The sequence below is a fragment of the Scardinius erythrophthalmus genome, assembly GCF_964197995.2.
Source record: "Scardinius erythrophthalmus genome assembly, chromosome: 18".
NCBI lineage: Eukaryota > Metazoa > Chordata > Actinopteri > Cypriniformes > Leuciscidae > Scardinius > Scardinius erythrophthalmus.
In genome coordinates, this window is record NC_138238.1 from 36460768 (window position 1) to 36532856 (window position 72089).

The window sequence follows — 72089 nt, forward strand, 5'->3', positions numbered from 1 at the left end:
TGCCATCCGGCTTGGGTACCATCACGATGGGGCTGGACCATGGGCTGCGAGATGGTTCGATTACCCCCAACTTCAGCATTTCCTGTATTTCTTCCTCAATAGCCTGCCGACGAGCTTCTGGGACTCGGTAGGGCCGTTGCCTGACGATTACTCCAGGGGGTGTCCTGATGTCGTGGTGGATGACGTTAGTCTGCCCGGGCTTAGAGGAGAACACATCCGAAAACTGTCTGACCAGGTGCTGCAGCTCGGTCTTCTGGGCAGCCGACAGGTGGGGATCCATGTCGACAACCACGGGATCGGTGAGACTGAGGGCGGCGAGCTGGTCTCGGGTCCCTTGCCACTTCTTCAGTAAGTTGATGTGATATAACTGTTCAGCTTGTCTTCTTCCAGGTTGGCGTACGCGGTATGTCACTGGTCCAACCTTCTCTAGAACGGTGTACGGCCCTTGCCACGATGCCAGGAACTTACAAGCGGAGGTAGGGACCAAGACCATGACCCTGTCTCCCGGCTGGAATTCCCGTGGTTGAGCTGCCCGATTATAATGGCGTTGTTGGGCCTGCTGTGCTTTGCTGAGATGTTCCCGGACTAATGGCATGACACGGTCTATCCTTTCCCTCATCTGTTTGACGTGCTCGATGATCGTGCGGTGGGGGGCAGGCTGCTGCTCCCAGGCCTCCCGAGCGACATCCAGCAGCCCCCGAGGCTGGCGGCCGAACAGGAGCTCGAAGGGGGTGAAACCAGTTGAGGCTTGAGGAACCTCGCGAATGCCGAAGAGGACGTAAGGAATCATCAGGTCCCAGTCCCGCTTGTCCTCTGCTGCTACCCTTCGGAGCATCTGTTTTAGGGTTTGGTTAAAACGTTCCACGAGTCCGTCGGTCTGCGGGTGATAGACAGTTGTCCTCAACTGTTTCACCCCCAGCAGCCTGCAGAGGTCAGCCATTAACCGGGACATGAACGGTGTTCCCTGGTCAGACAGGATTTCAGTCGGGATGCCGACCCGGCTGGCCAACAGAAACAGCTCCTGGGCGATGGCTTTCGCTGTGGCTTTCCGCAGGGGGACTGCTTCTGGATACCGGGTGGCGTAATCCACGATGACGAGGATGTGTTCATGTCCTCGGGCAGACTTAGGCAACGGCCCTACCAGATCCATTCCGATCCGCTCGAAGGGCACCTCAATGATGGGTAAGGGAATCAGCGGGCTGGGGGGAGGAGTCCTGGGAGCCGTGCGCTGGCAGGTCGGGCAGGCTTTGCAGAAACCTTTCACGTCGGCCTCCAGGCCTGGCCAGTGGAAACGATCCCGGACCCGCTGGATGGTGTTAGCCGCTCCTAGGTGGCCTGCCATCGGATGTGAATGGGCTAACTCGAGGACGGTTTCTGTCTTCGTCCGAGGGACGACTAGAAGTTCCTTCTCCTCCCCCCTTCGCTGGGCGACGCAGTACAGCAGGCCGCTTCGGACTACAAAATGCGGGAGAGGATGGGGCCGTGGGAGGACGTCTTCGCCATCGATGGCTCGAACTTGACTCCAACAGTGCTTCAGACGATCGTCCTCCCGTTGGTCTTTGGCAAAAGAGCCCCCCACGCTGGCCTGTTGGAACACATCGTAGAAAAGGTTAGCATTCAACGAGGGGGACTCACCATCTCTCCCGCTGTCCGAAGCTAGCAGCGCCGGCCGGCGGCAGGGTCCCTGTGGCCGGCGATGGCGGCGACAGTTCCGTTCCGGGCTGGCGGGCTGAGCGGCGGCAGCGAGCAGGCGGTCAAACCCCGGCCAATCTCTTCCAAGCAGTAGTGGGACTGGTAAGTTTTTCACTAATCCAGCTTCAACGGGCCAGGTGCCATGGGCTGTAGCGATGTTCACGCGGCGAGCTGGAACTTGTTGGGTGTCTCCATGCACACACGTGATCGGTAAGTAACTTTTCTGGCCAGGGTGAGGAGGGCACAGATGAGCCTGGACGAGGGTGACGGCGCTGCCCGAATCCAGAAGCGCCCGAACAGGCTTGCCATTCAACTTGACGTCCGCTTCTGGAGCCGCAGGTGGAACGCGCTGATGGACGATGCAGCCCGCCAGCCAGGTCCGCGGTGGTGTTGTGGGTTCAGCGGTCGGCATTGGCTCGTCCATCGGAGACGGAACTGTCGGCCTGCCAACTGCGCGCGAGGTGCCCTCCGGCGTGCGTCGCTCCTGGACCACCCTCCGGGGAAACGGCGGCGCTCTCTCTCCAGCCTCCCGTTGGTGGACAGCATCCGCCAGCTCGATCGCCTCCACCAAAGCAAGGACAGTAGCCGGGTTCCTCATACCCACCGCCTGACGATGGGACCGGGGCAGGGCGCGGAGGAGGCGATCGACGACCACTCGTTCCACTACCTGAGCTGCGGTGGGTTCGCCGTCCAGCAGCCAATGTTGAGCCAACCGGACGAGATCAGCGGCCTGGGCTCGCGCTGGCACCCGGACTTTGAAATCCCACTCGTGAAACTGTTGCGCTGCACAGATGGGGGAAAGTCCCAGCCGGGCGAGGATCTCGCGTTTCACTTCTCTGTAGTCGTCAGTGATCGCGGGAGGGAGGGAAAAATAAGCTCGTTGAGCTTCACCAGTGAGGAGGGGTGCCAGCGCGGAAGCCCAGTCTTCTATGGGCCATCCCTCACGGTTAGCAGTGGTTTCAAATACTTGTAGGAATGCCTCAACATCGTCGTGAGCCGTCATTTGGGGCAAAAGCCGGGTCGCTCGCATTCGTGGGTCAGGTAGTGGAACCGGCTGGGCAGCCTGGGCATGGAGGGCAGCGATGTCTTCTTCAGCTCTGCCCTGCCGAGTGGCCAGATGTTCCATTATCTGCTGCTGACGGATGCTAACTTCGGTGAAGCGGTGCAGTAGTTCATCCATCTCCATCAGAAGAGAGAGAGCGCCGATCGGTGCTGGAGTGATGAACAGAAAGAGAGAAAAAAATATATATTACTGCGGTGAACTGCAAACACTTGTGTGTGATTTCTCATGCAGTTGCCCGCATTCTCCACCAGATGTCACGGGTGAGAAATCACACAACAAGGTCGCTCGGTGAAAAGTAACCCCGGAGGGTGGATTTATTGACAATACTTCAACAGTGGGTGAAAACGGTGAGGTGAGGTGAACGCTGTCTTCGTGGCTGGTGCTCTTGTGAAGTCCTCGTGCTCATGAAGGTGGGTGTCCAGGCGTGCTCGGTCGGGCTGTCGGTCACTCGCTGCCTTCTGTTTAGACGAGAAACAAAGGATTAGTATCAGCATGAGACGGGTTGTCTGTCGAAGTGTGCGAGGTGGCGGCTTTTACAGCCGCTTAATGACGGGCTGCAGCTGTGACCGATCAGCCCGTGATGAGGACGTGCAGGTGTTGTGCGTTGGTTGCCAGGGCGACGCTGATATGCCCAGAGAGACTCGTCACAATATATATACACAGTGGGGAAAACAAGTATTTGATACACTGCTGATTTTGCAGGTTTTCCCACTTACAAAGCATGTAGAGGTCTGTAATTTTTTATCATAGGTACTCTTCAACTGTGAGTGACGGAATCTAAAACTAAAATCCAGAAAATCACATTGATTTTTAAGTAATTAATTTGCATTTTATTGCATGACATAAGTATTTGATACATCAGAAAAGCAGAACTTAATATTTGGTACAGAAACCTTTGTTTGCAATTACAGAGATCATAGGTTTCCTGTAGTTGTTGACCAGGTTTGCACACACTGCAGGGATTTTGGCCCACTCCTCCATACAGACCTTCTCCAGATCCTTCAGGTTTCGGGGCTGTCGCTGGGCAATACGGACTTTCAGCTCCCTCCAAAGATTTTCTATTGGGTTCAGGTCTGGAGACTGGCTAGGCCACGCCAGGACCTTGATATGCTTCTTACGGAGCCTCTCCTTAGTTGCCCTGGCTGTGTGTTTCGGGTCGTTGTCATGCTGGAAGACCCAGCCACGACCCATCTTCAATGCTCTTACTGAGGGAAGGAGGTTGTTGGCCAAGATCTCGCGATACATGGCCCCATCCATCCTCCCTCAATATGGTGCGGTCGTCCTGTCCCCTTTGCAGAAAAGCATCCCCAAAGAATGATGTTTCCACCTCCATGCTTCACGGTTGGGATGGTACTCATCCTTCTTCCTTCAAACACGGCGAGTGGAGTTTAGACCAAAAAGCTATATTTTTGTCTCATCAGACCAGAGCCATAGAGAGAAAGAGTTGCGACACTCTTTGATGTCGCCGCTATGGCTGTCACGTGGTTCATGTAAGCCCCAATAGTTCCAAAACATACGCTGGCTGTCATGTTCTTCTATGGGACTGACAGCAGCGATTGCATTATTGAACGGTAAATATAAAATAAAACACACACCCAAGTACTTTTTCAGCTGTTATTGCATTTTGTTAATGTCAGTTTTGCATTTGGAGAGGCAGGGTGACAACGAAATACTGTATATTACTTAAGTTTTAGGCTATATTTTTAGTGGCTCTAACTTAACTTTTCCATATCATTCATCTGATGATGGACGTCTCATGATATTTATTTTAGCACAACTGGGCTGTATTAGGCTATTGATTCCCGTGATTTTGCTTATAAATTCTGATTCAGCCATCAGCCTACCTTCGTGATCACGCAAAGAGGTCTGCCGTGGCGGTCCGTTCAGAATTCGCTTAGAAGCTAGCACACTTCTTCTGATGAAAGTGGGCACCCCCAGCACCACAACGTGAAACATGATCATGTTAAGACTAAGAATATAATTTTAAGATTAAGCCATACACATATTATCAAAACTAGATATATAACAGATTAAAAACAAATTTACGCTTTTATGTTTGGGTCTAGGTAAGTGCTGAGTGAAGATTTTTCTCTATGGCTCTGGGTTAGTGTACAGAGTAGGCTAAGAGTAAGGGTAGCTGTAACTCAATCCAAGTAACTTAAGCAATTAACTAACAAAACACTTGTAACTTATGTTACAGCTATCGAGACATCAATTAAGCATGGCTGACAAAGGAAGGTTTCAAAATATTTAATTTTTATTTTTTATTAAACAATGACAGACAACAAAAATGTGTGCTTGTGTGAGTGTGTGTGAACAAGAAAAACAAAAACCAGCTGGCGAATTCGTGCTAGCTAACTAGCAAGCAGGCAATGCTAGAAAATTGGTTGAAACAACCAAGATAAAATATAAATAATTACGCTGTGCATATACAAATGAAGAGCAGTATAAGCATCGCAAAGGGCCTCTGATACAATATAGACAGTTGACAATTCAAAAGAGGTCGATATTTCAGCAATTTACCTCTGGAACAACTCGACGCGCAGCAATGTAAGTGAATGGGGTCCAACGCCCAAATGACAGTGTTTGGAACTATTCCGATCTTCAAATCCCGGAAGTAGGCGGTTAAAAGCGCCGCCATTTTTTACAACGGAGGTCTATGGGAGTGTCGCAACTCTTTCTCTCTATGGCTCTGCATCAGACCACATGACCTTCTCTCATTCCTCCTCTGGATCATCCAGATGGTCATTGGCAAACTTCAGATGGGCCTGGACACGCACTGGCTTGAGCAGGGGGACCTTGCGTGCGCTGCAGGATTTTAATCCATGACGGCGTAGTGTGTTACTAATGGTTTTCTTTGAGACTGTGGTCCCAGCTCTCTTCAGGTCATTGACCAGGTCCTGCCGTGTAGTTCTGGGCTGATCCCTCACCTTCCTCATGATCATTGATGCCCCACGAGGTGAGATCTTGCATGGTGCCCCAGACCGAGGGAGATGGACCGTCATCTTGAACTTCTTCCATTTTCTAATAATTGCGCCAAAAGTTGTTGCCTTCTCACCAAGCTGCTTGCCTATTGTCCTGTAGGCCATCCCAGCCTTGAGCAGGTCTACAATTTTATCCCTGATGTCCTTACACAGCTCTCTGGTCTTGGCCATTGTGGAGAGGTTGGAGTCTGTTTGATTGAGTGTGTGGACAGGTGTCTTTTATACAGGTAACGAGTTCAAACAGGTGCAGTTAATACAGGTAATGAGTGGAGAACAGGAGGGCTTCTTAAAGAAAAACTAACAGGTCTGTGAGAGCCGGAATTCTGGATTTTTGTTTTAGATTCCGTCTCTCACAGTTGAAGAGTACCTACCTATGATAAAAATTACAGACTTCTACATGCTTTGTAAGTAGGAAAACCTGCTAAACGTCTCCCCACTGTATATATATATATATATATATATAAGCGAATAAGATTATCGGCCATAAACAGAGCACATTGCAAGAATTATTCTCACATTTTCTGGAGAAAAGGGCATTTGTGGTTTATTCAGATCAGACTCATCCCCTCCACTCCTGTTTTGAGGTCCTTCCGTCGGGGCGTAGGCTACGCGTACCGTATGCCAAAAAGAACATTTTTAAAAGATCATTTGTCCCACTGGCAGTGACTGTTTTAAATCAAATTCTCAATTAGGTTTGTTATTGTGAACATGCACATATTGTATCAATTTAACTGAATCATCTATTTATTAATTATTATGTATGTATTATGTGGTTTATTATGTGGTGTGTAATGTGGTTGTAGAATGTTTTTGAAGCCAGTGTCAAAGATGAATTTCTGACCAGTAAATCTGAACAGACAATAAAGATAAACATAACATAACATATATAGCCCTCAAATTTGTAATTTTTTTTCCCTTCTTTGTTTGCAACCACCGCGTGACCATTTAACTGTACTGACACCATTGGATGAGAACTGAAGTGAGCTGACAATGACCACGTTTTTCTACAGAGCTGCTTTAAAGCTGAATTAAACTCATTTCGTATTGGATGAATATTGCTCAGTCATTTAGAACTGATTTAACGCTGAACAATGATACCATTTTCCATTCAGAGCTGCTTTACAGAAACACTTAACACTGCTTGCATCATTAAATCATTACTTTCCTGTTTTTCCCTGTTGCTCTGAAACAATCTACATGTGTGAAGTGCTACATGAATACAGGTGACTTGAGCAAAATTACACAATCTCAGTTCTGGCAGGAGATTTTGCCACCTTATTCAGATCATTAAGAGTTGAGGTGATGATCTAATTGAAAAAGCAGTCTTTGATAATTGAAAACACAACACTTTGCAACTCAGGAACACACTAGCATAGACAATGCTGCATAAAAGCCAGACTACATTATGCCTGCACTGACCCACCTCGGCCCTTATTACACAGTTAAAATTGCTGTGTAAATGCATGTATGCCACCTCTGAGCGGCATTAAACAGTCTGTGTAAATACACCTAATTTCCACTTTATTTGGGCAGAAAAGCACAATTTTTTTTTCACAAATTTTTGCTCTCAACTAATATTTTTGAGTAGGCTAGTGATGAAAGATTACAACTTATTGCTCAGATAATAGGACATTGTATATGTACGTATTTTATGTGTATTTAAAAGTATTTAACATGTAACTTGTCAGGTAATACAATAAAGCCAGTACTTATTGCACTTTTCTGAGCCATTTTTGCAATAACGACTGGTTTCAGTAGGTCTCAATCCGCTCCCTTCCTAGGTTGTGAACCAGTATATTGTGTAATTTGGGTCCATTAGCCGTAAATAAATAATAAATGTTAGCTAGATTATGTTCATCACCTGCCGAGCGATGTGACCAGTGCCCCGACTACTGAACTAGAGCTGTTTGAGACAGATTTCAATTTGATTTATATGAGTTCCTATCAGAGTTGTGGGACATAATCTAAAAGCAATTAATTTTCAGCAGAACATCTATTGATTTTTAACTTGAACATTGAAAATGATTTTGAAATATATGTCAAATGTAACATTTTCTTTTGTTTTTGAGTGTGTGTCGGTGTTATGTAATACCAAAAAATCATGTGCTTAAGTGGAGCAAATACTTATTGGGATAATTGGCTCTGAAACAAAGTAAACATTCATTGTCAGTAACATAAATGTAAAGAGGATTGCTTTGGATCTGTTGTGGACTAAAGCTTGTTATTTAATATTACCACTCTTATCGTGATTGATTTTGTATGATAGCCTACTTAAATGTTGCGTCACTGCAACCTAAATAGCTGAGACCTTTGCTCCTTGCTTGCATATAAAAGAACACTCTCAGCAAACGTCCTTGAGGAAGACTCTATTCTCATTTTCTTCACATCTCCATCTAAAAACTCCACTAGCCTTCCTGTGCGCAATAGTTTATATTTTTTAAGGAAAACTCAAGATTTGAGTAGATACATTGATTTTTCATTTTTTTATGATGTGGCTGCTGGTTTTTTTGGTGTGCGTCCTGATTTGGGCTGGTGGAACGTACTGGTACCTGTTCATCAAGCCCGGTCCGTTCTCGGTGGAGTCAGTGAGGCCACCAGGACCTATGGAGCTGGACCAGAGAAAGAGAGACAAAGTGCTGAAACAAGGTGAATGGCCAGACATCAACCTGACATGCTAAATGCTTCTTTGCCCTGAGAATGTTTTAAGCCTGTTTTGATAATCCGCAACATTTTGCAAGTGAATTCACAAGCTCTTTTGCGTTAATCTTCAAGTGTAACATATTACCACTTTTCTGCTGAATTAAGCTTCTATCTCTTAATTTTCATGTTTAAAACATTATAAGCATCCTAGTTAACTCAGGAATATAGAAACAAAGTGAAGTGTTAATAGTTCACGAAACGGAAATTGCAATCATCTTATCTTCCCTATTGTTTTTGCAAAATTGCTTATATAGATTTTTTTTTAAAGCACATCATCAGAAATTAGAAAGTTGCCAGATGAAGGGGAAGTTAATCTTTTTGATTAAAGATTACGAGGGCATGTGATTTTTATTTTTTTATACTAATGTGCAGTCATTTATAATAAACAAGAATTGTCACTTTTTAATGGAGATTTCATGGTAAACATATAAATCCAAATCTGTATAACTTTCTTCCGCAGAACGAAAACTGTAAGAGTACTTATTATGGAAATACTTTAAAAGAATATTCTGAAGTGTGAGCTGAATGTAAAGTGTTTGAACACTGCATGTCATACTTGCAATAACACATTTGCAATTATAAATTATATAATTATAACTTTTTTGACTAAAGCATGAAATAACAATGACTTTAATTGGACCTTAAAGTTAAACTTTAATAGCACTTTTTAATAGTGCTTTAAAAGTAAAACTTTTAAAGCACTAATATTTATTGATTGATTGTGTGTTTTTGTTTGTGCCAAAGAAGTGTTTGAAATAGCATGAGTTAGTAATCCTGTTTTACCTTAAAAGAAGTAGTATTATCTGATAATATATACTAGCACAGAATGTAAAGACTGCTTAAGATAATCTAATTATGTAACCTTGATAATGCTATTGTAAAACAATTAACATGCGTGTCAATGGCTTTACCCTTATCTTAATTTGATTATCCAGTTGTGATAACACTCAGAGAAACTCTTATTTAAAGTGGTTTAGGGCTTACAAAGATAATAATGTATTCAGTGATATTTTGTGGTCATGTTAACCCCTTATCAGGCCTCTTCACCCACTGACAGCATTGAATGCTGGGAGCTAACCCAGATCAGGACTGGACTATTAATTTCCTGGATCAGTCACTGTGTTTCTAGTTCTTGGTGCAGTAAAGTGTTACATAAGATATGAACACTGTTGCTTTGAAGGTTTTATTTTATTTTTTATATGAGTGAGTACAGTAGCCTAAATATATGCCATGTGCTGGGCTCTGTAGTACAGGAACAGATGTGTCAAAAAAAGACAGATAACGAATAACAAAGTTGAAATGCATCAGCGAATTATTAAATGCAAGTTTATTTTTATATATTAAATAATGTGGTCACATATTGACAAAGAAAGTAAATGTGTTATGGGATATATCACTTTAATGTGTAGGCTAATAACTTAAAATACTGGCTAGTACAGTGCAGTACGTAAGCACACTTTCGTCACTGTAATATTTCACAGTAACAGTAGTCAGATTAGTGGAATATTTAGCATTTATTTGATAAATAATTAGTCAGAATTAAATGTTATAATGGTATATTATTGTTGTTGTTGTTGTTTATTGCCTCATTTGCAATCGAAAATGTCACCGTTCCTGCCTTCCTGAGCAGTGGTGCCAACCTTTCCTTTGCGCCACCTGGTGGTGATATTGCAAACGTCGTGTTTACCACCAGGCCTTGTGGCAGGGTTAAGTGGCATTTTGGTTGACTACACTGTACATGTATATTTACTTACTGTATGCATTTTTAGGATTCACCAAGGAGAAGATTCCAAAGGATCTTGATGCAATTATAATAGGCAGTGGGATCGGAGGAATGACGGCCGCCGCCACGATGGCCAAATCAGGGAAGAAAGTCCTGGTTCTGGAGCAGCACGACGTGGCGGGAGGCTGCTGTCACACTTTCACTGAGAAGGGCTTTGAGTTTGACGTGGGTATGGACCATCCCTTACTTCCATAGGGATTAAAAGAAAAATACTTTAATAAAGATTATAGGTTCTGAACTAACACAACCAGCTCCGACCTCAATCACAACATCGTGATCACGTTATTGGGAATAATAAAATAAATAATAAATAATAAAATATCTTTAGTTATTAAAATATCACATTTTCCGGTATATAAAATGGGATTTTTTTTTTATCATCTGAAACGTGTTGCGGTTTATATTACGATGTGACTTTTTTAATTATTTCTCCCTTTGAGGATTATATGCTACAAACTTCCGTATTCTGGTTCCAAACAGGTTGCATCGCTTCCGGTTCAGGTCTTTTATTTGCGTTTGTTAAGTGTAAAGCTGTTTTACTAAAGATGCCTTCAGAGAAGTTACTAAAGATGTTCAGTTCATGTGGCGTCAACAGAAAGCTAACAAAAAATGTAGGGCGGGGCTTAATTTTGTCCGTGGGGAATTGGTTGGATGGTTGTGGTTTGCTATTGGTGGATCTCATGTGAGTGACAGGTTGCCCCGCCCTTGTGCCAGTAAAAACGTCATCAGAGAAGAGATTATTTTGACTTAAGTTTACGGCAGACAAATAAAAATAAAAAAAAATAATGATGTGCACGGATAAATCATTTGAAATTAATACTGCAGTATTCCATTAATTTTTTTAATTTATTTTTTATTTCATGGAAAATTTAAGAGTAACAGCAACTTCTCAGACTGTTGGATCAATCTTGAGGATTATGGGTATGGGTATTTCTTAAACATATTTTTGTTACTAAAGTTGAAATCACACTGACTGAAGTGTACTTCCAGGGGGGCTTTTTACATCCAGAATTGTGTTACGTAAAAGCAATGTTTGTGAATAATATCATGAGATGTTTTTTTTTTTGCTCTCTCTCATGTAAAAGGACTTCACTACTTCGGTCAGCTGCATGAAAACGCAATGCTTAAGGTCGCTTTCGATCAGATCACCGAGGGTCAGATGGAGTTTGTGGAGCTAAAGCAGCATTTTGACAGTATTGTGATCGAAGACGGAGAGGAGCAGAGAGAATACACCGTCCTGAGTGGCAAGACTGAGATGGAGCGCAACCTGAAGAAGCAGTTTCCCGACGATGTCAAAGCTATTGAGGAGTTCTTTAAGATCATGAAGGTAGAGCGTCCATCATCTCATGTTTCTAAAGGCAAGCTCACACGAGACCTTTGGTTATTAAGAGACAGTCCCAACCAGCAGCGAACATAAAAAAACTATTTCTCATAAATTCATGCGAGAAATTAGATTAGACAGATTTTTGCTGCGTTCACGCCATGTTGTAATTACCATAATTACGAGATGACAACATGTGACATTCTACTCTGAGCTGTTCAGTCAATGCACTGTCAACACCAATATGAATCTGCAGTGATCACGTGGTACGAGTCGGAGCTCTCAGAAAATTCCCAGTTTACAAGTTGTTATTCCGAGATCTATGGGGACGTGAACTTTTTTACAAGTTGTAATCTCGTAATTCTGGTAGTTACAACTGAACGTGCCTTTTGATTACGAATTTGTTTTGGTTTATACCGTCTGCACTGTGATTGAGTCCACCTTGTCGTTGCATCACACACAGTACAAGATCACATGGCAATAATGTCAAACAGGCTTGAAAATACTGCAGCGTCTGTGACTGGTTGAGATTGGCACTGGCAATTCCGGGGGAAAAAGTGAGATAGAAAGTCGCAATTTTATTCCGTGGCAGAAACAAGCTTCCATATAGGGTTGGGAATTGAAAATCGATTCCAATTCTGGAATGCGATACTTGTTATAAAATTTTTAATAAAATTCTTATTGATTCCTGTGTGTGCATTAATAGGACTTTAAACCATTCAAGCACAAGAAGACCCGCGCGCTGTTTTCTGTGTTACACACACATCCAAAGCACACACACAGAAAGCCGCCTCTCATGCTGAATAGTGTGCGATACTAAACCGAGTTCTCTTCCGCTTCTTTTTGCTCTTGAACAAACAAAAATATGTAAAAATATCCTTGTAACAGGCTTTTATATCTTAAAGGACAAGTTCGGTATTTTACACTTAAAGCCCTGTTTACAGATCGTTTCTGATGAAATAGAACGGTTAAGATTGAAATTTGGACACATGCTGCTGGCCTGAGAATTTTCAGTTTCACAATGCAGCCATTGTGGAGGTGGGGGGGAAGCGAAAGAAACCGAAAATTCTCGGGACAGCAGCATGTGTCAGCAGCAAATTTTAATCTTAACCGTTCTATTTCATCAGAAACGATCTGTTAACAGGGCTTTAAATGTAAAATACCGAACTTGTCCTTTAAGTGAACGTAAACAGTTGACAAAGAAAACGCAGTGTAACTGTGTATTGGATCTGTGCAGCTCTTAAAGTGACGGCAGCATCATTTTTCCTGTTACCATCTCTATAATATCGTTAATCAAACAACAAAAGTCGAAGAGAAAATTCACTTGCTATTCTTGCCTGAATATTTTTTGTAACTATATTTGTAATGCAAATTTTCTTTATAAAGTGCCGTGTTAATTTACATTTGATTACAGTTTACAATTACAATACCTGGAAATTCTTAAAACACTGTTTATGTCAATTCAGTTGCATTTATTTGTGCGATTGCTAATTTGTTTATTTGTTCTTTTTTAATTACTGAGGATTTATTCGTCTTTGGCCGAGATCCAGGGGTTTTGTTAGCCTGACGTCGTCATACTCAGATTCTAGTCAGAATATGAGTCTGATACTGCTCCATTGGGCTGTGATTATGGGGCGTGTTTCTGACAATTTGATTGGTCCGAACAGCTCTGGTTCAAGCATAGTTGCTCCACAACGGATCAAGTCCAGACCGAACTTTCCGACCTCAAATGTTGTGGGCGGGGCTTAGTTCGGCTGGCATCCAGGCTAGGGTTTTGTAGTAGATCTTGGAAATCTGTCTGTGACAGCAAAATCCGACCAAAAGTTGTGTACTGTGAGCTTGCCTCTAGCCAAGCCTGGGCCTCTGCCAGTTTTTGCATTGACCGGATGAAGTGCAAATCCTACAATGTGATTACATTACACACAGTTGGAAAATAATGACCTAATTCACCTAATTAAAATTCCTGATAATTAGGTTTATAATGCGCCATGCATGTAATACTAAGTTGATCTCTTTTTTTTTTCTATGTTCTTGTCTGAACTAGAGTGATCATTCTTCCACAGTTTCCCATGTGTTAAATAAAGTAAAATAAAACAAATAGTACCCTCTTGACCTTTAAGCGCACTCTTCCTCTGTATTGTCCACAGATCACAGCCAGACAGGTTCCTCTTTTAGGCATCGTAAAGCTGATCCCACAGTGGCTGGCTCTCTTTCTGATCAAAAGTGGCATCGCTGACTTCTGCTCATCCATCTTCCGTCTGTCAGAATCCAGTGCCACAGACGTCAACAACAGGCTGACGAGCAACAAGGACTTGCACATGGTCTTCTCATATTACTTCTATGGTGAGGATTTCTGCACATTAATTATTGTTGTGCACTAAACACAATAATATGCAAATATGCCAGCAGTAATAGCGTTCTAGCCCTTGTATTATAGGTTTAAAGTCTGGGTATGATGTATTCAGTGTGTTTGTATGTATATGATGTGGATTCAATACAATTCACAAAGAATCACACTATGAAAAACAAACAAGAAATCAGGTAAAAACATGAGAACAGAGATTATATAACGACTATTTTTTAAATATTTATTCACAATTTATGAATATTATGAACAGCATTGTAATGCATTTTTACATTTTTAAAAACAATTTAAAAAAGCACTTTTTTCTTGTGCTTTCCCGAAAGCTCAAACAGTAATGCATGGCACCCACGTCGCCCATATTTCTTTTAGCATGCAACTGATAAAAATGTATCGCGGCGTATAATTTTTTTCAGATAAAAGTGTCTGGTAAATGTCTTTGCACATGCCTTTAACCATGAAACACGTGATTAAATTGACCCGCAAACATCATAATTGTAATATACATTCCATATGCACACACTAGAGAATACCCATAATGCACTGTGAGGGTCCCGAATGGGAATGAATTCCCACGTCTGACCAGAAGTTGCCATCCGTCCATCTTACAAACCGCTGGTCCAATGTGGCAACAGCGTAATATCATAAAATTCTTTTTTAGTTGATTTTTAAATTGTTTTATTAAGGTTTAAACATGATAGTTTCCATGACACTCTTTTCATTGCTACTGGATCTGCCAGTTTGCTACGTTTCAAATGATTATTAAACAGCAAGCACAAAAGCGGCAGCCCTTCCGGCGCACTCAGTGTCCGAATTCACTCACTCGTTTTCATTCACTCCTTCAAGTGGACTATAATAGTGGACTAATGTAGGGAATGGTGAATGAGTGTAAAGGGTGATGTGGAACACAGCCCTAGAGAAGTGTTTCTTCGATCTCTGCTCCAGGTGTTCCTCCTAAAGACTCCAGCTGTATGATCAATGCTCTGATGCTGCACCACTTCAAGCGGGGCGCGTACTACCCTAAAGGGGGCGCCAGTGAGATCCCTTTCCACATCACTAAAGTCATCGAGAAATATGGGGGCCGCGTGCTGGTCCGCGCCCCTGTCAGCCGAATCCTGGTGGATAAGAAGGGAGCTGCATATGGTGAGTACATATACATAAATTCAGTTTCTTCTAATTTAGTATTTATGTAAAGTATGTATTTAATGCGGTTTGATTGACAGGAGTGACAGTGAGGAAAGGTGATGAGCATGTGGAAGTGCGGGCTCCTGTTATCATTTCCAACTGTGGGATTTTCAACACCTTCCAGAAGCTCTTACCTCCGGAAATACAAGTCAAACCAGGTGGATATTATTATGTGTGCTCTAATGCAACATCATCTAGTGTAAAACTGCTCTTGATTGACTGGAGTTTTCTCATATTTCAGAGATTCAGAGTCGTCTGGATATGTTGAGGCCCGGTAAAGCCTCGTTCCTCCTGTTCTCAGGGTTTGATGCGACCGAGGAAGAGTTAGACATCGTGTCCACCAGCATCTGGCTCTTCAAATCCAATGACATGGATGGCATGTCAGTATTAAAAAAAAAGATACTCTACAGCTACTTTAGCATTATAATACCGTATATATACTGTATATATATATATATATATATATATATATATATATATATATATATATATATATAAATTAAGTCCAAAGGCAAGAAATACAACCTGTTTATCATAATATAAAAATAATTGAATACTATGCATTTGGTAATCACTATTCCTAACTAAACCAATAACAACATTTTTTGCTCTAAACCAAAATCATGGGTCAATGATTCAAATGGGTCAAAAAATTAATGAAAGTCAAGTAAACCCTTGAAGTACACTTAAAAAATAATATATATTATGGAAATTATATACTTTAAAAGAATATACTTAAATGTGAACTGAATGTAATGTTTTCAGACACTTGATAATTAAATGAAAAGGTATTATAGTTTAAAAATATATTAAATGTAGTTAGTTGAACTTAATAGTGTTTTTTTGACACACTTTAGTACATATTTTTTTTTAATTTGGTTAGTGTACTGCAGTGACACACATTTATGGTAAACTAATATGTGACCCTGGATCACAAAACCAGTCACATGTCACACGGGTATATTTGTGCCAATAGCCAACAATACATTGTACAGGTCAAAATTATCGATTTTTCTTTTATGCCAAAAATCATTAGGATATTAAGTAAAGATCATGTTCCATGAAGATATTTTGTACATTTCCTGCCATAAATATATAAAACATTTATTTTTGTGAGTGAATGCAGCACAATCGCGAACATAAATGGACAACTTTAAAGGAGATTTTCTCAATGTTACGATTTTTTTGCACCCTCAGATTCCAGATCTTCAATAGTTGTATCTCGGCAAATATTGTCCTAACAAACCATACGTCAATGGAAAGCTTATTTATTCAGCTTTCATATGATGTATAAATCTCAATTTAAAAAAAATTGACTCTCTATTTTATGTAATTTATATTAAAATTGTATATCATGTATTTAAATAAAATATACACGGTACTCAAATAGTTAAAAAAAATTTGCGATGAAGTTGCAATTTAGTGTATTTAAAATATATTTACAATAATTGATGTCAATAATTTGACATTATTACAAAGTGCAAGTGTTTTAAGAAAGTGTGCTCTCTTTAAGTACACTTAGGTGGCCTTTTTTCATTAATATTATATTATCTACAAGTACAGGTTTTTTAAAAATACACTTTTAAGATTTGAAGTACACTACAAGTGGGCATTCAATACAATTAAGTGCACATTTTCAAAAGCAAATGAAGCATATATTGGCAGACTCCATGAATCACTTGCAGCTGCGCGTATCAAACACTAGGTAGTGCTGTTGACTAAACCATCTCCAGGCCTGCTGACACACTTCTGTCTGGACAGGTTTCCTGCACTCAGTCCAACAAGTAATTCTTATCTTCCTGCCTGTGGGAAAACATAATTCCAGTCCTTTCCAAACTTCCCTGTACTCTCATGTTGGTTTCTGATAGAGCCAAATGTCTATTAGCACATAAAGTATATAACGTGAGACTGCAGTAAACTGAGAGTCAACTTTCACCTGTAGGATGGATGAGTTCTTCGGGATGAGCAAAGACGAGGCCCCAGAGAACATTCCCATGATGCTCCTCACTTTCCCCTCAGCCAAAGACTCCACATCAAAGATCCGTCACCCAGGTAATATCTTAACTGGCCATCAACTTGTCAAGGCCAAAGATCTTTTTAGATAGTAATTTAAAGTATATGTGAATATATAGTAAAATGTAATTTATTCCAGTGATCAAAGCTGAATTTTCAGCATCATTACTCCAGTCTTCAGTGTCACATGATCCTTCAGAAATCATTCTAATATGATGATTTGCTGCTCCAGAAACATTTCTGATTATTATAAATGTTGAAAACAGTTGTGCTGCGGAATATTTTCTGTTTGAAACCGTGATCAATTTTGTTCATGATTCTTTGATGAATAGAAAGTTCAAAAGAACAGCATTTATTTAAAATAGAAATTGTTTGTAAAAGTCTTTACTGATTCATTTAATGCATCATTACTGAATAAATGTATTTATTTCTATACTTAATTAAAAGTATTAACTTTTATACTTACACAAGAAAAAAAATGTGTCTCTTAATAAGTCACTTAATTTTGATTTAAAAATGTCCTTTTTCTCATGATTTAGAGATGTTTAGACATTTTACTGAAAAACAAGAATTGTTTAGAAAATACTTATTTGCAGTGTAATGCTGCTTAATATTTATATTAATAAAATTTATATTTTTTGGAAATCATGATACTTTATTTCAGGATTCTTTAATGAATAGAAAGTTCAAAACAACAGCATTTATTTGAAATAGAATCTTTTGTAAAATCATAAATGTCTTAACTGTCAATTTTGATCAATTTACTGCATCCTTAGAGAATCAAAGTATTAATTTCTTCTTTAAAAAAAATCATACTGACCTCAAACTTTTGAACAGTATAGTGTAGGTAGGAATGATTTTAATCGCCTGTATGAGTCTGATATTAAAATGAAGAAAAAACACGTCATTATTCAGACAGCTAATGTTCGCTGAGAATGTTACTTTTCAAGGTACTTTTGCATTTCTAAAGGTTGTGTTTGTCGTTTGTATCAGTGTTTGCAAATTGAAATCATGATTCTGTTGTGCTGTTAATAAGGTCATGCCATCATCTAACTTTTCCAGGCAAGTCAACTATGACGATCCTGACCATGGTCAACTATGAATGGTTTGAAGAGTGGAAAGACAGTCGAGTGAGGAAAAGAGGCGACGATTATTTCAACTATAAGATGAGATTTGCGAACCATCTCTTTGACTGGGCCTGCAAACACTTCCCGAAACTCAGAGACAAGGTACTTCGAAATCTGTTATTTTAACATGGAAAATGAGTGAAAAAGGAGAAGTGTGTAATCTTTTCAGTGTTAAAATACTTTTGTCCAATCCTGTATAATGTACAGAGTCACGTAAGTCAAGTTAGTCATTTATAGGTTGACTGATGAGTCTAAACAAGCATCCATTAACCATTGAGACACTGATAACTGAATTACCTGCGATACGATTACTGGGTTGAGCATTGAATCGTAGTTGTTTTTATCAATTTGTTTTATTCATTGACTTGCCGAAGAGTGGGAATGATTTTCATTATTACCTGGAGAAAGTCACTCCCATTCAACTCAACGGCAGTTGCTTTGCCAGCAAAGGCCCTCATATACTCACAGCAAAGTTATTTTTCGTTCCTTATTAAGGGAAAAGAAAAATAATCTTTAAAGGGGTGGTATAATGCCCTTTTCACAAGATGTAAAATAAGTCTCTGATGTCCCCAGAGTGTGTGTGTGAAGTTTTAGCTCAAAATACCCCACAGATATTTTTATATAGCATGTTAAAATTTTCAGTTTTTGAGGGTGAGCAAAAAACGCACCTTTTTTGTGTGTGTCCCTTTAAATGCAAATGAGCTGCTGCTCCCGGCACAGGGGGCGGAGCTTCAAGATCTTGTGTCCTTTTACCTCACACACACATGCACTGAAAATTTGAAAAACTTTTAGCCTTTTATGTTCAAACCGGAGTCAGACAATGATGGAGAGACTCAAGAAGAAGTGACAACATGTAGAAGCAACAGGACATTTCTGAATGGTTAGTTGATGAATTTATGAAGCTGATGTGTAGTTATCTTCTAGTCATTGATTAGCATATTATTATTCTGTCTTGATAATCTATAAATCGTGTTCTGGGGGCGGGGTTTATGTAAATTTGAGGGTTGGTGATGTCACTAACCCGGGAGGAATGTGGTGTAGTCTCTACCAGCCGTTTGTTGTAGTCCTTAAAAAGCGATTTCTTTAAAAGCAAATATCTCCCTTTGCTTTGAACTTTGAGCTTCGTAACTTTGCAGATGTTGTTTATGCTCAAACAGCAACATTACACACTAACTAAAGTTAGAAAAGTCAAATCATAATCAACCACCCCTTTAAACGATTAAGAAAAAAAATATGATAAAAGGTCATTAGAAATGTCCAAATAGAACATTGAACCTTTTTTTCTTGGAGTGTACTTAGGATTTAGTTTGAGGCACTTAGTATTAAAGTTCATAGTGTGAACACATTGATTTTTTGGGTCAGAAAATGATTGGATTATTGAATCTATTAAAGATTATAAGGGCACATAAATAAAAAATAATAATAATGATGTGCACAGATAAGTAATTTATAATAACCACTAAATATTCCATTAAAAAAAGATTTTTAATGTTTTTGAGAGAAGTATCTTATGCTCACCAAGGCTGCATTTATTTGATAAAAAATACAGTAGAAATAGCAATATTGTAAATACACTTTGCCTATTTGAATATATTTAAAATGTAATTTATTCCTGTGATGGCAAAGCTGAATTTTCAGCAGCCAAACCTGTTCATTCTGATTTCATGATGACTTAAGCTAAACTGTATATTTAGCTTTGTTTAGATTTAGACTTAAGCTTTTTGTATATAGAGCTCAAGTCATCATGAAATCAAAATGAACAGGTTTGGCTGCTGAAAACTCTGCTTTGCCATCACAGGAATAAAGTACTGTGTCTGCAAAATAATCAGTACTTATTATACATTTGGATGGGCATAAATCTGCAGTCTGGACTGGGCCGTCAGAAAGTGAGCGTGATTGAGTGTTCAGAGTAATCACACTGTCTCTCTCTCTGTGTGTGACTCAGCTGGTGTATCAGGAGGCAGCGACTCCTCTCACAAACACACACTACCTCGGCTGTAACCAAGGGGCCATATACTCCGCTGATCACAACCTGGGCCGCTACTACTCAGAGGCCAATGCTCGAAATCGATGTGATACTCCCGTCAAAAACCTTTATTTGTCAGGTACAGTGCTCCTCCGGCTCTTCACTGTTTTCAGACTGGGGCTGCACAGAAACATGCATGAAACACTTTATTAGGTTCTATCTGTTAACATTAGACAGCTACGCTAGTTAGCATGAATCAACAATGAGAAATACTCCTAAAGCATTTATTTATCTTGGTTGCACTTTATTTTACAGTACATGCACTTTCAATGTACTTACAGTGTATTTACTAAGAAAGTACTGGTTAATATAATGTAACTACATGGGTTAAGGTCAGGTTTAGGGGTGAGTTCAGGACTAGAACTCAGGACTAGTTATTACGTATGTACATGTGGAACAGGACTGTAAATTAAAGTGCTACCTTAATCTTAATGTTAATTTCAGTCTTTACTAATGCATTATTAAAATCAAAAGTTGCATCTGTTAATATTATTCAATGGACCCGAGCTAACATGAACTAACAATGAACAGTTGTATGTTATTAACTAACTTTCACAAAGATTAATAAATAGTCAACAAATGTAAATTGTTCATTGTTAATTTTAGTCTCAAGGTAAGTTATACAAAAATAAATAAAATATAAAATAAATAAATAATAATAAAATAAAATTAATATTGATAAAAAAATTATATTATATTGATATTAGTTAATAAAATGCATATTATTATACACATTTTTATATATATATATATATATATATATATATATATATATATATATATATATATATATATATATGTATATGCAAAAGCCTCTAAGTTAAAAATTTTTATCTAAAATTATAAAATTTAAAATTATCGAAAACTCTAAAATTATCATTTTTATCAAGCTTGTATGTTTATGTTCAGTTATTTCACTTTAATGGCAATGAAAATTACCTATTAATTGTCATTAAAGTGAAATTACTGAACTTAAATATACGAGCTTGATAAAAATGCTCATTTTAGAAGAAAATTTCAGATGGCACTTAGAGGCTTTTGCATCTGAACTCTTCATATATATATATATATATATATATATATATATATATATATATATATATATTATAAATGCGCATAGCTATAGTTACTAATATGCAATATTTAGCAACAATTATTTTTTCCACTACATTCCATTTAAAGGTCAGAGCATTTGAACTTGTTTTCTGTGCATTACAGGCCAGGACATGTTTAGCTGTGGTATCGCTGGTGCTTTGCATGGTGGTCTTCTCTGTGCCGCCACCATCCTAAGCTACCGTGTGTACATCGACCTCATGCTTGTCAAGAAACAGCTCAAGTGGAAAAAAGCAAAGGAGACAGCGAGACTGGAGAAGCTGAAGAAGCAATGTTAATGTGCGTTCAAGTCATGTGTCACGGATGGAGCCAGCACAACATCAGCACCAGGTCCTTCAGCTCCACCACTCGTTCACAATCATCATCAAGGACCCTTCAAAAGCACACACTCGCCTGGCGTCAGACTGTTCATCATCTGTGTGCTCGTCTAACCATCCTGAGCAGAAACTAAGACTCCTCAGTTATTGTAATATAACTACAGTAGAACATGTAACGATAAAGTATAGAGTGGCTTCATTAATGAATGACAAACATACAGTTCATACATTCAGCTGAAGAACATTGCTGTATTTTTATGTAGTTAATTAAGAGAAGGTTCACCACCATCTTGCTCAGACCGAAGTGACTTGAACGCACCCGACGTTGTAAACACGACTTCCCAACTCGTAAATACGAACTTCCCAGGAGGACTTGAACGCACCATAAGCACTAAAATAAAAACAAATACATATTTCTATAGAAACAGAAGAATTATTTATAAAAATGGAAGAGCAGCCCTTAATTGTTGCTTTGGGGTTAGTCAGTATACTTTTAGATTTTAATATTATGTATAAACCTATAATATTGCCTTTTGACATAATCTATAAATAGCAGTAAATTCAGAGAAAATATGTATTTTTATTCTTTTTTTCACCTAAAATGCTACAATATAGAGCGTATTTTTGCAGAAGTTTGCATCATGCTGGTTCCCTCAACAATAGGTGAATTATTGCCAGACAAAAAATCTCTGTAACCAACAAAAGTTTATGATTTTTATGATATTCCTCATGATAGACTTGAGTTTTGTATTGTCAGATGTCATCAGTGAGTCAGATGTAAAGGCTATCTGACCTACTTCACTGGTGTCACCAGCTTTCAGCAACTCTTTCAGTCTTTATTTAAAACATTTCCCCTGAAAGTTTGAGTTATAATAGCAATAGAGCATGATCATAAACACAATGAGGCTGTGAAAGCATCTAGTGAGTAGATGAGTTTACATGTTCTCTGTGATGATGTTTAATGTCCGACAACCTCTGTTTATAGTCCCGTTTCAACACTTCTTAGCATCCTCCTTTTCAGGACAAAAGCTTTAAAAACAGTATGAGGCACTGATGTATTTTAATGTTGTAAAATAAAAGGTGAAAATGTGTTTTTGTGTTTTATTTCAAGCTTTTAACTAAAACCCCATTCAAAAACCCCATTGACTGAGAGCTAAAATGTAAACTCATTTACATTTACAGTCATTTCCGCAGTATTTTAATTCAACTCATGTTAAAATCTCAATGCAATAAAAAAATCAGATCTGTAAAACTAAGTACCGGTAACAACATCGACACATTACCTGGTTTTCAAGCAGACCTCCCACCTTTACGCTCCTCTAACCCAGGCTTGATCCCCATGGATATTGGTGCACTAGCAGGAATCAAAGGAATTGTGGGAAACCTCAGACTTCCTGATTTAAGTGGACATTTCCCCTGGGATTCCCTTACAGATTGGTTGGCATAACACTGCCCCTGACAGACGTGTGTATTTGGGTCGAGGAGGAGGATATGAATGGCCTCACTGTGATTCAGAGTCCGAGTCTAAATGCGGCTCTACTCCTGTACGCATGGGTTGATATTCCCATGAAATAAATCTAAGTCAGTTTTTAAGTCAGGTTCATAAAAATACGCTTTCATCAAGGTTGATTTTTCAGAGATGCAGTGCCAACTACATTTGTCTTTTATACAAATATCATTAAAAGCCTGTTGATAAAATGAATTACTCCCAGCATCTTCCAACTAAGAGTTATGAAAATGTTTCAGGGCTTGGATTACATATTTTCAAAGAGTCCAGAATAGACAGAAATGAACTTGTTTAAGATGCAGGGGAAATGGGTTTTGTTTGAACTGCAACCAAAAACACTTAAGAGAAGCAAAACACACAGTAGTTAGAAGCCAGATGGGTGAAATGGACCCCGTAATCTCAACGCATTTCATGGATGATTTCAACTGTAGTGACACAACATACACAATAGCTAATGCAACACGAATGGGAGCAAAACTAGGCAAAAACTTGACTATGAAAAGAAAAACACAAAATTTGCTGTATTCTTATTGGCAGATATAGTGATGAGTCTGATGACTGATACTTACACAGTTTATGTAAGTTTGTTATGCTGTTATAAAGCTTTCATTTTAGGAAATTAAGAATTTCATTTTAGCTTTTGGCTGTATTTAATATCAGCGATTTCACTGAATTTTGCTCAATAAAATTAATGTTTTTTTCCTCCTTTGGTGTGAGCTTACATTTATGCATTTGGCAGACCCTTTATCCAAAGCGACTTACATTGCATTTCAAGGTACACATTTACATTCTTATCAGTTTTTGCTTTCCCTGGGAATCGAACCCATGACCTTGGCGTTGCAAGCGCCAACGCTCTACTGTTTGAGCTTCTTCTCACTTTATCATACTATACAAACCTGGTTTAACAACAAAAACACATATGCAAACTAAAGATCATTTACATTTAAAAAAATATATATATTTTGTCTAAAGATTCAATAAACTGTTCCAAAAAAAAAAAAGATTTTCATACGCAGGCTTTACAATGTTACTATTTCTTTATAAAAGGTCTAATGCAAAAGAGGAGCCCATGCACGTGGTAGCTCACATGACACAGCTGTTTACAATTGTGGCCATCATCATTTGAGCGTAGTATTTGGCTAAACACAGCAAATGATGGGTGATGAACTCAGGGGTGTTTGATGTCTCCGCCCCCTGCAGTATAAGCTCCTCCCGTGGGCGGGGCTTAACGCCTGTCTCTTGTCCCAGAGCTTTGCTGCTGTGTGCAGGCCAGAAGATCCAGCTGTTTCTAATCTGAGTGGGCTGTTCAGAGCGTCCGAGCCAGAAACACAAAGAGGAGAGAGAGGGGGAAGGCAGGAAACTTGTTTTTAGCTGAAGAGAGAAAAAACGATGACTAAAAACTGCCACATTAATTACCAGTAGTTTATTAACTGTGCAATAATATGTCATCATCACATAACATAAGTTACAATAAATATTAGTTTGAACATTGTGGACTGACTGTGAAGCTAAATATGGATTTGCTTGCAAACATGGTTTTGCCTGCAATTAATTAATTCTACATGTATAAAGGGCAATGTTATTTTAATATCTTTGAGATACAATTTTTATTTTTATTTTATATTCAATCATTGTAAAAAAAATAATAATAAAAAAAAGTAATTTTGCAGACATTTCCATTAACCTAAAACACAACCAATGCAATGCGTAATTCAAAATGCAGGCAAAACACCTGTACAAAAAAAAAAAAAAAATCTAATTTTAGTTAAAGTTTTAGTAATTTTGTTGTGCATTTTTGTCATTTTAATTAGTTATTGTTTTTTATGTCGTTTTCATACATTTTGATTTCAGTTTTAGTTATTTTATAGCCTGCATCAAGTTAAACTAAATTCAAATGAGAAATGTTACATTAGCAACTATATCTGAAATAAAATAGTTCAAGTAGGCTAAAATAAAAAAAGTTTAGAATACTTCATTTTATTTTTGTTTATTTTATTTCAAGTAACAAACATTTTTATGGTTTAGTTTAAGTTTACTATAATAACCCTGATCTAGGAAAAATATGTAAAAATGGAAGTGTGTTCAAGTATGGTTGTCTTTCCCAGCTGTTTTTAATATTTTCTGCTCTATATCTAACTCATTTAGTGTGTTAGTTAGAGAGCGAGAGAGAGAGCATTGTTGGCGTAGTCAGCACTTCACGACAATCCAGCAAAGATTTTTCCATGTCTGTGGAAAACAGGCTAGACTCAAACTCAACAGTAAAATGGCTTTGACCTTGGCGGCGCGACTAAAAAAACGAAAGTAGATCTCGCACAACATTCAACTGAACAGAAGTGACATGTTTGTATTAACAAAATAGTCACTATATTCAGAAATCTCAAAATAAGATGAAGAAAGTGTCTGTAATCTGTGATGTCAAAAGAATGATGTCCTCCTTGTGATTGGTGGAGTGTCTGTAGGTCCGAAAGTCTTGTTCTGTTGGAGGAGCGTTTTGCTTCTTCTGACTCACAGCACTGGAATTCTCTTTGGCAGCTTCTCTCCTCTCCGTTTTCAGCTGTTGGATATATTGCCTGGGGTAAATTTTGTTACATGCAGGACCGAGCGAGAAGGAGTGAGAGGAGGAAGAGGAGGAGGAGGCCTTGTAAAGGGAAAAAGTCCAGGTTTATATACACTGAGAATTAAACAAAGGAAGTGAAGTCACATTCTTCACTGGGAAAAACTCAGCAACATCTAAATGGGATCAAATACGAATCCTAGGATTCACTTGGACTAACCTAAACCTATTATTTTTATTTTAGTTCTAATCTATTTTATCTGAGTTCTTTCCTTTAGAATCTAATCTACATGTTAGGGTTGAGGTTAGTAGAATAACATCTTGATTAGATTCCAATAGAAATGAGAATCTAATCGAAATGTTATGGTTAGAAGAATAAGTTGACAAGTACTTGTAAAGTTACTTATAGTCAGTATCTGTTGGGGAGTGTTAGCAGATATTAAGCAGTTTACTAATACTTTAATGACTGCTAGTTGACATGTAGTTGCAAAGTTACTTATAGTTAGTAGAATGTCTAAAGTGGACAATGGAAATTATGTCATGTTATTTCTCAACAATGTCAATAAGCAGCAAAACTGATGCTCATGTATGAAAATACATTTCAAGAGAATTTGATTTGTAGTAAAAAAAAAAAAAAAAAAAATTGCTTCACCCAGGGCAGGACTTAGGGTGGTGGGGGCCCCTGGGCTTGAGTCACTTTCGGGTCCTACCTTCTATACTGTACATTACTTTAAATAGAACAAAATGATACATACACAAGCTATGTATTAGAGCTACACAATTCTGGATAAACTGAGTAGAAAAAAAAAGATCACGATTCTGAACAAACAACTAAACAAAATAACACAATTTATGTTAATTGCTGAAGTCTGTTAAAATGTTTAATTAATCTGAATTATAAAAAAAAAAAAATAAAAAAAAACTTGGGTTTGAATGAATGATTCAATTCCTCAATCAAATGCACTTGTTTCATAGATGAATCAGCATTTTTGAACGAATCTCCTGAATGAACGATTCAATGACAAATGTTTTTTAAAAGTCATTTGTCGCCATCTGGTGGCGTAACAATATAATCGATCCAATCGTTATTTGAAGTGCTAAGCTACTACTTTCAAAAGGTGACTGGTACCATAGATAGACAGTGTTACATGTTAAAAAACGTAATAATTTATTTATATGACCACTGATTGAAGCTTGAAAAAGTTTTTTCCAATAAATAAATAATGATTAAAAAAGTTCAAAGTAATCATAAGTTTATTGCAATGCACAAATGTCTTGGTCAGAATGAGGATAAAACACTTATTTACCTGGAAAACATGTGTTTTGATTGTGGCATTTCTTTGAGATTTAGAATCCAGTATTCCTATAGGCTAATTATTGTTTCTTTTATGAATTTAATGAAGAACTCTGTCTCGTATTCTGTCCAACCGATCCATGTAGGCTATTTTGTGTCCATTCGTTTTTCCTTTTTTAACCCGTAATTGAAAAACGAAAAATGAACGGTTGTTGTCTTTTTAAAGCGCAAAGTTGAACACCAACATTTTAATTTGAACTGGCTACACCAGCTGCTGCGCAAAAAAGTAAATATCGACGAATTTTCAGATTTTTGTTTATGACTTTTTGCCCCTTTATTAAACATTTAAAATATTCACAAATTAATATGGAAAACATGTCGATTTTACTGGTTTCAAAGGCCAAATTAGAACCTGAAATTGATGTTTTTCCCGCAGTGCTGAATGAGAAGAGCCATTAATATTATTAATAAACTATTGCTTTGGCTAAAATCACATCTCCATCTTCGCTGTTAAGCAGATGCGCTTTTAGAGAGAAATGCACATTTCATACAGATTAATCAGAAGGTATTAGCTTTCGATTCGAATTTGTTCATTTTAAAGTGGACATTTCAAGCTTTAGCCTACACAGGCTATATTTTGTTTCAGTTCTCGAGCTCCAGTTTACGGAGATCATGAAAGTGCGTCTGATTGTTTTCTTTTATTTTACAAAAGCACAACGTTTTCTTGTTATTGTGAGTTTACACAAATAAAAGTAGTTGGGAATAATGTATTATTATTTTCTGTATGACCAGAAATGATAGAGTATTTTAAGTTGTTTCCACTGTTGATAGGAAAATGCAAGTGTTCGCGCCCGCGCCTCCGTGTCATGTAGTGCGCGCTCCACACTCAGCTTTGTTCTTTTTTTGCATAAAAGCGTCTTCTAAATATAGCCTATTAAATGTTATAATTAAATAATATAAAATTATTATTATTTGCGTAGCTATACATGGACCTCGAACACACTGCGTCTTCTAAGTCAGGTGACTGTAAATGCGCAAAAACTGTTTCCATTGCAGTTTTGCGAAATATTCCTTTATCGAATTGCCTGAAAAACCACCTCATGCGAGCGTAAACATTTTTTTTTTTAGATAAACGGGAGTTTTTGCGAAATTGACTTGTTTCCATTGTGTTTATTTTCAATTTCAATTTCAATTTGCGCAATTTGAAGGGTAATGGAAACGCGGCTACTGTCTAATGCAGACAGGTTTTTTTCAACGGTTCGGCAGTAAACGAGGCACTAGCCTACGTAACTGCCAATAACCATCGCAATCAGCAAACCTAAATTATATTTTTCATTGCAGGGCAGGGCCAGGTAACAATGCTAGACCAATCAACAAACTTTAAATGAAAAATTAAATAACTGACATATTATTGAAAAAATCAAACGTAAACGGGCGGGGCCCCCTATTGGGCGGGGCCCATGGGCTTGAGCCCAGTCAAGCCCAATGGTAAGTCCGGCCTCAGTGAACTTTAAAACAGCTAAATGCTCAGCATTTAAAAGACATACAGTACATTCTTCTTATATTAAAATCGTGATGTGGAAAATGTTATACAATACCCACAAACCGTGTAGTTATTAGTCTTTGCATGCTTTAAATGTTATAGGGTGAAGACAGTAAAGCTTGAGGCAGCACACACACCCCTGCTGTCACACACTAATCTGCTGCAGACAACAATCACACTAAATACCCCCTCTCTAAACACACACAGCCTCTACTTCTACTAAATAACCCCCGCTGACAGCAAGCCTCACTTAAGCCATCTCTGCGGTTGCCTGTCACATAATTGTATTGAAACAGTTTGGGTGGGAACTGCAATTACTGTACATTCTATGCTATTAAATTAAGGGATAAAAAGAGTATTTGATAAAACTATATGCTATATAAAGCCCAGCATTGTTTGTGATGCCATATAAATGTCTGATACAATTTAGCAACATCACATTGATATTCAGACTAATGGCACACTTTTAGAGTAATAAGAGTGTGATTACTCTCAATACAAGTTATTAAGTAGACTAACTTATATTTTAGGCATGATATTGCCATGTTACTTTGTCTATTTTTTGCGAGCCACCGAAAGTGCAAATGAAGCCACAGCGGAATGATTCGTAGTGGTGTTTTGTTCTTTAATGAATCAGTGTTTTTGAATGAATCAGCTGAGTGAATGATTCAATGGGTCCTAATTTAACGATCTAAGCGCATGGTCTAAAGCGCACGGCGCAAGTTCACTTAGGGCGTGTCGGAATCCACTTCCGCTCCCGGCGCATGGTCTAAAAGGGTTGTCCCTATTCTCATAATGAGTAATGGGTGTGTTTTGGGATTTACGTGTTAAACCAATCAGAGTCTCATCTCCCATTCCCTTTAAATGCCAGTTGCGTTCGCACCATGGCAGATTCGCTATCATATAAGACAGTGTTCTTCAACCCTGCTCCTGAAGGACCCCCAACACTGCAAGTTTTCTTTGTCTCCCTAATCAAACACACCTGATTCAATTCATCAGCTCATTATCACATGGGTTAATGAGCTGATGAGTTAAATCAGGTGTGTTTGATTAGGGAGACAAAGAAAACATGCAGTGTTGGGGGTCCTTCAGGAGCAGGGTTGAAGAACACTGATCTAAGATAAGCAGAACATCTACGGGACACGCCGGATTCCACCATATCTTTATGTACACAATAATAAGCTTTTACATTGTAATCCTCCTTGTATTTAAAACATTTGGCATGTTTGTGTGCTGCTGTGCATCCCTGTGTGTGTAATAAGCAGAGTGTACGTGCGTTGTGAACCCGCCTATAGGCGCACATTACTAACGCACTATTTAAATAACAAAAAAATATATATTGTGCCATTGACTTTAGACCAGGTTTCAGTTGATCACTGATAATGATAACTGGTCGAACTGAAACTAGCAAAAAACACTTGTGTCACGCTTGGCGCTGCATTGCGCTGGGTGTAAGATAAGGACCAATAACTCACTCATAAATAAGGTCACTTGGCGCCATTTTCTGGAGGAAGGATTTAACTTTCAGACAGACAGGATAGCGTTTATTGACAATGGAAAGTGGAGCATTTGAGTCGCTCGAAGATCACGAAACTGGCGACAACAGCTCCAGTGGAAGGCAGTGAGTGGATGTAAAACCTTCAGGTGACACTCAGCTCCATTATATCTCCATCTCTACTGAAATCACACATGAAAACTCTTGTAACTGTGACTACTCACATGAAGCACTGCAAATGATAGTTTGCTATGCTCTAAAACAGTGGTTCCCAAACCTTTTGCAGCATTCACCCCTTTATAGTGTTTGACACCTGTCAAGCACCCCCACAACCTTACTCCAGTTAAACATCACATTTTTAACCACTAGAACTAAATAGAAATATTCACTGTTATTAGAAAACATCAACATTTCAGTCAAAAACAGTTACTTTCTACCCTTTTTTAGTGAGATGGATGGGCCTGCATGTTTGCACACAGATCATCAAAATTCAGGGTAATGGATGACAGTTTTATTCTCAAATCATTCTCGGCATCTAGTCTTTGTCGATGTTTGGTATTCAACAATGTCAGTGCAGAAAAGCCTGCCTCACATAAGGTTGCAAAGGGCATCAACAGTTTAAGTGCTAGCTTTGACAATCATGGATGCTCCATCATTGCTGAAGCCCAGAAATCCACCAGTGACTTATTTTTAAAAAGTATGTTGTCCTCCCATCAGATGATAACTCAAATAACTGTTCTTGCTCTTGAAATGAGAGATGTGGGATTGGAGGAGGGACATTAAAAGGATTCCGAATCCATGTCTGAGATTGGTCCATAGGGGAAGTAAGTGCGCAGATTTTAGCTGAGCTGGTTAAGATGTTCAATTATGATGCTTTTGACGCAATCACTTAGCACAGCTTCCCGGGATTGCAAAAATTCAGAAAGCAGAGGAAAGCAGTCTGTGGAGTTTGCATTTAGCGATGTTGGGTGACGTCACTTCTTGTTGACGTTCGAAGTATTGTCAAACAAAACGGAGGCTAGCTCGACCCTCCCTCCTCCTCATTCTGTCCCCTCCCCCTCCCTTCCAAGCTTCCTGAAACAGTCATGAACGCCAGACTGGATTTACATTTACATTTAGTCATTTAGCAGACGCTTTTGTCCAAAGCGACTTACAAATTAGGACTAAATTAAGCGAGTCATCGTGAAGAGGCAAAAAACTACGCAAGACGTGCTCAAAATACAAAGTTCAGGCATTGTTCAGAGTAGCATAAGCCCGATAAGCGAGGATATAAAGGAAAAGCTATGTTAAGTGCTCACAGAAGAGATGGGTTTTCAGTTGTCTTTTGAATCTTGCCAGGGATTCTGCGTTCTGGGTGAGGGTGGGGAGAGCATTTTACCAGCATGGAACTGTGAATGAGAATGTTCTGGAAAGTGATTTTGTGGCTCTTTGTGATGGAACCACGAGACGTCGCTCGTTGACCGATCGTAGGCTTTACCCTCCTGTCCAGCAAAAACAGAGCCACCTGAATGTCGGATTGGAAGCCCTTCTGCCGACGGACTTCTCGCCACCTTTTGAACGCTTTTCCGATGTTAATTCGGGACTTTGCGCGTTCCCCTTCCTTCTCCTTTTCCCTCTTCTTTGCTATTTGTTCAACGGAACGTCATCTCTTTGGTCGTGTGTCGGCCATATCGAAATTCAAGAGAATATAATTCTAACATTAGTCGTTGTCTAGGACATTTCTCCTCTAGCTAACTTCCCTCTTCATGCTTCTCTCTCCTCCACTCCACTCACGCCCCCCTTCATGTGCACGCGCACTAACTCCCCAACCCCCACCCCCAAATCATTCTTGTCGGTTATTGGCTGGAACACTGTTATGTTTCGTGGTCCAGGCTGGGCCAGTTTGTTTTTGTTGCCGTTTGTGAAGCCTGGGTTGTCTACAGAGACCGCGTTTTTTTACAGTGTGTTCAGGGGACAGGCAGCTAGCGGATAGTGAGGAGATGTTTGCTGGATGTGAGAAAAAAGGTTTCAGCCTAAAAAACACATGACATGGCTTAGAGCACCTTTAATAAGTGCTTCAACTTTGTCCTGGGTGTTGAAAATGGTGGAACTAAGACCCTGCAGACTTAAATTAAGTTCATTCAGAGTAGAAAATATGTCTGCCAGATATGCCAGCTTCTGAAGCCAGATGTCATCTTGCAAGCATAAAGACAAGTGAAACGGGTTATGAACAAAAAATTCCTGAACTTCACATCTGAGCTCAAAAATCTTTGCTAAGACCTTTCCATGTGATAACCAGCGCACTTCTGTGTGCAGTAGAAGTGTTTCATGCTCGCTGCCCATTTCATTGCATATAGTACGAAAAATCTGTGAATTTAACGGACGAGCCTTGATGAAGTTGACGATTTTCACAGCATCATGAAGTACAGACAAATGTTCACCTGGCATGTTTTTGTTGCTAGGCATGTTTTTTTTTTTTTTTTTTCGAATGCGCATGCGTCGCGTCTGAGCGCGTTGTTGTCTTTGGAGCTCCATCGATTGATTTATAATTCTTGATTTCTCTTTAAACTCACTTACAACGAACATTTTCTACTTTTCCTCACCTCATAGTTATAACGCGGATTGTTGAGCAGACGCGTCTCAAGCCTAGTGATCCAACGCTGGATACTCTTATAGGTTACGTCCGTGGATCACGGCTGAACGCGTCTTCTCCGCACTCATTTACAAACAAACATTTTTTCGCCTATCGTGCGTCTACTCTACACCCGTACCACTGAAAAGACGGATTATATCCAAGACTTAAGCCATAAATTAGTATTAATATTGATAGCACCACTGGTAGCGTCGTTGCTAACTTAACTTACTGTCCATCTGTTAAAATGGCGAATATATCAAATGTAAGTAGTCTACCTTTTGGTGCAGGTGAGGACACATTTGAACTTCACGCGGTGCAGTCTGAGCTGGAAGCTGTTGAGAAACAGATCCACGACCTTTTAGTAAGAAAAGCCGAGCTGATAGACCGGCGGTTAGCTCTTGAAACATCACGTGCCGAGGCACACAAATCAGAGACTAACGTTACTAACCCGATGACTCCGACCTCGTCTACTCCGTGCATTCCTCAACATCGGTCCCGAACGTCGAGGTCGCGATCAGCCATGGTCTCGTTCACTCCGGCTCCAACATGCCATCACGAAGCCTGGATTTTTCCGCAGCGGAAGACGCGAGCCAGGTCTAGACCAAGAAAACTCTCTCCGACCCTCCCGGTTTTCGAGATATCCACACAAAACCGCTTCTCCCCTCTTCGCGAAACAGAACGCGATGCTGTGATCATCGGCGATTCCATCGTTCGACACGTACACGCTACATTAAATAAAAGTAAGGTGCATAGTCACTGCTTTCCTGGTGCTCGTGTTTCTGAAATCGCTGCTCACGTTCCCGAGATTTTGAACGAGCGCGTCGGAACTGTTGTCCTGCACGCGGGAGGGGCCGACATCAGACTGCGCCAGACGGAAGTTCTGAAGAAAGACTTCAGGAATCTGATCGATACGGTACACAGCACATCGCCTGATATAACGATTATTGTGTCAGGACCGCTTCCCACGTACCGACTAGGTCATGAAAAGTTTAGTAGATTATTTGCGCTTAATGAATGGTTAATGTCATGGTGCAATGAGCAGAAACTTCTCTTTGTAAATAATTGGAATCTGTTTTGGGAGCGTCCTAGGCTTTACCGTGCTGATGGCTTACACCCAAGCAGATTCGGTTCGGATCTTCTGTCAAATAACATCTCCAAAATGTTAAATACCTTTTGACTAGTAACCAAAAGTCCAAATCATAGTCTCTGCTGCACCAATTTAACTGATATAAATAGTTTAGAACATTGCATAGAAACTGTGTCTATTCCTCGTTTAGTGAGATCAAATCATAAATCTACTGCAGGATCTAGAAAAAATCTAATTGTTATTAAACCAGAAAATGTTGCTATTGGTAATCAAAAACAATTTTTAAAGCTAGGTCTTCTAAACATTAGATCACTCACACCTAAGGCAGTTATTGTAAATGAAATAGTCACAGATAATAGCTTCGATGTACTTTGCCTTACTGAAACCTGGCTTAAACCAAATGATTATTTCGGTTTAAATGAGTCTACTCCATCAGGATACTCCTATAAGCACGAGCCCCGTCTGAATGGTCGTGGCGGCGGTGTTGCAACAATCTATAGAGATTTTCTCAATGTTACTCAGAAAACGGGTTATAAGTTTATTTCATTTGAAGTACTTGTACTAAATGTTACGCTCTTAGATGTTCGAAAAACATCCCTATTATCTCTAGCCTTGGCTACCGTATATAGACCGCCTGGGCCTTACGCTGATTTCCTAAAAGAGTTTGCAGATTTTCTCTCAGACCTATTAGTTAACTTCGATAAAGCATTAATTGTTGGAGACTTTAATATCCATGTAGATAATCAAAATGATGCGTTAGGGGCTGCGTTTACTGATTTATTAAACTCCTTTGGGGTCAAGCAAAACATTACCGGACCGACTCATCGATTTAATCATACACTCGATTTAATTATATCACATGGAACCGATCCAACCGATATAGATATCATTCCACAAAGTGACGATGTCACTGACCATTACATGGTAACTTGCATATTACGTACTCCTGTAATATATCATGCTGCGCCGCGTTATCGATTAGGCAGAACAATCCTTCCATCCACCATAGATCATTTTTCAAACAGCTTATCGGATCTGTCTCAGCTGCTCAGTGAACCCAAACAAACAGATGAACTTGAGGAATTAACTAGCACTATGAGCACCATTCTCTCTGGATCATTGGATATTGTTGCGCCCATTAGATTAAAAAAGGTCAGAGAGAAAAGTAAAGCACCATGGTACAACAATACTACGCGTGTTCTAAAGAGAGAAACCCGTAATTTAGAGCGTAAATGGAAACAAACCAACTTAGAGGTCTTTAGAATCGCATGGAAAGACAGTATGTCACGTTATAAAAAGGCCCTAAAAGCGGCCAGGGCTGAGCATCTACGCAAACTAATAGAAAACAACCATAACAATCCTAAGTTCTTATTTAACACAGTGGCGAGACTAACAAATAAACAGATGTCTCCTGAACAAAATATTCCATTACAGTTTAGTAGTAATGATTTCATGAAGTTCTTCACTGAGAAAATAGAAAACATCAGAACCACAATTGTAAACGTTCAATCCTCAATCGCGCCTTATAATTCAGCCTCAATTATCACCCCGCAAGAACAATTACAGTGCTTTACAACTATAGAACAAAAAGAGTTAAATAAACTTTTTACTTCATCTAAAACAACAACATGTTTACTAGATCCTATACCAACTAAACTATTGAAAGAAGTGTTACCTGTAGTGGAAGAGCCTCTCCTCAATATTATTAACTCGTCTTTATCTTTAGGTTATGTTCCAAAAACATTTAAACTGGCAGTTATAAAACCTCTCATTAAGAAACCACAATTAGATCCGAATAATCTAGTAAATTATAGACCCATTTCAAATCTACCTTTTATGTCTAAAATACTAGAAAAAGTTGTGTCCGCTCAACTGGGCTCTTTCTTACAAGAAAATGACACCTATGAAAAGTTTCAGTCTGGGTTCAGGCCGCATCATAGCACTGAAACTGCGCTCGTTAAAATCACAAATGATTTACTTTTAGCTTCTGACCAAGGCTGTATCTCAATATTAGTTTTACTTGATCTTAGTGCTGCGTTCGATACTATAGATCATACAATACTCTTAGATCGACTACAAAATTATACTGGTGTTCAAAGACAAGCATTAAGCTGGTTTAGATCGTATTTATCTGACCGCTACCATTTTGTTTATTTAAATGGAGAAAAATCTATCATAACTCCAGTAAACTATGGAGTGCCGCAGGGATCTGTGTTAGGCCCTCTATTATTCTCAATATATATGCTGCCACTTGGAAATATTATAAGGAAACATGGAATTAGTTTCCATTGTTATGCTGATGACACTCAAATCTATATTTCATCACGGCCAGATGAAAACGCTAAATTATCCAAATTGACAGAGTGTGTTAAAGATATAAAAGATTGGATGACGCATAATTTTCTTTTATTAAATCCAGACAAGACAGAGGTACTTCTTATCGGTTCAAAAAACCACCCACAAAACCTCTCACAATACAACTTTAACATAGTAGGATGTCCTGTTACTTCATCCTCTACAGTAAAAGACCTGGGTGTTATATTAGACTGCAACCTGTCTTTTGAAAATCATATTTCATATGTTACAAGAACAGCCTTTTTCCACCTTAGAAACATTGCTAAGCTATGTAATATGCTATCTGTTTCTGATGCAGAAAAGTTACTTCATGCATTCATGACCTCGAGACTAGATTACTGTAATGCGTTATTAGCCGGTTGTCCTGCATCCTCAATAAACAAGCTACAGTTAGTCCAAAATGCCGCCGCTAGAGTTCTAACTAGATCAAGAAAATATGATCATATAACACCGATTTTATCATCTCTACATTGGTTACCTATAAAGTCCCGTATTAATTACAAGGTATTGCTACTGACTTATAAAGCCCTAAACGGCTTAGCTCCAGTCTATTTAACGGATCTTCTATCGCCCTATAATCCATCGCGCTCTTTAAGGTCACTAAATTCGAGGCTTTTGGTCATACCTAGGATATCTAGGTCCACCAAAGGAGGGAGAGCATTTTCACATTTAGCACCAAAACTCTGGAATAGTCTTCCGGATACTGTTCGTTGCTCAGACTCGCTCTCCCAGTTTAAAACTAGATTAAAGACGCATCTCTTCAGCCAGGCATTCATATAATACTTTTAATCCTACAGTTAAATCCGACCTCTAGTTCATAAACGCCAGAGGAGAACTTGCCCCCGACTGAGCCCGGGTTCTCCCAAGGTTTTTTTTTCTCCATTAGGTCACCTGATGGAGTTTTTCGGTTCCTTGCAACTGTTGCCTTTGGCTTGCTCAGTTGGGGATATTTGGGGATATTTAATTTAATTAATCAATCAACGATACTATTGATCAGCATTACCAAACGTAGACGTTCCACTAGAAACAAACATTGATGTATTGTTCTAATTTATTACTGTGAAGCTGCTTTGATACAACCTGTGTTGTGAAAAGCGCTATATAAATAAACTTGACTTGACTTGACTTGACTTGACTAGGGCCTCTCGGTGGATGCTGCCGTGCACCCAGGAAACTGATGGTGCAACTTTTCGGATGAGAGCTACTGCTCCTTTGTGCGTCCCCGACATTGATTTTGCCCCATCTGTACAAACTCCAACACAATGCACCCAGTCAATTTCGTTTACTCTGAAAAACCCATCCATCAAATTAAAACTATCTTCCCCTGTTGAACGTGTGTCAAGTTGACGGCAAAAAAACAACAAATAAATCTTCATGGACTCTGTTCTCAAATAAATAACGGACATAGACCCGAAGATCAGACAGATTCGCTACGTCAGTAGATTCATCGACTTGCAGTGAAAATAATTCACTGTTTTTTATTCTGCTTAATTGCTGGCTGAGGATGTCACTAGATAATGAATCAATGCGACAAGCCACATTACTGTCTGAGATAGAGATTTAGTCCAGCGCTTTTGCAGCTTTCTCTCAAACATACAGTTGAGTTTACCATGTCTTTGGCAACAGGTAAGCACAGATTTTCTCCAATTGTGTGGGGCATACCTCTTTTAGCTCTGCGGTAGCTCGCCAGATATGAAGCTTTCTGTGCATTTTTGGAAGCCCTTAAGCCTGAATGGGAGTGGATAATTTTTCTTATGTAATTCATCAATTCAAAAACTTGCATGCATGTCTTGTAAGTGACTATGTCTTGTTTGTAAGTAACGGACCATTTATGAGGGCTTGAGACTGCTATCAGCTAAAACTTCACCACCAACTTCACCTAAAACTTGGGCTTTCTGCATCACCAATCCATGTAAACCAGAAACCAATGTAACTGCCACTGTATTTGCGTTTCTTACTTGACATTTTATCACTCTCTGATGTAGGCCTATTTCTCTTAACCAGCGTATCTGTGGCGTTTTTCTGTTCTCGCCTCTTCACCCCGTTCATTATCCTCTGAGTCCGTATTCTCCATATTCAGCGCCGTGGTCGGAGCACATCTCCGCAGAAGATGCTCATGTAGATGGCTCACTGTCCCTTGATTTCCTTAAAGTGCCGTTTTTTAACCAGGTGTCCATTTTGATGAATGTAGTAAGCGAGAAAAATCTAATTAATTATCACTTAGCGCCTAATATGGAAAGGGCGGGGCTAATTGTGACGCAGACGTGCTTGTAAAATTAAATTATGAGTAATTTACATGCAGCTAAAACTTTGACATGTGAAGTTTACCCAAGTTAAATTAGATTTTTTTTTTAAATAAAAAAAAATAACAAAGAGACAAATTTTCCACCATTACAAACATTCTCTCGCGCACCTCAGTTTGGGAACCGCTGCTTTAAAACTACTTACATATTTGTATATATATATGTATATTTTGCAGACAACTTAAAATATGTGGTTTATATACACAATCACCATCTTTAAATCAATAGTTTTACATTTCTCCATCGTTTTCATTCGCAGTGCTTCAATGGATTGTTGTTCTTTCCTCAGCTGTTAACTACACTATCTTATACCTTCATCTTTTTTAAGTATTTTCATATACTGTGTTTGCTTTTCAAAGTTTATACAGTATAACTATAAAACAAAGACTTTTTTAAAAAAAAAAGTACTGGGAAAAAACTTGCAGAACCAAAGCCATTTAAAAAGTGTGTGAGCACGGTTGCACTTTATTGAATTATTCCGCGGTGTGTAGATCATAGAGTAACTTCGCTTTAAAAGAGCAGACTGCTGTGTGTTTGGAAAATGTGGAAGGAAACTGTCAGTGCATTTATGCATCATTTTAGAATAATGAGAATATAATCAATCAACTAAGCATTAAAGAAATCTTCACATTTCACAGGGAAATCCATTATTGTAAGTGTATCAAGTCCTGTTTATTTAGTCAGTGGGGGTTTTGTGTACGAGTGTGTGTCTGTATCCGGTCTCTGTCGACTCTGAGTGTGTCATCCCAGTAGGAAAGGGATGGGAGTGTGTTTGTGTGTGGTGTGTGGACTGTTTTCTCTGGACACACTTCAGTGCCTTCTTGAGCTGTAATGGAGGAGGTCTTACAGCTTGCGCTCGGACGGGGGTCTTGGCTAAAAATGTTTATATTGAAGCAAGGTCCAAAAACTGTGTCTGTTTGTGTGAGGGATACAAATCCAGTGCCACATTTTTGTTCTTTAGCAAAATTTTTGACACCCAAATGTATTAGCAAAAACAGAGCTAGTAGGCCTAAGAAGTGTATTATCTTATAAACAACAACACTTCACTGAAGCATAATAAAACAGAGTTTACCGGAAAGGATCTTTTTTATGACTCGCAGAAGACTTTTTAAAGGCAGAGAAGATTATGGTTGAGCTGCGTTTAACCTCTACTTATTTTAAGTCATGATTCACTCTTTCCTTTGGAAAATCCTCAGTCTCTCTGTCATTTGTCTTCCTGCATCCTTTAAAATATTCACTTTTTTTCTCTCGCAGAGGGTAATAAATATTGCCTGTATTATGTTAAACAACTATTTAAGGATATTGTATTGTCTTGTTAAATATATTAGTTGTTCACTGTAAATTATACACTGTAATTCATACTTTTTTTTTCACTGCCAGTGACCCTACCTTTTAAGTCTAGATGTTTTTTATTATATTGAAGAAATTAATGTTTTTTTTTGTTTTTTTTTTTTTTTTCAAAAAGGATGCTTTAAGTAAATACTTTTACAAACGATTTCTATTTCAAATAAATGCTGCTCTTTTGAACCTTCTATTCATCAAAGAATCCTGAGAAAAAGTATCATGGTTTCCAGAAAAATATGAAGCAGCACAACTGTTTACAACATTGATAATAATCAGAAATGTTTCTTGAGCAGCAAATCATCAAATTCAAACGATTTCTGAAGGATCATGTGACACTGAAGACTGGAGAAATGATGCTGAAAAAGTCCTCAAACTTTTGAAAGGTAGTGTATGTCCTGTTAATTCATCTACTTTTTACTTTGTGCACTTCATAATTTATTAAAATAATGTACACTTTGCTTTGAATGAAGTGCTTTAGTGTCTGTTTGCATGGAGTATTTCATAGAGGTTTAGAAAGTACAGGCATTGAAAGTAGTTCAGTTTTAAGCAGGTTCTGTCTGTGGTTGACATCTCAAGACATGACCAACGCCAGACCACCGTAAATCACGCAACAGCCTCTCGTAAATAACTGAACACAATGCTGAATTTCCACAAAACCAGTAAATCATTGTCAAACTGTCGACCAGACAGTCTGAAAATCTTTCTTTGCTGTCTGAAAGGCTGAAGTGGCTGTAGCTCCTATTGTATTTTCTGTTATTCTTCTTAATATTTGTTATTATTCCTCTCTCATGGGAGTCTATGGGGACATAGGACACTGGTACATAGAACAATTTACAATTGTAATGATGATAATGAATAGTAATCCGTCCAACTTTGGGGTCTCTAGGACCAACTAACGCCACCACCAGTTCAAAAATTCACTTTTCACTGGTTAAAACTTTTGAACCCTTTGTTCTAGAAAAAATTAACTTGGTACACCTGGTTCCTCTCATCATGCTGATCACATTCGACATCTTACATGAAAACGGCCATTACAGTAGTGGCCATTTTGAAAAGTACAGAATCTTCACTACTCTTCCTTTAAATTTCAATCTTTGGACCGAGTCGCACATAATTGACTGAACAGAATTTAGCTCTAAATTTTTGTTCAAAAGTTATGATGTGAAGTTAACAATGGCGATCCAAAATTAGATTAGATGCTGTATATCAGCCAAACTTTGATCTATGGAAACCAAACTCGGTACGCTTCATTAGAGCCATGATCTGAGGGTTCATGCAGCGTCATGACATCGGCTAGTTTTGCTTATCACAACAATCAGTTGTTTATTGCCGAATCTGTGGATACCGATTTTCCCAGGAACGAGCCATGGTCTGCGATGTCGAAATTTGTCATACATTGCAATATCTTTTAAACTATTTGATATATCGGCACAAAATGTGGTCATCGACGGCATGTCCTGAAGGTACTTGAGAAGAACTCAGCGCCACCTAGTGTTATAGAGCTATAAGGATTTATGCAAAAACGCATAGAACTCTTGAAAACATTGCCCAAATAATGTTTTCTCTGTCATTATATTCCTTTGCTTATGCCGATTCTGAATATGTCATTTTTTAATTTTCCATCATTTTGAAGTAAATGATTTTTGCTGCTACTAAAATGTTGTAGCCTGGAAATCCAGACCCAAATCTGAAAGATTAATGGTCTGGCATTGAGTAATGAAAATTGCCCAACTCGAGGGGCGGCACCAAGCAAGCAAAATCTCACTGCACGCAATTGGATAACAAAACGACCAATCACAAGCGGAGCTAACTGGTAGATTAGACTCTTGCCGTATCCGGTCGGCAAAACAGCAAAAACGTCCTTTTTGCAAAGGAACGATTCGAGCGGCGCCTTCTGTTCCTCTTTTAGATAAAAAGCCAAGTCTAACTCGTTCATTGTAACGGCCAAAGCCATTTCAGACAACTGGAGTTCATCAATAGCCATCTTGCAATGTTTACTAATGACTTCGACGTCGCAGCGCTGTCGTCTTCTGTTTAGCTCGCCTCTGGCCCGTCTTTATCAGATAACCCGATGTGATTGGTGCAGCTCAGATCGAGGGGCATATTTAATGAGCATCATTACTCGACGCCAGAGTAAACTCGCTGAGCAAATTCAACTTGTGCTCTCGCCAGAACTCTGGATTTCCAGGTAAAAATTTTGTCCAAAATCGGATCAGATGATTTTTGGACTGAGTCGCAGAGAAATGACTGAACAGTAAATAAATATAACATGCAGTCTATTTATATACAACATTTTTGAATGCGTGTTCCGAGTGGCGTATGGTGATAAGTGACAAACACCAGAACTAAAGATTGTGGGTTCAATTCCTGTGCAACTTTATTAAGTGTATTGTGTATTGTCACTTCAATTCCTTTTTTATATGGGTAAGCATTGGACTAATCTTTCTTCCTCTTGGATTAGAAATGTTTTTGTTCATTTTGAGTTCATTCTCACCTGTACTTTACTTACATGTACATTCTCTTTCTCTTCTCTTTGTGTTCATCTGGCTCTGCAACTATATTCTCTCATCGTAAATATTCTGTTGAAAATCAGTTCAGAGTGCCATTGTCAGAGGAACGTTGTCATGATGCACAGCACTAAAGCATTGTATAGGGAAATTGTCTAATCCTTAATAAGCTGTGGAAGCTGATATTAAGTGTCTTGCATACAAATGAGTCTTGAAAAATTGTTTAACCTGTCAATGATTCTGATACGTGTCTGTGCTTGTGCTATTCTGAGACTGCACGCTCTTTAGATGCCCTTACCAATCTGTACTTTCAAGGATTATCTGCACACACAAACTACTGTAGTGGAAGTACATTTCTGTAGACATACTGTGAAGTCTTGACTCCACAAAACTATTGAACATTTCACTGTTATTTTCGAGGAAAAAGACTAGTGTTAAGTGACTACTGTAAAGTGAGAACATGTATCATGTATAAAATGACAAAAAATGCTGATCATTGGTCTGGTTCTCAAGGGAACACCTGGAGATGCTGCTTGGTTCTCATACTTTACGCTGCACACTTATGCAACATGGTAGATAATGATGATGTTTTTTAATTATTTTATTAACATTAATGACACAGACAACGGCAGGAATATTAGGCTGCTGTCACTTTAAGACTGAATGCACAGACCGAATATACTGACATGTATCCGATTTCTTTCTCAACGGTTCACTTATGACATAATCGAAAGAATACTTGCCAAGACGAGTATTTTTGTATGTGTCCGTTCAAGTGCAAGTACATGCGAAAGAGGAATCAATTTGGTGTTGGTACTTAAAAGCGCTTCCCTCCAGGTTTATCCCTCCAAAATGTAAACAGTAAAGGCCCGTTCACACCATAAACGATAACTATAAAGATCACTATACTGATAACTGTATTAGCGTCCACACCAACGGAGAATATCGTTCTGTTCATTCTAAACATAAAACTCACGCTGCAGTTTTGTCATCTGACACTTTCGATGCTCGAGCTCTTGAAAGCAGGATGGATTCTGATTGGCTGTCAATGTTTTTATCGCTCATCAGCTGGAAAAAGCATTCTGAAATTGATTCCCAAGATATCGTTTCTCTGCTGTGTTTTCATTATAGTTGTGGTGTGGACTCTGCTATTCATTAATACAGTATTTTATAACATTTTTAGAACTATATCTTTATCGTTCTAGTTATCGTCCTTGGTGTGAACGGGCCTTAAGACAATTATAAAACAAAGCAATTCATGAAACGGCAAAAGCAAAGGTAACACAAAACCTTTTTGCAATGCAATTTGAAATTAATTATAAAGTTACAATACTAATAATTGTATAAGCTCTGGGGAAAGTGAGAGTAAACTGAGTTTAGTTTGGAGCAGAGCTGTGTTTGAGCCAGATTTAGTGGATGTCCTGAAACTGGCACTTTCTAGTCAACAGAGGGAGATAGAGAGGCAGTGAGAGAGGGCGGTTTCGCTCTGTCTGGTTCTGCTACTGAAAACATCTGGATCTGTCATTTGCAAACCTTCTCTGGAGATGGAAAATTTTAGGTGTGCACAGATTGGAAACATGTTGAAGCATAGTGAATCCCACCATTAGCAATGATAAGCATTAGCAATGCTTCTAAAACACTTGAGAAAGCATTGTGCTTGAGATTCTGGTTTTCAACTGTTCTTGTTAACCTGCACATCTTGCTGTAGAACCACATCCCTTGTATAGTGTCTTCTTTGCCATGGATCTGTAGAACTTTAATGATATTGGCTCTGGATGATGAAGACCAACATCTGTTGGTTAGTTTGCAATCGTTTTTTATGTTCATTACTCTCAAATTCTCTCTTGAAGTGTCCTTCTGAACCAATGCAGCAACTCCAGTCTGCATCTACAGGCACCATGAGATATCAGCTGATCATGAGCCATTATTGTCCATTTTAATGCTTCATTTACCATTATAAAGTTTTTTTGGATGACACCTAGCTTAAAATTTTGAAAAAGAAAACAAAAGTCTGCGAAGTTAAAGTTTCTTCTTTTTACTAAAATCTACAAAATTCTCTCAAAGTTATGAATAAACATACCTCCAGTAATGTTAACTGCACGTCAGTTATAATGTGTTTAATAATGTTCTCAAAACATTAGCACAACATTTTTATTTATAGATTGTTCATGGAACGTTTTTCCTGAGTTGAACATTCATTTAATTTAATGCTTTTTGAAACATTATAATTGTTACTTTTGAATGTTCTCTGAACATTCTGAAATGTTCCTGTAACGTTTGCAAAATGAAGAAATGGAATGTTCCCTCAACACTCGAATAACCAAGAAAAAACTTTTTGAAAACATTTGTCAAAAACCGGTCATTTTTTAAACTTTCAAAAAATAAAGTTTTTATAACTTTAGCAAAACATTCTTAGAACATATATTTTTGCTGGCTGGGATGAAAGACTAAGTAACCATCTTTGCTTTATCAGTTCTCTCGAGTAAAAATGTCTTTGTGTGTCAGAAACAGGGCGGAGAATGAAACAAAGACGTGGTGACCTGTCCACGTTCACTAGTTGCGGTTCTTAGATTTTGAACCAGACAATTACCTCTCAAAGCAAGAAACGCCAGAAGGCATTACATGTCTTGCCTTACAGCTTCATCATTTATACTATATTAATGAGCTCCTGCATTTAAACAAGCTGTTCAATGAGCATCTTTCACCACAAAATGCCATCAGTGGTTTTAAGGTCTGGAGTACATATGCTATGTGGCCGTTTCAGTCTTGTTTCGCTCATGTGCCAAAATTAAGCACATTGTAGATGTTGTATAGCAGCCATCTTGCCTCAGTTTTTAGTCACAGCGTCCTGTTGTAAATGTTTTCTTATCAAAACGTGTTTGACACAGCGGACCAGCGCAGTCTCCATCTGCTTAAACACTTCAAGATGTTTCTGAAGCTTAAACGCTTGTGCGAGGAAATGATGTTCCCTATCCCAGCTCTCCGGGTTTTTGAAAACAGTCAAATTGTTGCAATCAGCCAAATGATCATTACTAAGGATAATTAATCCTTTAAAAAAACAAAAAACATTGATTTTGTGTCTGGGAGAATAAGTTCAAGCGTAGACTACTGGAGGTCTCAGACCAGCATTTCAAAGCAAGTCGACCTCTTTGCGGGAGAAAGACAAGGGAAAGGAAAGGGATCGGGTTTCGCATGAGGGGATGGAAAAAGTAAGACTTGCTTTGGCTAGTCTTATGAGACACATTTCATTTACTGAGGAATTGTGACTGATGTTCATTTTCCTAATTGGCCAATGAGAAAATATACAGGTATATTTTTCAAATAGAATTTTTTTCTTCTTCTTTTTTTTACGGGGCAGGGGAGAGATGGGGTCTGGTGTTTAGATCATTGTTAATTTTACCTGCTGTTTTACTCTCAGTAAATGTAGAACACTTTCCCACATCAGCTCAAGATGTTATAAATGTCTGTCCCCATTCTATTAAAAAACTCTTTCGTCTTTAAGGAGATTTTTGACTTTTTCATTGTTTTGTTTTTTTATCACATTGCCTGTGTTAATGCCAACTGCATACATTTTGGCAGAAGTGTGTGTTTTTATTGGAATTTTAATATTTCACCCTCATTTGCTTTCATATATATATTTTACAATAGGAACACAAAATAATTACACTCAGGACCTCAAGGACAAAATTGTCCCCATTTCCCCCAATTTCCAATTCCACAGCCATTTAACTATAAAATTATGCAGTCTTTTAGGCAAGCATATATATATGTACATATTTACCAGTTGGCACAATTTTTCACCCATATAATTATTATTTTCTGTCTTCAGTACACAAAATGAGATGTTTGGCAGAATATCCATGCTGCTCTTTTCCATGCAATGAATGTGAATAATACAAATTAGTGCTGTGTCGAGATCCAAAAATGACAAAACCATCATAAAAAAGTACCATAAAATTGGTCCAGTGGATCTATGAATTTCATGCCCAAATTCGGTGTTGCCCATTTACATTTTTCTGGATTCATTTTAATTATACTTTTTGCTTATGAAAATCTATCTAATCAATTGAAGAAAATATTACAGTTATATATATATATATATATATATATATATATATATATATATATATATATATATATATATATATATATATATATATATATTTTTTTTTTTTTTTTTTTTTTTTTTTGAGATTTATATTTTTTTCAGATTTTTCTTTCTGGATTCAGTGTTTTATGATTTAATACAAATTTATTATCAAAAACTGTGTCAATCAAATGAATGCATAAAACACTGGCAAACAAATCTCTGCTCAACAGAGGTTTACGGTTTAAATTAAAACGTGGATGACAAATTGTGTGATTGTGATTAAAAAATAATGTTTTAATAAGCTGCATTATTATTGTTGTTACTTTGGATTGTTTTCATAAATTAAATGGTGAAACGGTTGGTGAAGTAAGTCTCTGGAGATGAAGTTCATGTGATCATGTCCTCATACAGTGAGACGGCAGACGCTGAAAACACCACAAACGTCACGAGTGCTTGAGACCAAACTGAGGCACGCAGAACATGCACACTTCATATTAAATAAGTCTTTTTGCACTTTTATATTCACAGACACTAGGCAAAAAAGTAGGGCTGTACGCTTAATCATATTGCAATGTGATTTATTCATCCACATGCCATGACATTGTGTTATACAGTAAATTCCATTTTTATGACTGGATTGTGATTCCGTCCGTGTTTTCCACATCGCAGATAATCATATGGTCCATATTACTCGTGTGAGTCTTCTGAAATCATATGAAAGCTTTGTGTGAGTCATTTGTTTATTCACTAGGCTAATATTGCCAGCCACTAGTTCTCAAATCATACATGGTGGCTTTAGATTTAAAATGACAGAGCATGCAAAGTCTATTTATTTTGGGATGAACTGTCCCTTTAAGAAAAGCTGTTAGATGTGAGTTGTGCTGTGCTGGAGCTCTGGGTGTGGCTGGACAAGATGAAGGATTCAAGACTTTTCTCTTTTTTTCACTGACGGGAGGTGAATGGGGGTTGAGAGAAGTGATGGGGGGTTTCAAAGGGGAGCACACTTAAACCAGACAAGATTGAGGACTCCAGTAATGTAGCAGGCAGGTGGAGACAGGCAAAAAAAAAAAAAAAAAAAAAACTGTGTGTGTTGGTGAGAGAGGGATGGATGGACTGGTTTCTTTCAGTTTGCCTTTCCAAATTTAGTTTTTGAGGATGTGGCAGTGTGGGCCACGTTCTGTGTTTTGGTTATATTATATCACAACCAAACAAATGTATGCGTATACGCCATAAAGAAGCGCAATGATTATTGGAGAATGTTTTAAAGGAAAATACTGTTTCAGAAACAAAGGTACAAAAGCTGTCACTTTGGCGGTAACTTTTCAAAAGGTACTAATGTACCGTTTAGGGGTGAATGTGATACAAAAGTGTTTTTTGTCCTGAGCATGTCAAAATTTCACGTTTTATTTGTTTCTTGTGAAACTACTAGGAATTTATGAGTGAAAATTGTTTCTGCTATAAGTCTCTCACAAACTGCTCAAAACTAAATGCACACACTATCTCATGATCATCATTTGATCATCACCTTTCACTTACAACGTCTTATGTATTTGTTCATATCAGTATTCCTGTGTGTCGTGATGACTAGGGATGAATGAATAGTGTGATGCAGGAATGCTGCCTGCTCAGTGTCTCGACATGTTCACCGTGAGCAGGGGAGGGACTGACTCTCAGTGTCGAATGTCTTACCTCGATGTCTTCTCATGGCGTTGGGGTCAAGACGATGTAAACAGTCATGATGTCAGCCTAAAAATAGACGGAGAGCTCTTATAAGCGGTGAGATTTGTGAAGCGCCATTGAGCTTTTGTTGACATTCAAGAGGTGGGCATGATGATTATGCTTTCCTCACAAGCCTGTATTTCATCCTAATTTAAGGGTTTCTTCTTTTATAACCCTTTATTAGAATGCTTTAATGTTCCCTCATGCCACTGTCTTTCATACTGTACGGATGGCAATTCAGACCACCAAGAAATTCTCCCTTTTCTTGAGGACACTTCTCTTGTACTCACCTATAAAAACAGTGAAATATTATTACAATTCCAAATATCTGTTTTTTTTTTTTATGTGGATATTTACAATGTAATTTATCCCTGTGATCAAATCTGAATTACTCATCATTACACCAGTCTTCAGTGTCACATGATCCTTCAGAAATCATTCTAATATGATGATTTGCTGCCCAGGAAACATTGCTTATTATTATGTTCCTGTACTTTTTTCAGGATTCTTTGATGAATAGAACGTTTTTTGTTACATTATAAATTTCCAGTTACGTTTGACCCATCCAATGTGGGTCAAAAATCTTACTAACCCCAAATTAACCAACTCACTAAATGAACATTTACATTGTAATATAAGTATTGTATTTGCCACATTTGAATATTTTATAGAGCCATGTATAAACTCACATCAGCATATCTTTTAGCCATTGTCACAGAGAAGGCAGTACAGTAGAGGATGAAGTGAAATCAGTGGAAATGTACTGATATAATACCAATAGTTGATGCAGTGTCAAAAAGTGTTGATCAAATCAACCTAGTTATAAGGACACTCGACTAACAATTGATTTCAATCGAGTTTAAAAATATTGGGTAGAACACACTCTTTTTTCACTGCATGACACATGGACTTGCTCACAATGGAAAATGTTCTAAATCAGTCACTTATGAGGTTCTCTTACATTTAGGATGCTGCCTATGTAGGCAGTGACAGCGAGGCATGAGGTTTGGGAACAGAGCCGCTGTTTTTCCCTCCCAACGATGATGATGATGATGATGTGGCAGGCTTGACAAATGATGTTGCATAGTTTTTGTGTTTGCAAACTTCAGGAGACAGAGGCATCACAGTCCATCCCTTTCTCTTCTTCATCCAACATTTGATGCATCCAGCATCATCCACATCCAGCATTTTTTTAACCTAAATGATAAAGCGACCGTATGCGTCAAACACCATCAACTCAGCGTGTTCCAGATCCTTCTTCTAATCTAAACCAACATGAACCGCTGAGATCTGAGCGATCTATGAGTTTGGCTTTGTAGAGAAATTGGAAAATGTTAGAAACTAATGAGAAGCAGATACTGAAACCTTAAGTTTCATGATTCGGAAACAATCTTCTGTATACTTTCCAGCTCACTTTCAGAGTGAATTAATATAAAATGATCATCTGTAAAAAAATCATTTAGAAAATTTACGGTAAAAAACGGCACCTGTGGTTGCCAGAACTTTCTGTTGTCACGATACTTGAATTTTACAATGTCGATACGATACCTTAAAAAATATCGATATTCGATACCATTTTCGATACCATGGGGAAAACGGGGAAGAACAGAACAGGGAGGCTTTATTTTAATCGTTGAACCAAATTTACGGAAAAAAAGACAAGTAAACAGTCAATAATAGAATAAGAACAAATTGCAAATGATAGCACTAATAAATACAATAGATTAAACAGAAATAAACATGGCTTTAAGTTTTTCAGGTATGAACAGTAGTTTTCAGGTAAGAAATGCAAAAGAAATTAATCAAATGTAAAATAACACTGGATTGTCGTCATTGTAAAAATGAAATACAGAATAATGCTTTCGATTAGAGTTACAGCGAGCAGCGAGTGATTATCTCTTTTGCAGAAGGTTTATTGGGCTGCTGTCACTTTAAGAGCTTTTGCATGGATCCAATGTACTGTTACATTACAAAACTGACTGTATTTACCTGAATACTTAGCAATACGGGCATTTGACATTTGAGCTTTTGTATGTATTTAACCATTTAAGCACAATAAACCACGAAAAAGAAGTAAATTGTGCTCGCGAGCTGTTTGAGAGGTGGCTTTATGTGCAATTTTGGTGTGAGCGCAAAACCTGTGGGAATGAGAAAAATGATGCCCAATACAAGCACTATTTCAACCGGAGCGAATGAGACGAGTGAGTGAGGATGATACACATTTTGTACATTTTTGTGCATATCCGATTGGAATCCGATCATACTTGGCAAGTGTGAACAGCAAGAAAAATCACATGAAATACGTTTTTTTACAAATCCGTAGTAATCAGTGCTGTGGCTAAACATCAAGTTGTAAGACCACATCGGTATTGCAAACTTGTCCATGATGCTGTTGTTTTTCTGGTCTAGGCACACCAACGCAACATCATTGCCAAAGAAACCAAAGCAGATATTCCAGAAAATGAAAGCGCCCCACAGGACGCACAAATCGAATCTGATACGCAGTGTGAACTGTCAATCATTTAGATCAGATTCCAACTGATGAACAAATAATTGGATTTGGACTGACTGTGTGAACGTAGACAATGAATCAAAGTTCATCACAAGTAGGTTTTCCACAAGCTGAGGTGAATACTAATATTCAGAAGGTGCACAATATCATGCACACAAATATAAAACATCTTCATGATGATAACACATGACATGACACTAACATTAATTCAAACAACAATAAAGATGTACAGATAACGTCAAGATTATCAACATCTAAAGCAAGGAGTTGTAGAAAATCAGGTGACTGTTTTCCACTGTATAGTATAAGATGAGTGTTGGTTTTTACTTCCAAAGTCTGTACATTTAACAGTATTTTACTGTAAAATTACTTAAATGTCCTGTTACATCTATTCAAAACCAATATAGCTAGAGCTTTACTGTTCTGTGAGATATACTCTATGTGATTTTAGACCCTTATGTGGTGTGAAACGGGGGAAAACAGCAGAGCCAGTAGCGGAGGAGGGGCCTGAGTGCTTGGCCAGACTTTCCATGCTGTGACAAGGGGAAGAGAAAGAGCAAAAACACAACCATGCTGCGGTCTGAGAAACGACTCAACTTAATATGGCCATCTGCACTTAGCCAATCAGGGGGCTTTTGCAGAAGCTCCGCCCTCCTATATTAGAACACTTTGAGCTTATTTTTCCACCATGTCTTTGTCTTATTTTTCTGGGCAAATGTGACTATGGAGAGAAAATTAAGTGCAGACATGAAGTAGAAGCTGAGCGCATTGTGTTACTGTGACCATGTGACCTTCACCAAAATGTTATCTTTTGTGTTGAAACACTGTCTTGTTTAAAAAAAGTCTTTTTATAGAAAGCATGTTCTCTGAATCCAGCATGTTCTCTCACATTATCTTGTTCAGTGTCCGTTTATTCATCTCCGCTCTTTCCAGTTTCCATCCAGACCCTTCTGTGTGTCTTTCCTGGAATTTCCTGCGAGATATTTGACGACACAGATTTCTGCTTCCCATCTGTACATGCTGAGTTCAGAAAGGCTGTAAATCACAGGAGGCGTGTCAGCCGAGCGCTTTAACCTGCTGGCTAATTTCAAGGGCTTTCACACTCTTAAACTGTTGTCTCGTGTTTATGTCCCTATATAGTGCAGATGCAGGAGTTTTAGAGCACCTGTCTGTGACATATAAACATAGCCTGAAGATATGGCTTATAAATATATAAAGCTTATGTATCAGTGATGGCCCACAATAGTTTGAGACTAAGAGAATATCTTATAAATGATGCGTTCTTATTTGATTGGCAAATTTAGATTTACATTTACATTACATTTAGCAGACGCTTTTATCCAAAGCGACTTACATTGCATTTCAAGGTACACATTTACATTCTTATCAATTCTTGAATCGAACCCATTATTTGGCGTTGCAAGTGCCAATGCTCTACTGTTTGAGTAGAGCAAAATTGTTTAGTTTTGAGTGATATAGAATTAATTCAATAAATATAAATAAATATTATGTGAAAACAAACATACACCACCAGTCAAACGTCTCTTATTCTCACCAAGGCTGCATTTATTTAATAAAAAAATACAGTAAAGCACTAATATTCTGAAATTATATATTAAAATGTCATTTATTTCTGTGATCAAAGCTAAATTTTCAGCATCATTACTCCAGTCTTCAGTGCCATCAGAAATCAATCAAATATCATGATTTTATGCTCAAGAAACATTTCTGATTATTATCAGTGTTGAAATCAGTCGTGCTGCTTCATAGTTTATATGAAAAACTGATTTTAAAGGATTATTTGATGAATAGAAAGTTTTAATTGAAACAGAAATATTATATAACATTTTTCTTTACTGTAACTTTTGATCAATTTAATAATGCATCAACAAAAAAAAAGTACTAACCTTTATTTTAAGAGTGTAATAATAAATAATGCAAAAAGTAATTAGAAAATTCCCTCTCACACACATTTGTCTCCTCAGTCATGTTGTACTCGATCCCGAAGGCTCCTCCTCACTTCTGAAGGCTGTGTTTCTTCCTCTGGCCAACAGAAGGCGTCTCACAGGGATGGGAATCGTTCACTCGTGGTGAGCAGTTCTGGCAAGTCTTCTGGGAGAAAGCCAGACTCAATTTACCACCCGAGGCCCACGTTTATTTTGTGTTTCCAAATGTTTCCTCACAAATGTTTGCGTATGGGACTGCATCTGCGTTGATTATCCGCAATATATAAAGCACCGCTGTCAATCACAGCACCAGAGGATACTTTGTAGACAGCGCAGAACAGTGCAGTGTCAATTCCAATCAGAAGTTTAGAAGTTGGAATTAGTGAAATGTTTGCTAATATAAAAGCATATAGTATATTAATGTATGCTGAAATGTGTGGTCCCAATTACTGGCTCATTCAGCAGGCATCTTTATAGACTACTGGCCCACAGGGAACTACAGTAAACCTGCTGGGAAAGACTTTATATGACCTACAGACATAGTTTATTGAAAACCCTGTGTTTGGACTGGTCTTGATTTAACTGGATGGTTTTTTAACATGTATGAAAATGCATAAAGTGAATTTGTTACCGTAACATGAATGTGACACTGGTCAAAAATAACCGAGCAGAGAATTCTTTTTCCCAATTAAATGTATTAAATAAAAGATCCCTGTTTTTTGCTTACATGATGTCACGGTACTGCCTGTGGTCAATTCAATAGAGTTCACAAAGATAATCCAAACCATTGCTATTTAATCCAGGAAGACGAAGAGCACAAGCACACTCAGGGTAACATACAATCACCAACAGTCGACTGAACAGGGAGACTTTATAAGGGAACTAATGAGGGAGAACAGAAACAGGTGTGAATGGTTCAAGATACACAATGAGGGCAAATGATCTGAACTAGACGAGAAGACATAACAAAAGTTCATAACCATTACACATGAAGACAATAATTAGTATTTAATTCTTATTAATATCTACACTGTAATTTTTGTTTAGTTTAGTTTTTTTTTTACTTCAAAATTGCATGTTAAATTCAGTGTTACTTGCTGTTTCTTTGTAATTGTTTGTAAAATTTACTAAATGAACTATCAATTGCCTTAAAGTAAATCCTAAACCAGTGGGATAGTAGAGTTCCACTAAAATGTCAAAAGATAAAGGAAAAATTTAGTCTGTTCCACTTTTTTGAGCAAGTCTGTTGGTTCACTCAGGTAACGCTGCACGTCTCGGTGTGATTCCAAAAGAAACTGGGATGTTTTTCCACTGGCAATGTTCACGCTCAGCCTGAAACCATCTGGAGTTATCACGGAGTTTTCAAACATCTCTGAACGTCAGTGCACTCCTCTCGCGAGAAGCTCGCCTGCGAAAAGCATTTAACTTTGGCAGATGTCTTTGAAGAGAAGAAGAAAAAAAACTCTCAAACTTTCTAATATCTAATTTTGGACCGTTCTTTTTGTCTTGCTTGTTTGAGAGGAATCCATTTCTCAGACAAGATTTTGTGTCAATGAAATGTGTTTTTCTTCAGGTTGTTTTAGGGTTCAAGGGTTCATGTGTGATTTACACCACCCAGATTTCTCTCCGTCTCTCCAGAGACTCCTCCAGACTCTGTAAAAAGTAATACCTAGATCTAACTTATAAAAAGTGAGGCAAGTGGCTGCATTGGATGTTTTATGTTGATTCAACTTGCAGCCTTTTTTAAGTATATTGAACACTTTAACATTACTTAATACAAACGCAACAAAATCGAGTTGAGTTAACTAATAGTACTAGTATTACTCAGTTAGATAAACCTACTTTTATTGGTACAGGTAACTTATTTATGGGTTGCTACAAGTAACCTGTACTCATTTTAATTAGGTTTTATGAACTTTATTTTCTTAGTAAAATTAACTTAATCATATGTGAATAAACATTTTAATTGAGTCCTGGCTATAACCTCAGAAAATAAATCTAAATGTCTATATCCTGCACTACAGTGATTAACTTTACATAAACAGACTTTGTCAATAACAATTACAAATTCAATTGAAGAAGAAAAAGATGAGAAGATAGATTGAAGACAATAATTTATTAAATATATTCAATGTCAAGTGTCAACCAGTGTCACTTTTAACAGTGACTACAAAACAGCAAATAAATGTGCCCGCACATGTACACTCTAATATAAAACAAACACTGTAGAAGTGTATTTTCAACCTGTTCTGAACAGTACATTGAAATATCCAAACTGCCCAATCTGTTTGAATAAAGGTAAATGTGAGTCATAACATCACATTGTATCACACTGGAACTGCAATGTCAAAAATGACATGATGATGCACAGGGTCCAATCCCACAAAAAGCCTCTGATATATCTCAAGTATACACCAGTTTTGAGGGGTACTTGTGGTCGAGAGCATAGGTAAGTCCAAACAGGAGGCAGCATGCTTTCGACTGGTTTGGCACACCTCTGACCACGGGCTGTCCTTTATGATAATCCCAATCGTGTCGGGGTGATGGCACATGTAAATTTTCAGTGGGCAACTGCCAAGCTCAGCGTGCACCTCTGTTTCAGCCCGACTCTATTGGTGGAGACAAAAAAAGAATCAAGAGTTTGGTCAGATAAATAGGAAATGAGATGAATATAGCAGACAGGTAGAAGACATAACACACAAAGTAAAAAATTTACTTTTGTTGCTAAAGGTGGTGGATACTAGACTGATACTGTGACCAGAGTGAAGTCTACCATGACAGTGCCATTGAGTGTGGGTACTAAACTATCATGATCTACTCTAGCATGAGTGTTGTCTTTTTCTGGTTCAAAGGATGCATTACAATAAAACAAATGCAATTGTCCTTGCCTGTACCTGATTGGTCATCACATTACTGTTAATTAAGCTACAGTTTAAATATCTTTCAAGAGCAAACACAATCACCCCATATCATCACAATATTAATACACCCACTAAGCAAAATTATGTCCAAAAGACGTCATTTCAACGTCTTTGTCACAAAGACGTACGTTGAAAAGACGTCCACTGAGGAGCCAAGGTTTTTACGTCTTTTTTTGAGGTGTTCTGTAATGAACGTTCATGGAACCTCCATACAAGGTTGAAAACTAGTTCAGATGTGGACAATGTGGACATATTTTCAACGTCATTTAAGGTCTCATTTGGACAATTTATACTTATTCTAGTCCAAATAAACACTCTCTGGATATATTAAATTAAAACTCACATTTATTTCAATGTAATTCCCATGTGTAATTGCAAAGCAATTCACAGACAGTGAAGTTTCTTTTCATGATTTTTGGACAAACACGCACTGACACCTTTAGACAGCTTAGCATCTGTAATTCACACATATTTGGATCGTGAGAGAAATCAGCTTCGAACCAGGGACCTTAAGCTGCCTGCCCTTAGTAGACAGTAATGATTTCATGATTTTTGGACAAACACACACTGTCTGTGAGTTGCTTTGCAATTAGAAATTACGTTGAAATAAACATGAGTTTTAATTTAATGCATCCTGAAAGTGTTTATTTGGTCCAGAAACAGTTTAAATTGTCTAAATGAGACATTAAATTACGTCAAATATGTCCACATCTGAACTGGGTTTTAACCTTGTATGGAGGTTCCATGAACGTCTATATTGGACTTACAGAACACGTCAAAAAAGACGTCATAACATTCATTCTGGCTCCTCAGTGGACGTCTCTTCAACATACAACTTTTTTGACAAAGACGTTGAAAAGACGTCTTTTGGACATAACTGTGCTCAATGGGACAGACATAAAAATAGACAAGTAGCTTTAAGCCCAATACATACGTGGTGGACACTGATGAGGTCTTCCTGTCTCTTCCCCATGTCAATCAGGCATCTCAGGACCACTTCTCTCCTTTTCTCCACAGAGGCAGATAAATCCAGTCAAAAAGTATAATCTGATCAAATCGTGATTGAATTATTTTTATATTTTATATTGAATTGAATTATAATTATATTCTGAAGTTTTTCTTACCTGGATGTGAAGCTCGAAGACCCCAGGCAACAAAAGTGCTTGGGTATCTAAAGACCAGGAAAATGCATGTTAGAAATAAGGTTAAAAATCAGTTGTAAATGTAACTTCTTTAAGTAATAGGTTAGAAATAGTTTAAGGGTTTTTTCAACCAAACATCTGTCATTAATTGACTATGCAGCATTAAAATAACATGGATCAAATCTCTAAAATCAGCCTACTTTGTGTTTTAAGGATACTTTGGCTTTAATTTTACCAATAATATCACTTTTAGCATTAACTTAAACTAATATTTGACATTAAACGGTAAGCTAAAAGTCCTAAGTTAGATAGAACACGTTAACTAGTACTATGCTAGTTTAAGTTTACGCTAACTAACGATTAAAAGTGATAGTATTGGCAAAATTAAAGCCCAAGCCTTAAAACACATAGTAGGCATGACTACAGCACTAATTTCATATTAACAGCACGGTCTCAACCGCTGTTGTCTGCCGATCGACCACACTGTGCAGCGGCAGCCATCTTACTATGTGTGCAGGATAGCTAGCTATACAGTACAATTTGCAAACCTAACCTCAGCTCCCTAGTGAAGAGTAAGCGATTTCGCGTGACTTTACATCACCAGTCATTCGGATAAATTTGCTCAACTTACCGTGTTAATCAGACCCTGATATTCAGATCCGTGGCAGCGACCAAACAGTTGAAGTGCCGAGGAAGATACTGCATCTGCCTGGAAGGTCCCCGCCAGTAAAAAAGGGATAATGCCAACTTATAAAATTTAAAATATTTACGTTTGATGAACACACCTGCCACATCGACCGCTGCTCAAATAAATTGTGCATTGTCAACTCACTTTTATAGCATTTGTTGTACACAACGACCACATACAAATAACTACCCAAATAAATTGCATGGGTTTTATTTAAAATATATTGTTATATAAAAACTGATATATTTTAAGTAAAGATGAAGTATTTTGATACTTTTTTGTATAAAACCAATAAAATAAACTAGATTACAAATATTTTAAATATATAAAACCTACTTTGTGGGTGTAGCACTTTTTACAGTTTCTTCTTCTCTTTTTCTTTACTTCCTCCATGAATTTGTCATAGCTTACATACAGTTTCTCATAGTTTACATAGAACATAGTTTTAATCTCCAAAAGTTCACAGATAAAGAGCATAAAATGCACAATTCTGAAAGATTATGTTGAAATAATAATAATAAAATGTTACAAGATATTATTAACTCTGAATAATCAGATCCCAATTTCAAGTCCATACTTCCCTACTATATATGCGAAAACATGGCGGATGTAGTACATCCGAATTTCTTTCATACTACCCATATTCATACTATACTTTTTAATGGTCGCAAAGTAAATTCAAATTCAAATGTAGGTCCTGCTCAGACAGTGTGCATTTTCAGACGGACTGCATGTTTAACCCTCTGGGGTCTGAGGTGTTCTGACATGCTCTGACATTTGTGCTTATTTATGTTACTTGTGACATTTTCATGGCTAAAGTCTTATTACACTGTATTCAGCACAAACTCTGCTACAATAATATGTAAGCAGCATGTACGTAAAAGTTTGTAGTTTTGAGATAATGTCGTTTATGCGTGGTTTGTGGGGGAAAAAATTGTCACTGAAATAAGGCCATGAAACCCATACTGATTATTTCTTCACAAGACTTTTGAAAATTGTATCTCGTAGTCTAGAATATTTGCTCCAAAACTATGTGAAAATCATCCTGACAACTCATTCAGATAAAACAATATATTGATTTAAAATTTGTAAGACATGTTTTGTGTGAGAAAGCGTGAATCATCATGAATATTGATGTGTTTCACACCTGAGAAAGACAAAGACCCTCCCATAATGGCCCTATCAGGTGCTATCAGGCCCTATCATTCTGAGCAACCTTGCACAAAGAATGAGTAGAGATTTAAAAAAGAATGGCTTTTAGATTGTTTGGATTTATTTACAACACAACATAATCCAAAGATACAAAACAAAGAACAAAAAAGCACATTATTGAACACACTGATCAGAGACTTGAACAGTCACACACCTTTGTGCCATTCCTGAAACATAGTACATACCTGTCATTTCCAAGGTGTTTGATTTTTCATTTTACCATGGTCATGTACAGAGACTCATGTGAAAGTTGAAGTCAGCAGGACTCATCAGTGGGACATCTGGTCATTGTAAAAAAACATGCTGATATCAAGAGTAACTATAGGGCTGCACGATTTTGGGAATATATTTTAGATTTTTCTGTTTAAAATTGTGATTTCAAATATGCAATATTGAGAAAAAATATTGCTGTGATGCAGATTCAGATCAAATGACTTAACCTGACAGACAAAAGGAGAAGAAATTGTCCGCTCCCTCACTGGATTGACTGGATGCCTCCCAGAAACGAAACCTCTGAGAGTCTTTCCCGTCCGTGGGTGTGTGGGACAGACACGTCCCTCTAAACATTTTTAAAGAGCTGCTTTGCCACTTTTTTCCTTGTTTGGTTTAACAGCCTCTCATTTTGGTCGTATATTTTAGGCAGAGTTTACTGAGCCTTAACCAAGTGCCCAGTGAGTCCACAATGAAATTTTCTGCGCCCTGTCACTTTCCCTGTGGCAGTGTGTGTGTGTGTGTGTGTGTCTGGGACCTGCTAACCATGACTGGCCTATAATTTAAACTATCACAGCTTCATTGTATTATAGTGTGTTCATGTGTCCTCTTGTCTCTCTCATGAAAAATACAGTCAGTTCTCATGTGTTTATGTGGGAGCATGTGATTTGTAAGGCAGTTATAATGACTGTTTATAAGCATTCAGATCAAATTCATGTGCCCTTCAAAAGTGTCCCGTTTCCGCTTTAGAGTAAAAAAAAAAGACTATTGAAAAGGTCATTGCAACTTTATATTTTGCAACTGCAACTTTGTTTTACAGTTGCAACTTTTTTTCTCATAATTACAACTATTTGCAATTGAACTGAAATAGACTGCGCCATTGACCAACAAAACCTGGACTAAATTTAAAGAGCGCGTTAGTAATGTGCGCCTATAGGCGGGTCCACAACACGTGTACACTCTGCTTATTACACACACGCGCAGCAGCACACAAACTAGCCAATATTTTTAAAATAAAAGGATTGCAATGTCAAAGATTAATATTGTGTACATAAATATATGGTGGAATACGGCCTGTCCCGTAAATCCGGCTTTAACCTTGCGCATGAGCAGATCCGCTGCGTTCAGTCTTTCCACTCCGCCATGGCGCAATTGCAACTGTCTTTTAATGGGAATGGGAGATGAGACTCTGGTTGGTTTATTTCACGTTACGCCCAAAACACACCCATTACTCATTAAGAGAATAGGGACAACCCTTTTAGACCATGCGCCGGGAGCACCGACCATTTTTCCCTACTAGCAAAAGTGGATTCGGACACGCACAAACTGCACTTGCGCCCTGCGCTTCAGACCATATGCTTAAATCGTTAAAATAGGGCCCTCAGTCTCTCTTAACCCTCCTTTCTGAAAGACTCTGCTCTGATTGGTCAGATGGCCCAGTCTGTTGTGATTGGTCAGCCACTTACAGCGCGTGACAGAAACCAAACAGCCATTATACCATATCTGAATTTCAGCTCCAGAGGTTTCGTCAGCGCTTGAGTGATACAAACTGTCAGTTTTTCAGTTCGGTGATCATCCTTTGGGAGAGCATGCAAAGTGGATTTGCTTTTGTAACGGAGAAAACTGCATCGTCTTAACATGTCGACGACACAAACCAAACTCTTCCAGTCTCAGCTACAACGACAGTGTTTGAGGGCGGGGCAAACTAAAGTAGATGTTGTTCACAGGCAGCCAATGACGACCATAGACTGGCATTATGTAAATGTGTTACAATGTTACGTAGGAATGTAACAGGAGGTGAGACTGGAAGTGCTGCCAACTCATTTAAGCTGTTCAGAATGGAGATAATAACTTTATTTGTCATGCACTTTATCTTTAAAACCTTTTACATTCACAAGCAGCTATATTACACACTGCATGAAAGGTAATACTCGAAAAAGCATAATAGTTTTAATAAAAACTATAATTGTATGTCAATGGCACTAAAATAACACTGCTGCACTCTGTGGACATCTGAAAATGGTTATTATGGTTTCCCTGGTGATGAAAATAAATTATCTTTCTAGTTCCACATCAGAACATATGGTGTCCACCAGTCTCTCTCTCTCTCTCTCTCTCTCTCTCTCTCTCTCTCTCTCTCTCTCTCTCTCTCTCTCTCTCTCTCTCTCTCTCTCTATCTCTCTCTCCCTCAATATCTGAAATAGTGAATATGGTGAATGTGTCTAAAAAAGAAAACATTTTATAATTTTCACTGTGATGGGGCGCTACGAAACCATTAGTGTTTCTTCCTTTGCTAAAGACTCCAAACTGGAGGAAGACTCTCCTTTTTTCACTTGAAGACTGTGTCTTTTCTTCGGGTCAGTGATCGCAACCCGTCACTTACAGCGCATCAGACGTGGCAACACTAAAAAACAGTGAGAGGAAAAGTCAAGGGAAGACTGTGGTCATCACTGCACATTACAGTCCTTCCTATTCACCGCAAAACTGTGGGTTTGTGAAAGTGAGAGAGAAAGAGAACATACAGAGTTTGGGGAGGGTGAAGAGAGCGCTGTACATTCTTTTCCATTGAAGTCACTGTTTCTGCTCTATTCTCAAGTGCTCTGGGAGGCCGGAGCAGAAGCAGGAATATGTCTGAGTCCCGCGTTCAACAGATCTGGATGTAATGCATCTAAAAACTGATTTTGATCTTGTGAAATAGATTATGATTGTTGTTGTTGACTTGGACAGGGTTAGAGTAAAGATTGACAGAAATATTTAGATTTTAAAAAAGTGTCTTTGCTGAATGCTCACACACTTTATAGAGAAACAAATGTGTTTGTGCAGAAATAGATGTGAAATAGCAGAGCTACTTATCATGCCTTTAGTTGTGTAGTTTTTCCCTTGACTGCATTATCGGCCAATCTTCTCGTATTTCTTTCTCTCTGTGCAACATGAGCTCTAATCTCTACAGGACAGCATGTGTTCATTATGCTAGGACTTTAGTAGGACATGATTTATCAAGCTTGTTCTGTTGAACAGATCGGATTTTTTATTGTACTCTGTACCCACCCAGTAAATTGCTTTACTAGTACAAAAAGATGAAATTTAAAGCTTTATTGCCTGGTTCCACAGACAGGGTTTAGATTAAACCTGGATTAGGCCTTAGTTCAATTAAGACATTTAAGTAGCTTTTATAAACGTGCCTTAGAAAAAAACATTATTGGTGTGAATATTGTGCATCACAAAGGAAGATATTTGGAAGAATGTTGGTAACCAAACAGATCTCGGCCCCTTTGACTACAATCTCAGAAAATAAAGTACATAATTGTACCTTTAGGGGTACAATGGCTTGTCACTGGGGCTGTACCAACCAGGGTACAATATTGTACCTTAACCTTTAAAAGAAACGGTACATTTATGTACCTTTTAATGCTTTTTGACCCTCAAAAAGGTACATGTACCTTGAGGTCCAATAATAAGCCCTATGGGGTACGTTAGTGTAGATTGTACCTTGGGGGACAGAAATGGACTCCTACTGTATTCTGACAGTGTACCATAGTAGGAAAAATATACTATGGTAGTCATTGGGGCCTGAGATCTGTTTGGTCACAAACATTCTTCCAAATATCTTCCTTGTGTTCAGCAGGACAAAGTCATTTATTCAGGTTTGGAACAATTTAAGAGTGAGTAAACGATGACAGAATTTGTATTTTTGTGTGACCAACCCTTTAAGCCTGTCTGTGAAACCGGGGTTTAATGTAATCAAGTCAGTCTCACTAGCCTCTCAAATTAGTTAAAGGGGGGGTGAAATGCTATTTCATGCATACTGAGTTTTTTACACTGTTAAAGAGTTGGATTCCCATGCTAAACATGGACAAAGTTTCAAAAATTAAGTTGTACGTTTGAAGGAGTATTTTTGTTCCAAAAACACTCCTTCCCGTTTGTCACAAGTTTCGGAAAGTTTTTTTCGAGTATGGGCCTGTGTGACATCAGATGGGGCGGAATTTCCTTATATGGGTCCTAAGGGCGTCGCGGGCGCGCGCGCACTCGTAGACCAGAGAGAGAAGAGAGCGAAAGCAGTACCTCATCAAAGCGCTATGCTCGGCTTTAGGGAAGTCAATGTCACCAAAGAAGTGGGTTTTTGGTTGCCATGGCAAGACAACCCTGCACAGATTCCCAAAGAACCCAGCGTTAAGGGACCAGTGGATGGAGTTTGTTTTTCCAGAGCATCAACGGAGGTTGTGCAAGACTGTTTGTTCCCTGCATTTCGACGATGATTGTTTTATAAACAAAGCCCAGATCGACGGATTTGCAGATCGTCTAATGCTTAAGGATCGAGCAGTCGCAATGATAAAGGTTCACGGTCGTGCGTTGGAACCGGGCGGTGAGTAAAACTGCTTCAAATGTCTCTGTGTGTTGTTAGCTCGCCGCGTTAGCACAGCTTTAGCTTCGCCCACACGGCACGCCTCCAGCCGCTCGTTTTTTTCCGGAAAGACTCGGTACAGCCTATTAGTCAGGGGGCCAAAACTGATATTAAAACTTTGTCGGACACTTTTTGGTACAAGTATAAAACCTATCCAGTATTAATATTTATCCCCTCAACATGTGTTCTAGCCAGGTTGTCAGCTTAGAAAATGTTTTTTTGTCCATTTTAACACTATATTCTTAAAAGTGGTAAAAGCGGATTTTTTTCCCCAAAGTGCTTCCATTTTCTTCCATGTTACCTATTGTAATTTTGGGCAAATGTGCAATATAATCCAACTTATGTGCAAGCATGATCATTAAAAAATAATAATCAATAAATACCACAAGAGTATCACACCACAAGGGGCACTGTTGTGTCAGCGCAGCTGTGATTTGGCAGCAGATTGAGGCAGCAGATCCAGAGAAGATGATCACAGCAGGTGTCAACAACAAAACTTTATAAAGGAGTGAATCACACAATCACACAACAGATTAACTTGATCTATTTGTCAACACAAACATTTATCTCAAGTTTCTACCATTCTACCATCAAATGTTGCCAGAAACAGGTAAGCTAAACTGTTTTCCAACTAGCTATATACTTACCAGACATACACTCACCTAAAGGATTATTAGGAACACCATACTAATACTGTGTTTGACCCCCTTTCGCCTTCAGAACTGCCTTAATTCTACGTGGCATTGATTCAACAAGGTGCTGAAAGCATTCTTTAGTAAGGGTGTCACGATTCTCCAAATCCTCGATTCGATTACATTTTCGATTCTAAAGTCACGGTTCGATTCGATTCTTGATAAAAAAAAAAAAAAATTGAAAGCACAAGCTATGCCATTTTAAGACTTTTATGCAATATAATAATATCTGACCTTTGTTCGCAATACCACACACTACATTGTCAAATTTAAAACGTTTATTAACAACATAATGTAACAATAACTTATATCTTCAGTCAATTGGAAACTTAAACAATATAACCTATTACCTGGCTATTATAGTCCCGGGGCTCCCTGGACTCCTCAGAGCAGTCACAGGCGAATAGCACGGCGTTTTAAATTGGGTTCCCACAGTGTTTGCAACGCAGTATGAGAGAACGTTCTCGTAAGGGAACGTAGGCTACCTGGTTACTTGCGTAACCTCGGTTCCCTTAGAGATAAGGGAACGAGTACTGCTTTGCCTTGCCGTGCTATTTCGCTCATATCAGGTACTTCGCTTCAGTCGATTTAAACATTAAATCCTTTGGCGAGTTTTTTGTGAATTATACTCTCCAGCCACGTCCAAATTGGCGCGCTCGAGGTTGGCCAGGACGCCATGCGCTCCCATTGGACCGTACGCCACTGCTAACTCGCCATAGGTTCGTGCAGTTGCCGCAGCGCAGACAATCAGCTCGCTCAGACGAGCTATGATGCTCTCGCTGTGCAGCTGCAATGTGTTTTAAAATAAAGGCTTCAATATTCTCGAGAAAAGGAGTTTTACCTATTACAGGCAAGCCGAGCTGCCGTGACATGGGGGCGTGGCAGCATCGACGATTCCATTTTTTGATTCGATAATCGAGATTGAGCATTAATTTCGATCGATTTCGATTTAAAATCGAAATTGTGACACCCTTATTTTTTAGAAATGTTGGCCCATATTGATAGGATAGCATCTTGCAGTTGATGGAGATTTGTGGGATGCACATCCAGGGCACGAAGCTCCCGTTCCACCACATCCCAAAGATGCTCTATTGGGTTGAGATCTGGTGACTGTGGGGGCCATTTTAGTACAGTGAACTCATTGTTCAAGAAACCAATTTGAAATGATTCGAGCTTTGTGACATGGTGCATTATCCTGCTGGAAGTAGCCATCAGAGGATGGGTACATGGTGGTCATAAAGGGATGGACATGGTCAGAAACAATGCTCAGGTAGGCCATGGCATTTAAACGATGCCCAATTGGCACTAAGGGGCCTAAAGTGTGCCAAGAAAACATCCCCCACACCATTACACCACCACCACCACCCTGCACAGTGGCATGATGGATCCATGTTCTCATTCTGTTTACGCCAAATTCTGACTCTACCATCTGAATGTCTCAACAGAAATCGAGACTCATCAGACCAGGCAACATTTTTCCAGTCTTCAACTGTCCAATTTTGGTGAGCTCGTGCAAATTGTAGCCTCTTTTTCCTATTTGTAGTGGAGATGAGTGGTACCCGGTGGGGTCTTCTGCTGTTGTAGCCCCAAGGTTGTGCGTGTTGTGGCTTCACAAATGCTTTGCTGCATACCTCGGTTGTAACGAGTGGTTATTTCAGTCAAAGTTGCTCTTCTATCAGCTTGAATCAGTCGGCCCATTCTCCTCTGACCTCGAGCATCAACAAGGCATTTTCGCCCACAGGACTGCCGCATACTGGATGTTTTTCCCTTTTCACACCATTCTTTGTAAACCCTAGAAATGGTTGTGCGTGAAAAGTAACTGAGCAGATTGTGAAATACTCAGACCGGCCCGTCTGGCACCAACAACCATGCCACACTCAAAATTGCTAAAATCACCTTTCTTTACCATTCTGACATTCAGTTTGGAGTTCAGGAAATTGTCTTGACCAGGACCACACCCCTAAATGCATTGAAGCAACTGCCATGTGATTGGTTGATTAGATAATTGCATTAATAAGAAATTGAACAGGTGTTCCTAATAATCCTTTAGGTGAGTGTATAGCTAGGCTAATTTACTTTCATAATTACTAGCTTACTTACTAATAGGTAAATTAAGTTTTGTGCAGATGTGTAATGGAAATATTGTTTTTAATTTATTTGCTGCACAGCAGCCTATTTTACAGTCTGCTATAGCTAAAAGCGTTAATAAGTTTGTTAGATAGCAAAGCCCTCAGCTTATGTCAGAGGACATTGTAGTGATCCACTCAGAAACCAATCAGACTAGTGTAGTGAAAAATGTATTTGCCTTCAGATGAGATAACATGGATCCAGAGGAAGCTGTAAGCCTAGCGTCCAAAGAAAAACAAATAGGAAGAGATATTGATTGGGAACAATGTTTCATTTGTCAAGACAAATATGGAAAATACAGCCAAGATAAAGCCCTTTGATTGAAGTGATATTTCAGGAAGTGGTGTCTTTGTGCTCTTTCTGGAGATTATTGTAGTATAATATTGTGCAATATTTTTGCAATATAATCAACACACACCATTATTTGCATTGCGCTTAGCTTGACCTTGCTTATTCAATCCATTCAGTCTCAAAGGGATGAGAATGACAACCTGAGAGCCAACCTCTGCCAACCTGAGAGCCACTGCTTTGATGGGGAAAAACATACCTTTGCCATACGACTATTACATAGTTATTACTACTAACTAGTTACTAACCCCTAACCCTAAAGAAGTGAGAGAGCAGTTTTGTTAGGATGGAATTAATAACTATAGTGATATGTGAATGTAATATAATTTGTGTTACAACCTGGTACACTAATTAAGTCAAATAGCACCACAGACCATCATCTACAGTTCTAAATTTCCGCCTTGACATTAAAGTATTATAACTTGTGCAGCATTGCACTGTCTCTCCCTATAAGCTTTAAACTTGGCTTGACTCATTCCCATAGATATGGGTACTGATTGATAGAGGTTTTGGGATACTAGGTTATGTTTCCAAGCTGATATTCACTTTGAAAACTGGTTCTCTTTAGGCGGAGATAGTTTTTTCATGTTATAGTTCTGTTGTCTCTTACACTGTACAATAAATGTTCATTCTGACACTTCAGCAGACATCCCATGAGTGTTGGCTTTCATTTGATACCATTTTTATGAATATGGTCCTTGTGGTTGTGGAGATATTCAACATTTACTGTTGGCATGTCGTGTTGAGCAGGAAACCAAAAAATTGGCCTGAAATTGCTTGTACAAGTCACACAAAAAAAAATTCAGCTTGACAACCACCCTAATATCTTACCTATGGGTGTCTTCTAACTAAAAAAATAGGGTGACAGCTTGTACCAAAACATGTCCGCAAAATTCTTAACGGAAGCCCTTTTCAGAATTGGCCCCCTGACTATATCTTTCTTTTATAAATATAATAAAACTAAAGACTTTTTGGAGATATGAAGGATGCAATACTACTCTATAGGTACTCAAGATTAACAGGAGATTGAGTGAAAATGAGCATTTCACCCCCCCTTTAAATATTTGCATGCATAATATGCAGTAAGCATAGAATGCTGTTATAACTTATTAAAACAATAGTTTTATTTTATTTATTTTTTAATAAAAAAAATTAAAATTACATTTTAAACCCAATGGTTGGGTTTGTCCATATTTGACTCAAACATGGGTTGAAACAACCCAGTACTTTTTGTCCAATTTTCAAAAAAAAAATAAAATAAATGTTGTTGCTTGAAATCAAAATTCATAAAGTTGTGTTTATCCTTGTCAGCGGTTGGTTTGGTTCATGGTTTATAACTCGTAAATGAAGACTTTTTTTAAAAAAAATCCCTATGGGAAAAATACTAGTAAAATTATATTTCCTCACACACATGTAAGTATACATATATTTTATTATTTCCTTCATCAATCATTATTTTCAAAAACTTTTAAACATATTGCTCACAAAGTATTTTTACATTTAATTATTTCTTTTTTTCAGATCCGCCTGCGTGTGTTATTTTCCGTGTCTGTTTCACTGTTTTTTCATTGTTTGATTACGTTTTCTGTTGTCTGTTATTCATTGCTTTGGTTTGCTTTTGTATATAATGAGCTTTCTTTCTGTCAGTCTTTGTTCGGTATTCGTTGTGTTAAGTTTTGAGTTTTTTGTAAATAAAAGCCTGCTGCACTTAAATCAAGCTTTATCTTCCTCCCTATACTCTTCAACCACCTGTGTCAATATATGGAGTATCATCATTCAAAAAAAAACTATTTAAAGGGGTGGTATAATGCCCTTTTCACAAGATGTAAAATAAGTCTCTGATGTCCCCAGAGTGTGTGTGTGAAGTTTTAGCTCAAAATACCCCACAGATATTTTTATATAGCATGTTAATATTGTCAATTTTTGAGGGTGAGCAAAAACGCACCGTTTTGTATCTGTCCCTTTAAATGCAAATGAGCTGCTGCTCCCGGCACAGGGGGCGGAGCTACAACAGCTTGCACTCACACACACATGCACTGAAAATTTCAAAAACTTTTAGCCTTTTATGCTCAAACAATCCGGATTCAGACAATGATGGAGAGACTCAAGAAGTGACAACATGTAGAAGCAACTGGACATTTCTGAATGGTTAGTTGATGAATTTATGTAGCTTATGTGTAGTTATCTTCTAGTCACTGATTAGCATATTCTGTCTTGATAATCTATAAATCGCGCTCCAGGGGCGGGGTTTATGTAAATTCTAGGGTTGGTGATGTCACTAACCGGGAGGAATGTGGTGTAGTCTCTACCAGCCGTTTGTTGTAGTCCTTAAAAAGTGAATTCTGTAAAAGCAAATATCTCCCTTTGCTTTGAACTTTGAGCGTCGTAACTTTGCAGATGTTGTTTATGCTCAAGCAACATTACACTAAACTAAAGTTAGAAAAGTCAAATCATAATTCACATAAACCACCCCTTTAAATGCATCTGAAATATTATCAAATATAGGCCTACTGCTTTATCTGATATAATTTCCTCTCATAAAGTCTGTAACAGTTTACTGCATCGGCTCTCGTGGATTAAGGGATTCTTCTTCACACTGTCAGAATAATATAGTGTGTCAAAGCCGTGCGAATCAACCTGCTGTTCCTCTGTTTTGATTGGCCGGCTCTTCATGGCGGGGTTAACCTCTGATATGTCAGTGGCTGATATGGAGAGCTGCAGTGGGATCCGCCAGAAGGACTGATGGATTTACCGGATGTGTTCAAGTGAACAGAAAAGATCCATCAGGAACAGAGACAGCGACTGGGAACTGGGAGCCGGGATGGAGAGGAGGAAGCATAGATTATTTTAGTGGTGCTCTCTGGCAGGTTGTGTGTTTGAGGAATGAAGAGGTGCTGGCTCGTCTTTCACCGCGCATCAACACAGCAACAGGACTTGGCTGTGTTCAGGGAATTTCTCTCTTGTAAGGTTTTACTTACAAAGTTACACAAAATAACTGCCAAATCATCCCTTAAGAGTCTTCAGTTCCTGTTAGAGACACCTGTCTCAGTTGTTGGGAGTACCTCAGACCACCTGTTTTAGGTGAAGGAATATATTGTAGAAGCTTAAAGTCTTTTAAATGATTTGTCACATCATATTGTATAATGTAAGCTATGAGTATATCAACCTTTGTATTATTTGAAAGGTATTTTCCTTTTTAAAGAATGCAACAGTCAGGTTTCGGAAGTAAAAATTACTTTATTCCATTGGGCAACTGATTTTTAGTGATAATTTATAAACCGTTAAAGACAGACCTACTGTGAGCTACACGGTTTTTAACTTTTTATTCATCAAAAAATCCTGAAAAAAGTATCAACATTGATAACAAATCATCATATTAGAATGATTTCTGAAGGATCATGTGACACTGAAGACTGGAATAATGATGCTGAAAATTCAATTTTGCATCACAGAAATAAATTACTTTCAAAATATATTAAAATAGAAAACCATTAATAATGGTAATTCTTAATGGTAATAATAAAAGTAATAATATTTCACAGTATAACTTTTTTTTCTGTATTTTTGATCAAATAAATGCAGGCTTGATGAGCATAAGAGACTTCTTTCAAAAACATTAAAAAATTTAGTTTCCAAACTTTTGACCGGTATTGTATATGTGTGTTTGTGTGTGTACATATACATATATATATATATATATATTCGAGTATGATTCTCAATGCTTCTTGAGATTGTAGTTCTTTCTTTCATTAAATCTATAAAAGTTCAGTCTTGTATCTTTGTTGTTTTATTCAATTATCAAACAAATTTTTTTTTTGCTTCAAATCAACGTTTTATAATGTTATGATTCTCCTCCTAGCCGGTTGGTTTCGTTCATGGCTTATAACTCTTTAACAAGGAGTTTTTAAAAATCCTAATGAGAAAAATGAATGGAAAGCAAGCAAAAAAACAAAACAAAAAAACATGGGTTGGCTCTGTTGCACTCCATTTAAAAGTAAGAATGCAAAACATCCATGCAGAATAAGATGCAAACACGGGTCATTTAAAAATCATACCCATTTTGTCATCACATTTCCATGTCCATTCAGCAATTTGGTCCGCAGTGAGTAACAGTGTGAATGACTGCAATTGGGGAGATAGCCAATAATTTTAGAGGACACTTAATTATACAAGTCTTAAAGGAACAGTAACAGTCTCTAAAGTCTCTTTCTAAACTAAATTACGTCAAGGAACACTGACTAATCTTATAAGACTACAGGAAGAAAATGCTATAAAACTGCACAGTATACTGTATGAGTCCTACACACTGAAAGCTGTACATGAACGGTATGGGTACATCTGTTTAACACGTCAGACAGATTTGGATTCCACCATTCAGAGACGTTACTCTGTTTCTTTCTGTGCAGAGAATGAGATTTGTGGGTGATGGGCTGCAGTTTGCGAGGTCTGACTCAGACTCATTCTGCTTCTCTTCCTGTTCAGGATTTTCCAGATGCTCCATGGGACAGTCTCCCGCATCTGTGTGCCAGGCAAGCCTCTTTATTCTGTGCACGCACAGACTTTGTTGCACAAACTTATAGATTCTCCCACCAATCCCTCTCTCAGCTGTGGTCTTTGTCATACCTTCTCATTTGGCTTTTCTCATTCTGTTCCTGACTCCATTTTTCCCTCTCACATTTCTCTATCCGCATGTGCTCCGTCCTGCAGCAGTATTTATGAGTGTTTGTGCGGTGGCGTCAGGGGATGATGAGGTTTCCAGACACTGAGCTAATTCCCCCCGCTTTGCTCACACATCTCCACTGCTCTCTCAACTCCTCTTTTACTCATAAATATATATATATATATATATATATATATATATATATATATATATATATATATATATATATATATATATATATATATATATATATATATATATATATATATATATATATATATATAAAAAAGGATTCTCCTCACCATTTCAGGAATGCCACTGCCAGATTTGTAATGACTTTTACATTTTCTGGCAATTTACACCTTAGCATTTAGCAGATAGTTTTATCCAAAGTGACTTACATTGCATTAATACATTCAAGGTTTGATCAGTTCATGCATTCCTTGTGAATCGAACCCATGATCCTGGCATTGCAACTCTTTGATTTAGCGTTGGAATTTCTGTTAAATGCATAAATGTAATCTGGCAATTTCTATGAAAAATTAAGGGGGAGAAAGTTAAGATGGCACTGAAATTAACAGCACTTTGAAGAGACAAAATAGTCCTTATGTGGAAAAATTATTAAAATAATTATAAAATTATATCATAATTAAATCTGGTGCATCTCAACATGTTTCAACAGTACATTTAACTAACAACTGACACTCTTAAGGTTTTCCTTTTTTTTGCATTTGATAGAATTACATTAAATTCAAATGAGAATTAAATTGTATTGTTAATTCTTTAAAATGACTTGAAGCCTAATAACAATCATCATCATTATTTATGAGTCACCACATCAAAGCTTGATCGTGTTGAGGAGCTCATGCCGACGTCCTAAAGCTTGGATTGGTCTTCCCCATTTTAAACAGGGAGGGATTTGAACAGGGACAATTCTCAGATTTCCTCAAAGGACATGAAAGAACTATTGGTTTTATACCTCTAAATCACAGCAAATGGCCCAATGTATAAAAAGAAAGAGAGACATCAACCTATGTACCTTCAGATGCCTTCTCCTCTGATATGACTTTCATTCATCCATTTTATGCTTTTATCCAAAGCAACTTTCATCAGTGTATTTCCGAGGAAATT

The 72089-nt window shown here is 38.2% G+C and overlaps 1 protein-coding gene across 1 annotated transcript; it reads left to right on the forward strand.

Moving 5' to 3' along the window:
* Positions 1-8228: 8228 nt before the first annotated feature.
* LOC308707200 (inactive all-trans-retinol 13,14-reductase) lies at positions 8229-22777 on the forward strand (the record flags this gene model as incomplete). Its single annotated transcript, XM_081393449.1, has 11 exons — positions 8229-8385; positions 10209-10391; positions 11308-11549; positions 13691-13886; positions 14851-15048; positions 15129-15248; positions 15332-15470; positions 17033-17142; positions 18166-18332; positions 20176-20335; positions 21475-22777. 11 exons carry the CDS (start codon positions 8229-8231, stop codon positions 21645-21647), a joined length of 1845 nt encoding a protein of 614 aa, XP_081249575.1. The 3' UTR covers positions 21648-22777.
* Between the last annotated feature and the right edge of the window lie 49312 nt (positions 22778-72089).